The following is a 72089-nucleotide window of genomic DNA, read 5'->3' as shown; positions in this document are numbered from 1 at the left end:
GTCCCTGACTGGATGCAGCCACTAAAACATCCAAATGTTTTCAATGCTATTCTCATCCTCAATTTAAAATGCAGCACTATACCTGCTACCAGGAAGAAAATTAACTCTATCTCAGCCAAAACCAGGATGGTAAGTAAAAGCTGATTAGCATAATTCAATCAGTCTATATCTGCTGAACACTCCTGTCATCTCCTCAAAGATTTAACAGAGCACTTCTTTTGCCTGACCTTTGCTCACTCTGACAATAATCTCTGAGAGAATTCCAGGAACATTTCTACACAAGACTTGCTAGGAATCAAGCAAGCTTTAAAAACTGGAAACATATAAAAGCTACTTCAGAATTATTTGTTATCTGCTAAAATGCAGATATTTTGCAGTGTGCATCATAATTGTTTGTACTAACTGGTAACAGCTCTAAAAAACAAAGGTAACCTAGGATAGATTTCAGTAATCAAGATGATTTACTTTACTTTAGGATGTATTGAAATGCTCACTGAAGACAAAAGAATGATTTTTTTTTTTATGCTTACAGATGAGATACTCTGGGGTATTGATAAAATTAAAAAAAAAAATTCAGTAGGAAATTATTCTGGATTTGATTAAAAGCTCATATAGCCTCATATTCAATCTGTAGAATTGACCACTGTGAACGGTGTAAGAAAAAGGGACAAGAGTGGGACGAGGATATTGCAATAGTTTCGAGAATATTTTCCCAGCACCATGATAGGTGATTCATAGGCCTCCTGAATCAGAAGACTTTTCTTCATGTTTAATAGCCTGTAATAGATATTTGTCCATTAATTTATCAAGTCCCTGTCAAAAAGTTCCATATTTTAGAAATCCATTAATGCTGACATTTGTCTCTTCCAAGTTTTCCATTTTTCCCTACTCACCTTCTCCACACCAGATCTGGTTTTACAGACCTCCATTGCATTAATTTTTCTCTGTCCCTTCTTCCTCTGCTTCCAGCTGTCATCTTTTCAAACAAAAGGCTCTTGATCTTGTTGAACAGCATCTTGATCTTGATTTTGAACAGATTCACACAATCATGGAATGGTTTGGGTTGGAAGGGACCTTAAAGATCATCTTGTTCCAAGCACCTCTCACATCCTGTGTCCCAGCTGGGACACCTCTCACTACACCAGGTTGCTCAAAGCCCAATCCAGCCTGGCTTCCAGGGTAAGGGCATCCATAACCACTCTGGGAAACATGTGCCTTACCACCCTCACAGCAAAGAATTTCTTCCTAATATCTAATCCAAATCTGCCCTTTTTCAGCTTAAAGCCATTTCCCCTTGTTCTATTCCTGTTTGCTCTTGCGTCTTCTTCAATCGTTTTTCTCAACAAGAAGGTGGCTCAAACTTTGCTTTAATATTTCTGTTTCTAATTTTACTCTTTATAAAGAAAGATGACTGTATTCTGCTGTACATACATCCACACAGTCCCTGTTGAGAGGTGCAGTTTTACAGGAGGAACCCTGAGGCCTGAGAGCTGCAATCTGTGTGTACACTATCTATTCTGATTAGAGAACACTCGTTTACCATTGCTATGCTTCTTTCACAACCCAGTTAATGCTAGATAGCTACATTTTCTGCAATTAAAATTTGTCAGAATAAAGAAAAATCTTTAGTTACAGTAGTGTATGTAAATACTGGTTAAATCCTTAAGGAATACAAAGTTGACTAGTAACTAGTTCACTAGTAACAGGACTCATTATATGATTTAGATTTATATGCAGGTTATATTCTGCTGTAAGCAAGAAATTTCTTTTCTCATATTAATCCAAGTTTAGAGCTTGTTGCTGAACAAACTAGTGGAAAATGGATGGTTCTTCTGCATTTTATAATCTCTGCTTCTCTCATTGAAAACAACCCAAACATAAATAGATAAAGATATGACTGGCTTATTCTTACTTTGCTAATGCATGTGTTTTTAGAATCCTGTTGTATTAATTATATATTACATTAGCATTCATTCATGCAATTAATGTTCTGTTATGTGAACAGACAATAATTACTGTTTACAGATTAATGGGGTCAGCTGTTGCAGGTGCTTTTAGTCAAATTTGGAAATGGTCAGCAAAACTTTTTTTTCACATATTTCTGATGGTTTTGACAGCATCAGATGTTACTGGTGCAGCTGAGATCCTTGTGATGTAGTTCTAAAAAAGAGACTGCAATGTTCTTAGCATGGGTCTGCAGGGCAAACCAATGCAGGAGCCCATGAAGAAGGAAACATTTTCCTTGCTGTGATTTATAACTCAGCATGAGAACTCGAGCTGAAGTAGTGGAGCACAGAAACAGGGGATTCTGGCAGTCATGAAGGCTCTTCATGTTATTTATTGATTGGCACAAGACCGATTCTTCAGACTTAAAGACTGTAATTCAGAAATCGGAGCCACCTTGGGTAAGCCCATGAGTATGGGAGGTCCAAGTGCTACAGCAGCATTCACAGAAGGTGTCACCCTAAACTGGGAACCGTCTTATTCCCTTTCTCTTGTGAGATCCTTAAACCTACGTCATATCTAAAAGTCAACAGGACCAGAGAGGGTTAACCTTGGCTGAGGGTCAAGCTCCCACACACAGCATCTCACTCCCTGTCCTCAAATGAACAGGGAAGAAAAAAGGGTGGAAAAGTTTGTGGGTTGAGATTAAGACAGGGAAATCCCTTACCAGGGATTCCTGCTGTGGGCCTGAAGCCCATCTATCCTTCCTTTCCCTCTATCCCCTGTGGGGTCTCTCTTCTGCTGCTCCATCCTTGGCTTTCTCCTCCTCTGCCACTGCTGCCTTTGGCCTGTTCTGGAAACTTTCTCCCTCAGGCATCACCAGCTTGGATGGCAGGGGTGTTCCCTGAATTTGGGTCACAGGGAAAGAACCTTATGGGAGACATCTCACAATATATAAGAAGCTGTAGAGTCTTACGTGAAACTTAAGGACTTAAAGTTCTTTTCTGATCTAAAGATTTATGGCTCAGAAAGTTATGGAAATATGTGTAGTCTCACAGTGAAGTTAGAGAGACATTCTGGTAAGAGATTTGCCATATGTCTTCAAATCTCCTGTAAATGGCTGTGATTCTATTCATAGGTATTATGCACAAGCCCTGAAGAAAGATGGCTGAAAAAAGGCTTTTGACAACAGGAATATATCTTGGTTAATAAGCTCCTTTGGAAATCTGAACAATCTTCCAGGATGTCTTCTGTTCTCATTTCCCTTTTCTTATATTAATTAATTTTCTGATCACCACTGATGGATATGTTTCAAGTGAGCCATAGTATGTCAAACTGATTTATAGAATAAAATGTCTATTTACTATTCCTGGATCCTTCTTCAATTAATATTGCAAAAGTGTGCTATTTATATAGTCAGGGAGGTAATTTGTCAGGACAATTGCTATTACCTCTTCCACCTCTTAGCTATAGTATTTCTTACAGTAAAACTCCAATACATACATGAGGGCCCTTACAGGTTCACACCCATTGTTTCTGTATTTGTAGATGGAACTGAATTTTAATTTAGATTTTTAGTTACTCTTAAAATAATGTATATTAACTCAAGTTAGCTTTGTGTTTATATTACTAGTTAGATTTGGGGTTATGTTATCCTTCTGTTAATACATGAGACCCTCAAAAATATAGAAATATTCAACTGGTTTCAAAGCAAAGACCTCACCCCTTTGAACACATGAATTTGTATCCCTGAAATGAAAGAGCAGACTCATTAGGTCAAAACATCCATGGGATGAAAATAGGGATGAACAGGGAGCTACCCTTTCTTTACTGTTGTAAAAGTACATACTACACATTTGCTGAAACTGTTCTAAAAAGAATGTGGTTCCAAGTTTTGGTCTGGGATATACCTCAAACTCTTCAAGTTTAAAACAAAACAAACTGTAGTGAAACAAAATAGGAATATATTTTTAATATCTAATCAAAGATAAGTGTTTGAAAAATGCACACATTTTTCATGATGCATGATGAGTTTACATTTAGTCTCCTAATTTCACCATTTGAACAGAACAAACAGAAAGACAAAAACTAACTGAACTGATCCACCTCATCTGAACAACTGAACCACTCTGATATAAAGTGACTAAAAATGTTAACAACTGAGATGAAGTATGTGGAGACTCTCTTGGGATTTGTTACCCAGCCCATCCTGGTCTTTGGAGAAAGAGTGTTGCCTTGACAGCAGGACTGGCAGATCTGAGCAAGTACCAAGTCCTCAATTCCTGTGTTCCACTGGCTTACAAGCACTAGATAATATCCAAGGCTTTTTAAGATGGTCAGGTACAATGTGTGTTGGAATAAAGTGAACAAAGTAAAACTTCTTTAAATATTTGGGTGAGTTATCTGGCACAGAGATTAGACACAGATGTTAATCAAGTACTTGGTTTATTCCTGCTACACTATATTGAGGTTATTATGTCTTGGTGTGTGGCAGGATGACTGAACATCAGGGAATGAAAAATTGTACTGAAACATCTGTTTTTCATATTTCTAATTAATATGAAGAGTCATTAGTAGCGCAGTTGTCAAAAAAGATGCAGCAAAAGGTCAGAAGTTTTCCTGATGTAATGGTATTTCATTGCCATTAACCTGGTCAATGAAATAAAACAAGTGACTTTTCATTTAGCAGCAACCAGCACTCAGGGAGTCCAGCTAATGGGACATGAAGATATCACACAAAGTCATTGGTTAAATTCAGCCTGTCTGCAGTCCAAGTGCAGTTACCTGGTAGTGGCTGGTGTGCAAGGAAGGGCTGATTTCAAAGGAACACAGACTCCTGGATATTTTTGTCTTCACACCTAGTGGCAGATTTGCTAAGCAGTTTTCTTTTTTGCTACAATTTATGCAGGAAACTTATGAATAACATCTCACCTTGCATCAGTGTGTAGAGAACTTGAAGATCAGAGCTGGAAAAAAAAAAAAAAAATTAGGTGCCAAGTTTCTCAGGTTGCCAAGTTTCTTTAAATCCAATGTGATTCATGAGCAAGAGTCAATTGGACTTTTCAAAGTACAGAAAAGTCCTGTTGGAGAACTTATACCAAAATGCAGCCATTCAAGGCTACCCCAACATCACCCAAATTCAGAAATTACGATCCCATAGTCAGATCCCTTTTCCTGGCATAGAAGGAATTAGAATATATTAAAAAAAAAACGTTTGAAAAGTGAGAAACATAACTATGAATTGTTCTTGATTGAAAAGTAAACCACATCCCCAAAGTATTTGAAGTCATGCTTACAAGATAATATGTTTCAGTGCTTGTTTGTTTTGTAAATCATTGCAGAAGATACTTAGCTATTCATAAAAATTTTAGGAAAAATGGTGTTCTATTTCTTAGGGTTATTAAAAGTCTTCACTTTTACTCCAGGATGAATTAAGTTAATCTAGTGTGAAAAATATCAAAAAATATATTAAGACTATAAGAAGACTTGAATTGATCTAAAGCAGAACTTAGCATGATATTGGTTTGTATTCCAATGAAAATTTACACTAAAGACATTAGATTTCTCCTTAAATTTAGTAGCAGAATAATCTGAGCAACCAAAAAGCAAGTTACTTTTTGCTCTTTTTACTGTAGATACACTTCTTAGCAGTAAAGATGTGTGACATCCACAGATAGAGAGTGGAAGAATAAGCAGCAGAAAAAAATAAACCACAGGAAGAACTCTCTGCCTTGTGCTAAGGCCACTGAACTGTATGAAAGATTTTGAGTAAAGTTCTTTCTTCTCCAGCTTTACCACAGTTGACACCAAATAGTTCTTGGGCCAGAAAGTAGATGCTATTTTTGGATCCAAGGCCAAAACTCAGATTGATTTTCCCAGCTAATAAGTCAAGAAGAAAGCAGAATGCTTTGTCACTACAGCTTTTTGTACCACGTCTCCACGTAAAGCTCAGGAGCTTTCAGAATCCTTGCAGAATATACCGAGTACCTTGAGTCCCACGGGACTAAGACAGGAGCAAGACTATCCAGTCATTAACAGAACAGCTCTAGACTTGTTGAAAGTCATGCTTTCCACACACAGAAGAATGTTTCAAGCTAACCAAGAAGACATTTTAAGAAATTAGTTTAGACTGCTAAAGTTGGATAACAGTTGCACCAGGGTATAAATGATGCTTTTGGACAATAAAAATAAGCATATACTAAATATTAGGATTGTGTTCTAGCTCCAGAGACTCTGTGCCCTGACTAATATCCCAGCTCTACAGCAAAATAATATGTGAATGCCAGCCATCTACTTCCTTTCACCTCTATCCTTTACCATGATATGATTTTCACACAAGTGAAGCACGGACACAGGGGCTGATCTGCAGCCAAATCCAGCCAAATTATGGGGAAACCTGGATTTATATGGCAGACTGCAGGTTTTTCAGTTGTCAAAAAATATTGATTTCTCTGCTCTCTGTCCTAGCATTGCTGAGTGATTCTCAAAATCAAAATTCTAATTCTAATCACAAAATTCTATGGCTGAATTGTTGAGACACTGGAATCTTTGTTTCATATTCAGGTGAAGTATTGGCAAGTGACCAAAATGAGAGAAACTTAGGGCTGTTATTCTGTGCATTGCTGTATTTACTCTGTTGCTTCTTGCACTAGGACATTTTCTGTAAATTGAATTGAGGAGAAGTAAAACAAATACAGTTAAGATACCATCAATCCCTTAGAAGATTCTGACTATAAACAGCAATGTTTGTACTTTAAATAGGAGATACCAAAACTCATTTCCTGTCCTGCTATCAATATGCAGGTGGTCCTGTCTTTTTTAAGTGAGACCAAGATAAACAATGAAAAGCAATTTCAAGAAAGGTCTTTTAACTATGAAAATTAAATTTAAAAAAACAGTTATATTCTGTGTTATGTTTTGTCATATTGCTGAACTGTGGCAACCACTACAAAGAAGAGCATTGCAAAAGCAAAATTAATTAATCAATTAAATCTAATGATGCATATGTATTATTGGTATATTTTCTATTTTCTTTTGCTTGAATTCTATTTATTTTTCTTTTGGGCGAATTGGAATGATGCACAAGCACATGCCTCCAGTACAAATGAATTCTTAGATAAGTTACTGATTTATCTGAATTCAGTAATTTTCCTGTTCCTGTCCACCATGCACTTTTGAATAGAAAAGTCTAACCAGAAGAATATCTGTAAATAGTCAAAAATTTCACGTTGCTCCAAGGATAAATTCTCCCAGTGGCATCTTATATGAGTGGCTGAGTCAGTGCTTTGGTGGCATGTAACTGTGAACCCTTGAGCTAATATCCCCTGGAAAATATATTTTCAAGAACAGTATTTCTTCTCACCTTCATCTCCTTGGACTGCCTGCAGCAAGGGCTGACTCAGTTATCGATTAACAAGCTGAACTCTGAGGAAGCTGAAGGAAGGGACCCAGTTGAACCTGTTTGCATGTCAGTGCTGAATTTCAGTTATTACTGCAGTGAAAGCATATTGTCTTACTGTATTCAGAGCTCTGATACTGTGCTTTAGAGCAAATTAGGTACTGAAACCTTCTGGAAAAAATCCAGTTCTATTTTTAACTACTAAATAAATAAATTGGACAAAGATAAAATGGCTGTCCAACAACACAGTGATAAGTCTTCATTTATTATGCAGTTCTTTTTATGGTACACCATGCAGTTTTTATTTCAAAGGATAATTAGAGATAGGTTCTCAGTTTCACTGTAATTTGCTATAAACAATGCTTTTGTTTCAAACTGCATTGCATTTCATCAGATATTGTTGTAACAAAAAATGTTTTCTCATATACATCAGTAAAAGCTCTTGTGGCTTTAAGGTTGGCTTGTTGAAATACATTTGTTTCTCCACAGGTTTTCAAAATGCATAAGTCTTTTCTTAAGGAAGTATGCTGTTCAAGAAGACTAATGGGAAAAGCATGTTCAAAGATCCCAACTGGTGGTCAGGAAAACAAGGGCAAATTTCTTACCTGCTACTAAATTTAGTCATTCCCTTACTTATTTGTGTTAGCATCTCAAAGGCAAAGATTTTGATCCAGCCAAGCAAATAAAAATAATTTTGATTCCTAAGATAAGCATGTGTCGATCTATAATTGATTTGAATATTAAATCACTGATGATTCTGGACCTCTGCATGGAGAGGAACATTTTCTTTTCTACATTCCTTTCTCCACTGAAGCAATGCAATTTTTTTATTTCATTCTTTTAATTTCTTCTGCCTTCATTGATTGCATATGGCAAACCAAAGATAGTTCTGGATTTGTACCTTCATAGCTGCAGATTTCTAGTGACAAAGTCTTCAATCTTGGGAACACAGCTGCTGCTCTTCCAATTTCCATGCCTTCCCACTGCTCTCTGAGCATTCCTACTGTTCAAGTTATCATCAGTGCACAAGGAGTCACTCACTTATCAAGTACTTATACACCACTTTCCTGATGATAAATGTTTCGAGTTCTGTACTGCCTAGAAGTCAGTGGAATAAGGTTCCCGTTGGAGTGGGGACCACACAGAATTTGAACAAAGAAGAAAAAGAAAACTTTCTCTAGTTAAGAAATCTTGCAGATCTAAATAGAAATCTCAGCAATATAGACAGCTTGGAGACCCTGAGAAAGCCAGAATTGTTTGGCATAACAACAACTTGCTGTGCATTTATCTATTTTGTGTAAGAACAAATGTGTATTTTAAGAAGAATCCTAAGAACAAAGTACTTGCTTTTGCTCAAACAAGTAAACCTTCTTCCCACACAGTTTACAAAGACACATTTGAAAAGCAGAGTTCAAGGAAATGCAGTGGAAATCATTGTAAGATGTACATATAGCCAAGACATTATTACCCCATCCTTTCATAAGAATAGACTGTCAGGTTTTTTTATGTTCATTGAGCTGCCATTTGTCAACACCTATGCTGTCAGCAATTTCTAAATTGTTTTGTGCACCACTGTAAGACTGAGCAATGGCTGTGTTGTAGCTGCCTATACATTTCCCCATACATTGGAGGAGGTGGAGAAAATAGCTACAAAATTGAGCAAAGGAACAAATCTCAATTTCCATTGGCTACTGAGTATAGGATTTGGTTTGATACCCATCACTGCTTTAACTCTTAACAATTTTAATAACTGCACAAATATATAGGGATATAAGAGAAATAAATTGCAATAATCTGTTTGACTTTGTAAATTATACCTAGAAACTTCCCCAGAAGCTTTCTCCCACTCATTTTACTGTAGAAATATCTAAATTATTATGTCCATTTGAGTGGTCTGTTAAATCAAAAAAATCTATTTCACTTATTCTAGCTTATCTATCTAAGCTTTTCTTTGGCTTATGAAACTCATGGATGTTGTGTCTAAATCATGAATCACGTAAAGTGCTAAAAAAAGCCTTTCTTATTTTAAAATCCCCTTGAGTCCTAGAAGAAAGCTCTTTTACCCAGACTGACACAGTGATAGATCCTATTCCACTCATGCATTTGATAGAACATGTCATCATCATTTACTATTTTATTTCTTTCAGCTGGGGATGCGTGTATGTTTGTGGAGAAAGACAGGCTTAAAAAGAAAGTTAAAAATAATGTTTTCATTTTGTGTTTGGACAAGATATACATTTTAAGTGCTCAGTTTCCGAATCAGACAAAATACTACTGAAGCTTAAATGACTTCTTAATAGTTGTAGGCAATTTAGAAGCACTTAGAAGTGACACAGCTTCCATTGCTGGCCAATTGTTGAAGGAAGTATCATTTGTCAAAATGGTCTCCAAAATGATCCATTTTTTAAGTGCCTCCAATGCCTACATATCAATTTCAAACATATTCCTGAGTGTTTAAAAGTTATCTAATAAATTTTGCTGTAGTGTATTCTGTTTGTGCCTCAGAGACCATTACCAAATCCATACTCACAGTGACAGCCTCATGGTACACAGTTTTAATTCTGACCTTCCACTTTCAAGAGAACCAGCTATTAAATTCTGAATTGCAGCACTTTTCAAAATCTGTTGAGCTGCAGACTTTGTAAACAAACTAATCCATCAGCAGATATCAGCACTATAAGTGAAAAAGGAAGAATAATTTGATGGCTACGGGTAAGAGAACAATGAACATGTTAAATTAATGGGAGATATTACTTGGGAAAATGTAAGCTCTTTCATAAAAGTCCTTTAAAATTTAAATTCTTTTCTTTCTCACCTCTAAATCTCATGCTTTGACAGCAATTATAACAATAATATGGTTCCTGTTAGTTTCCTGTAGTAGGTGGCCTGCACACAGGCTAATGTCTGCATTTTTCCTTTTAAGCTGAATGCAAAAGTGAGAGTTTGATTTTATAGGTTTTGGTCTATAAAAAGCATTAAAAAAAAAGTACCCAAACCTGGGTACTTTTCTGTACCCAGAAAGAAGACAAGTGGAATCTTGAAATTAATTAACCACTCTGTTTTCCAAAGAACTAGAAGAGCAATAATATATGGATTTGACTACGGCCTAATTTGACAGAATGATTTAATCAAACATGAGTATAGTGTACTAGTTCCTGGGCCCAGCTTCACAGGAAATACCAGGAAAATATCAACACAGTGATAATGGCATTATTACTGCTTTGCTAACACTTAGATGCACCACTGAGAGGAGATTGTGTTGGTGATACTCAAAACACCAGAGGAACACAGGTGCCATGTGCAGACAGGATTCATTCAGCATGGAAAGGATGGTGCATTTCTAATAGGCCCATTAGTTCATCACCAGGCACAAAACAACAGGTCTGGACTCTGGGCTGAATCCTAACAGATCATAATTTCCCATGTGAATTGCATCATTCAATTCAGGGTATTTGCAGAAGAAACAATCCTCCAAAGCCAGGTGTTGAAAACCTGCACAGTCAAAGTCATTAAGACCATTGCAAAAAGAGTATTTCCTGAGCTTTGCTATTAATTTGTTCTGTGACCTTTGGCAAATATCCTGGCATTTTTGTTTGCACAGGCTTTGTCCAGCCTGGGAATTTGGAATTCAATTGGAATCTGAAAACTCCCTTATTGTGAATCAGTGGTCTCCTGCCCCCAGCCTGCACCCCTATAATATAAATAGCAAATGTGCAACACAGAACTATGAGCTGCACATATTCTTTTCCTATCAAGCTAAAAATCCCCTCATACGAATCTTCAAAGGCTTCAAAAAAGCAGAAATGGGAGATTTATTTCCATATATACTCAGTATTACAGTAAAGACAAAAGGAAATGAATTCTGATTCAAGGTTTGGAAGTTCTGCTGGGATTTACATTGCCAGGGCAATTTCACTATTAATGCTCACCAAAATAAAGATGCTGAAAGTCAGAAACTTGAAAATCTTTAGATTTCCATATTCAGTAGTCTCTTGCCTTTTTTTAAGGATTTCTGTGTTCTATAATTCAGGTTTCCCTTTCTTTTTCAGATAGGTCATGTATTCCCTTGTATAAAACCCCACTCATAATATTTTATGTTTCTTTATAATGTTAAAACACCCTAAAGCTTTCCAAGTTAAATATGTATCTTTTGAAATGTGTACTTTTTTATACACATGTGCAGTTAAATTTATATGCAAAACTGTTGAGCAAGTTTAAAAGTTTAAAAAACTTATCAGTTTTGATTGTTATCTAGTGAAGAGAAAGCTGGAGAGATAACTAGAATATGTCTTATGGAAACTATTTTATAGTACAAAACAGAGACCAATTTATTTTGTTTATATTAAACAAAATCATGGGTCTAGTTTCCAGAAAATATTTTCATCAGTGAAATAGACCACAGTTTCTTCCAAAGGAGTAAGCTTTGGACATTTTCTTTCTTATCTTGGACTTTGGAAGGAGATTGCCAGATCTGCTCAACTGATATAAAATGGCCTAACTTTGTTTCTCTGTGGAGCTGCAAGGTCCCCACAGTGCTGGGGGCTCTGGGTTGCCCCTGATTGTCCCCATCCCTCTCTCTGGTTCCCCAAGAATCCCCTGCTCCCTGAGTCCATGGAGTCACCAAACTTTGCAACATCCTGCCTGTGCAGTTGATCTTCCTTGTTATTTTCCAACCTATCATGATTAATAAATGAGTTTTGGAGAGTGAATGGGAAAAATTGTTTCAGTTTATGGGAGGCTTTTAGAGCCATCTAGCCTAAGCTGTCAAGCAAAGAACTGAGGGGAAAGTTTTATAAAAATATAAATACATGTCACTTGCTTTGTACTTCATGTACGACAGGAAGTGAGCAGAGTAGTTATGAATGCTGCAAGTTAGAGTGAATATGATGTGAGGATTGAGAGTCATTAAACCCCTCAAAGAAACTGGATAAGATAAATTTGTTCTGAAGAGTACATAAGAATTTAAACAAAGTGCTGATAAGGTTTGGAGATAAAGAGGAGCAAACAGTGGAAACTGAGGTCCTAAACATCATTAAGGAGCAGCATTGGGACCACAGAAGCAACACAAGAACTTAATATTCTCTCCAGTGATCAAACCTCCTTCAGCTGCAGTTTTGCTTGTTTAAACATATTTGATGTAGTGTATAGCTGTTGATAATAAAATGATTCCTCAGGGGCTGTATTGTGTCATTCCACTTGTGCTTTGAAGGAAGCCAGAGTGGGGTTTCATCCTCCCAGCAGGGTTTCCCTTTCTGTCTCATTTTGAAATCAGTTCTGAGTCAGACTGTGAACCTCAGCAGGGTGGCCTGACCTGAGGGAGGCAGGACCCATCAGCTGGTGTGCAATAACTCAAGTGAATAAACCAGTTTTGGTATTGTGCAACCACAAGAATGCAAAACCACCTTAAGACCAGCTTGGAACTTGAGCAGAGATCACTGCAGTCTGCTGCAGACTGTCATCCCAAGATTATCTTCCTCTCCTGAAACATATCATTTATTTAAACATATAATTTAATAGATATAATTAATATATAAATATATAAGTTAAGAAAAATGTAATTGAAAAAAGGAATCAAAAAGATATCTGAGCTAAACAAAGCCTTTAGGGAGCTCCTTTAAACTCAGGAGTAGAGCTGAGCAAATAATTAAATCTTGGGTTTATATGAGCTCTGGAAAAAATATTTTGGAGTGAACAAACTTTGCTTTTCTCAAAAGTAAAGATTTTTTTATTATTAAGTAAAAATACATTTTATTTCAAGATCTGCAAAAGAACAAACATTTTTTTTTGCCTCAAATTGCTTTCACTAGTACACTTTCAAAAAAAAAAATCAGAAAAAATATCATTGTTATTTTAAAAGTTTTGAAATAAAAAGCATTATTTTAAGTTACTTTTTTAATGGCTTCTATGATTGACACAAATCTGTATTTTCAGAGGAAAACACACTGCACCTATCTTTACTCAAGAGACTACAGATCATACAGCTGAACTCAGCTCAAAATAGTCAGAGTCTCTTTCAATTATTTTCTTCTGTGTTTAAAGTAACATGCTTTGTTTTGTTAGCTCTTTTTAATTTTAACTAATTCCCTGTATTTACTCTGCTTCTAGGATAACTAAGTGCATATGAGAACCAAATGTGCCTCATGAATCAATTTTACCAAAGGGAGGAAAACAAAAATGAAAAGGCAAAGTCAAAAATACAGAAGGAGAAGAATTTTTATGAGGAGCAGGATCTTCCAAAAGACAATCAAGAACTTAGATAGAATATTATGTATAAGAACAGGTCTGTCTATCCAAAGCTGAGAAGTAATTTATTTTTTTTCTCATGTTTGACATTTAAAATCACATTAGTCTGTGACCCCAAAATAATACATTGACACATCTTGGAGAAACTCGACATAGCACATCTGGATGCTTCACTTTTTCAAGAACTATTCTTTCAAATAACTGTTGCACATCTAAAAAGCAAGCTGCTGTTTCAAAAATAATTGCAGTGAGTAGAAGGAAAGCTAACAGCAGTACACGCAGATTCCTTGCAAAACAGCAGATGCAGAGGTTCTTGGGCTACCTGAATTATTTATGGTTGATTCGGCACATCTCTAGTAATGTCTGAGGCTTTATAGGTCTCTGAAACACATCCAAGAAAAATTCACCCATATTCATGCACCTGCATACTTTCAATTATAAATACCATGGATTGTGTGAGCCAGTCATTTAGAAATTTTGGCTGAATCATTCAGAGGGTAACTCGACATACTTTGTGCTGTGGTCTGCAAAAGCCTCACATTTATTTGCAGGCAAATTCATTTTAATTCAATGACTTTCAAACATGATGTGATTCAATAGCACAGAGACATGGGAATCACAATACCATCACAGATCAATGTTCCCTCTAGTCTGACTTTGACTCCAATTCTGCACCTGGATCCAGCAACACAAAATCCTACCAAAATCAATGGGACTGCACTGACATAGGATGCTCAATAGCTGAGGTGTCTGTTGGGCACGGCCCTTCAATACTCAGAGAAAAGATTTCTCAAGAGTAAAGTGGGTACTTCAGTAACTTTCATGTACCATTAATAGCTAATGTTATTTACTTAATTATTTTTCTCCTTTAAATATGCTTTTAACCTCCTTGTGTATCTGCATATAGATCACCATGAATTTTGTAGGTGTGAATATTGCATAAAATCTCAATTACGCATTCAACAATGTTCAAATACCTGCAATCAAATCCAAGTGTTTTGTATACTAAAAAGAACAAAAAGCAACCAGCCAAAAAAAACCAAAAACAACCAGCAACAAAAAAAACCACCTTGCTATTGCAAAGCAATATCCAAAAATGGATGTTTAAACAAGCAACAGATTATTGAACATCTAAAAAGTCTCAGATTTAAAATACAAGGATTTAAATTTGGGGGTCTGTATGAAACCATCAGGATAAAAAGAAAGATCAGATTAACCTTCTGCTTTCTCAATGTCTAATTATTTTTTTACTTCCCAGAATCATTTCCTGGACAGAATGGAGTAGGGTTTTATTTAGCCCATATATGTCCTATGTTCATGTGCATTTTTTTTTCTTTGGTAACAAATACTTAAATCTTTTTTCTTCAGCTGTTTTAGTGTACAGAAGGTCTTTCAATTATTATGGCTTAGGGTAAAGAAAGCTGAGTCCCTAAGAGTAGGACTTCACTGTGTTTTATCTGTACACAATATCAAACTCCTTCTTCAAAACCCAGAGTATTTGTAGTGATGCAGTTCAGGTACACCAATTGACTGGTGCCTAGAGCCAGGGAGGGCTGGGACTGCCTTCTTTCTCAGTCCACATTTAAGAGCATGACTGTAAGTTATCCAGATATTTTTTGCTCTCCAAAATGTCCCAAATATACATGTTAATCATATAATAGAAAATTCAGAACAGCAACCTAGAAAGACTAAAAAGTTTCTTTGTTAATTCCTTTGTTTCATGTTTGTTGGGGGGGTTGGTTGTTTGTTTTACAGTATATTTATTGGTTGGCTTGTTTTTAATATTGACCCCTGGTTTTTCTGTATTTTAGCTCTTTATTCTTAAAATTTATTATCGCTACCCTACTTCACAGTGAAGCTGTCAAGATAAAGTCCATTAACAGTTTTGAAGTGCTCAGATAACACAGTTTATGTTGCCTGTAAAGATATTTTACTTACCTTTTTTTTCCTTCACACACACTTCATTGCTATACTCAGAAATTGGTTCAATGATGAGAGGATTAGAAAAAGCATTAAATGAAAGTCAAGATTTCTAGTCCTCATTTGTTCATTAATGGCAATGCAAGAAGGAATCTGGTATTTCAGAGCACTGTTAGCCTTCAAACCTCACTGAAAAGAGATGATGTTGTACCTACAAAATCCTCTGCTGTTTTACTTGAATCAGCCAAAATCAGCTTTCTCAGGTTGAACCTAATCCAGTTTAATTTCACCCACAATCCAACCTTCACAAGGCTCTGGTGAAACACTTTTCATTCAACTACCAAAATGCAACAACACTCAAAATATTTTGGGAACTGCTGCTGTTGCTGCTTCCTTGTTTTCTCCCGAGTTCAGCCATCCCTGGGAACCTTCACGTGAGCTTTGTGGAGCCAACACTAACTCAGCACAGTTTGTTATCTGAGGTTTGTTAGCTGAGGCTTTGCTCATGGTTATGAATTCCTACACACATCCTGCTGATGAGAATTGGTACTTGCTAAGGTGATTTGAATGTATCCACCAGTAAAAAAACAAATATACACAACTATAGCCATGCTGTTGTAAGAAATAAGCCAATTTGCAAAAGTAACAATCCAAAGATAATGTAATAGCATAATCTCCCTTGGATCTGAGATGCTTTGTAGTACAAGCACTTCTGACCTCTAATAGGCAATTAGAAATTTGGAGTTGTTTCCAGTTATTGAAGAGTAACTATGAGGCTTTTAAAAACCCATGAAAAAGCCTATAAGGAGAAAAAGAAAAAATCTGGAGTGTTTTAACTGGTTCAAACAAAAGCCAGCATGTACACAAAAACTGTTTCTCAGGGCATGTCCTTTTGAAAGGGTCTGGAAACATCTATTTGCCAAAATGCACAAAGAACTGCTTTCATGTACTCAAAACACAGTAACCCAGTGCACTTTACAGTTGGTATTATGATATTAGTACAGATAAATTGGCATTTAGATGCCTAAAATAGGTCTACACTGCCTAAAGGGGGTTCTTATGAGCTAGGTGCTTTTGGAGATGGACTCTGATCATCGAAGTAAACCAGTTATTCTTTATTTTTATTTTTATTTTTATTTTTATTTTTAGAGGATATCAGCAGTATCAATTAAGCAGGAAGTGAGATCCCTTTTGCAAGAGGTCTTCTAAGAGAGGAACAAAAAGTAATGGAGATAATGACTGATTAACACAGAAACAGAAAAATAGAATGGGTGTGTAAGAAACTGTAGGTCATTTCAGCTATATTCAATTTTATTCAATGCAGAAGTAGAAAGGGATCAATTTAGTGACTGGCCTCTGTGATCTTTTGAGCCAGCCCAAGGGTCTTTTCCAGAAGGGAAAGATAAAAAAAGCCAATCAGCAAGAATCAAAATATTCCCAGAGGAAATGTCCATTTTTCAGGGAATATTGTGATACAATAAAATATTGTATGACACTGGGCTATTAGATCTATTATTTATATTATATGACATCATGTTATGTTATGATTATTCTATTATATTCTATTATATTCTATTATTTATTATATCACATGCTGCTTGGTCTCCAGTTACCAGTCCCAAAAAAGGCCTCTGTCAGCTCTCAGTTACACTCAATTTCTTTGTGAATATTTTGGCTACTCTTAACCTTCTAAACCAGCACTAGATGTCTTTTTTTTGTCTTTTTTTTTTTTTTTTTTTTTATTAGACAACTGAACTAATCCTCCAATTTTTATATGAAAAACAGGCTATTTCTTGTTTCAGGACTTCTGGTATCTGAATGCTCTAGTCCTCCTAGCAGAGTAAATCAAGGTTTAAGAAGCTTGGCTGGTCAGCAGAGAATTCTCAGCTTTTCAATTGATCTATCTTTTTTTTTTTGGCTCAAAGTTCTTTTGCAAACCAGAACATATATGTCGTAAATTAAAAATGTGAAGACCTAATGAAAAACACTAAGCAAGAATTAACATATTAATTAAAATAAAATTAATTTTAATATAAAATATTAAAATCAGCCTTTGCAGGTGATTTTTATTTAATATTTATAATTTATTTTAATTTGTTAACTTCATTTTCCATTGGGAAAAATCAATAAATCTGTTTTTCCTAGTGTGTCCAAATTAGTATATTTAATTTTATGGAGTTAATTTTAGAAATTTATTTCTTTGAATCAGAGCATTTTTTTTCCTACACATTTGCTCTTAAAAAAATGACATATGTCAGAGTTGCTTCCCATAGTCAGAGCAGTTGAAGACACAGTTTACTTGGGGTTTGAGTGATTTTTTTTCCATTTTAGATATATACAGCTTCTCAGTTTTTTTAACAATTTACAGATCCATCTAAATTTACTTTTATTATCCAATACTGAAATGCTTTGTCCAAGAACTTTTTATAATTCCTCCTCCTTGCCTAGTTGTGGCTGGACAACACCTTGAATCTCTACAGTTTCAAGCAGAAAATATATTTTCTGTTCACTGTGAAGAAAGAACATCAAGATAAAAAAATAGAACTGAAAGTAATGGACTGGAAAGAAAACATACACATCTACACTTGTTTATGAATGTACAAAGTAGTGACTTTGAACATATCATTAGCTCATCGAGACTACAGAAATGTGCAGCTGAAAAGGGATATATTGGATAAAAATTCCTTACAATCCTGTCTACATATAATTTCATTGCCTTTTGTGTAATACTGAAAATTTCCTATGCCTGTTTTAGATTTAAGTCATAAAGCTGTTATAGTTATTCAATATTTTTCTAAGCAATTCCTCCCCACTGCTCCTGAATTTCGTAAAACAAAGCAAAACAGAGACTTTTTCCAGCTGGCATTTTACATGGCTATTAAAGAAAATGTGTTTCTCAGGCATTCAATCTTTTCAACACACAATATATCCTCCTGCTGCACTGCATTCTAAACTAGAACTAGAGAGACACTGAGACAGAACAACTGAGCAAAGGTTTGCTTAAGTCTTGGAATATCAAAGTGAGATGACCTTATCCTCAAAAATCAGATATTGAATTTGACTTGATTAACTTTTGTTTAGTATTATGAAATCTGATGAGTCCTATTGATTTTCATGTCTATAACTCTATCCATTTAATTCCTCCTATTATCATCATTAGATACTGATTGATAATGTTAAGAGGTTTCATAACTGTAGGGACTGATTCTTATGATTAATTTGATATATCTGATCACAATGATAAAGTTTGATAATTTTAGTATCTCATTAATTGAATTACCACTACTTTGATTTACTTGTGCTATGAAAAATAACCTGACAAATGAAATATATCAAATGGGTTTTGGCTTCCTTGTGTAATATTTAGTTATAAAAAAAGCAAATGCTTTTCAGCTTGTTTGGGGCAAGGGGCCCTTTTGAATTCTCCCTTTTGACAGGGGTCAATCAAAGCATGAGGATTATAGTTTAAGCACTCTTGGGAGATGCTGGGACCTGATAAGGCACTTCCCAAGGTCCTGGGAGAAGCAGCAGCTGTAATTGCCAAATCACTCCTATCTTCATCAATGACACTGACAGTGGGGCTGGGGACACCTGCAGATTACACCAGGCTGAGTTGTGGGGTTGATTTACCTGAGGGGAGGAATGTCATTGAGGGACCTTGACAGGCTTGGAGAGTATGCCCAGGTGAACCTCATGAAGTTTAAAAATGCCAAATGCCTGGTGCTGCACCTGGGTTGAGGCAATGCCCAGTGTCAATGCAGGCCAGGGGATGAATGGATTGAGAGCAACCCTGCAAAGAAGGACTTGGTGTTGCTGCTAGATAAAAAAAATGGACATGGACTAGAAAAGTTTGTTTCCAGCCCAGAAAGCTTATCATACCCTGGGCTGCATCCAGAGAAGTGTGACCAACACGTCAAGGGAAATTATTCTCTTAGGAGAATAATCTTCTTAATCATCTGTTCTCATGAAACCCCCACTTTGAGTATTTAATGCAGCTCAACAAAAATGAGCAGGTCCTAGCAGTGGCCACAAACAGCAGGGAGGGCTGGAACACCTTTGTGAAGACAGGTTTAGAGAGCTGGAGTTGCTCAGCCTTTCAATATGTAGAGAGCTACATAATACATTGTGCATTTAATTAACAGCATTACAGGTAAGATGATTCTCTACATCCAAACTGACAACAAAGCTGTGATGTTCCTACTGGAGTTATGCCTTTATCATTCTTGGGAGGGCAGCAGGGGGAGATCAATAGAAAGCTAATTTTATTACTTTTTCCTTGTCAGATAAAATGGCCTTCTGTTGCTCTTACATTTTACATATAAAATACAGAAAGTAATTATCAAGGGTGAGTGCTTATTTGATCTCATTGCTTCTGGACACTTTCAAGTGCCAGGAAGCAGAATACTGTCATAAATTTGGAAAAGCAAGAGTGATAGACTTGTTTTACTTCTGTGAATGAGAAGGGAATAATTAGATAAATCAAAATACAGAAAAAGTATTTCCAAATTACCTAGGTCCTAATTCAACAGAGCTCAGAACTAGTGAAGCATGATCAGAAATGCTATGTGATAAGGATGACCCTTAACTACTATAAAGGAATTTCAAATGTTTTCTGTTTGAGTATAAAAAAACCCTCCTCTTATATTGTGACAATGGTTGGTATGCAACTTTTATATTGTGTTTGAATAGTTTTAGTTTTTCCAGTGATTTACTATAAGATATCACCCCAGTCTTGATTTTCATGTGGGGTGGTTTGTTTGTGTTTGTTGTAGTTGTTTGGATGTTTTTTTTGGTGGTAGTGGTTTATTTTTCCTTGAGTCAAATTCTTTAGAAAAACTGAGGCAAATGCACACTGCTAATTGCACATTTTCCAACACTATTGTGCAGTAGAAATCTCATTAAAATAGCTGCCCCTCACCCCTCAGTTTTCTAATGTTTTCAAATCATTATAGGGACTAAAAAACTGCAGGCAAATTATTATGACATACACATTGGAAAAGCTTGGTTTGTGTCAAGCTCATTGGCTGGATCACTGGAGATTAACAACTCTTTACTTCTACCTGCTCATGAAATTATTCCCCTGATTATATGATCTAATGTGATAAGTTATTGATGGAGGTGCAGAGCAGATGATTTTTCCAGTATATGACTGGTTTATTTTTTAATTTTTTTTTAATTTTATGAAATAACCTTCCCTTTTTGTGATAAAATTAGGATTCTTAACACATTATATGGAAGAGTAAAGATAGATTTTTATTTTTTTTTTCAGGAGAATTTAAGAGCCTTACCTTTAATATGAAGCAACCCTATACCTCTGAGTCAGAAAAGTGCTTGAATATATGTCTCCAATTTTATATTATTGGCTATTGATTTAAAATAGAGTCATTTTCCACAAATGCACACTTCACTTGATTACCCCCTTGAGATATTTTACAGAAAATTTTTAGTTCTAAAGAACCACAATTTGATGTTTATTTTTGCTTGCAGTTAGAAGTGCTGTGAAAATTCCTTTTTCTCTTTGTGTGTCACTCTAACATGCTCAAGAATTTTTCTTTCTGATTAAGAACCAACTGTACTTCTGTCGCTTTGTTGATCCGATTAAGACTCTAAACCTATGCTCAACCTGAATTCTACCATTTGTTTCAAACAAAAAGCAGATCAGCACTCAAAAGTGTTTTCTTTTTCCTACATACAATAAATTTAGAAAAAAAAAATTAAAAAGAGTGTAATATAAAGTTTGAGTTTCCATATAAAATTTACTTATGGATTTGGATTTTATCTGTGGATTAAAACCCGGTTAGCTATCCCTTCTTGGATTTGTTAGAAATAGCATTTCATAATCAGTCTTGCATAATGTATGCAGATCAGAGTAAGTTTTTAAAAATAAAGCTTTTAAAATAAGACTGTTTAAAATAATTTTTACAAGATCTTTTCCCATTTTTTTTTGTAAACAATCTTTCCCAAAGGCTTCCAAATTCAGGTTTGTTTCAAATGAATGCTAAAACAGCTCCCTGACTACAGTATCAATGTGTTTAGGAGTTTTTTATTAGTTAAACATGTTTATCCATCCATGTTAAAAGATTTATTTTATTTGGATAAAAAACATACCTTATCTGACCTAGTTAATATTATGCTACTTAAACATGAGTAGGATGAAAAAATGAATGATACAATGTTAGTCTTCTCTCAAACATGTCAAAGGGAATGGCAAATTTGCCCTGAAAAACATTAGAGCTATGAATGGAAAGAGGAAACCTAAAAAGCTTTGGGAATGTTTTGAAGATTTCTGTAATTAAAATAAAACATAGAACATTTTGGAAATATTGATGGAAAAATGTTGCAAACAGCAGGGAAAATGAATCTACTTTCTGCACAGTTTTCATCTTATAAAAAAATTATATACCTGAGATTATTTTTTTTTTTTAAGATTTGCCACATAAAATATTGTGGAAATATTTCCACACTAAACTGATAATGTAATATGCAAAGGAAGAAAATGGTATGGATGTGCAGTGCTGCTTAGGCACCATTGAATTAGAAATACTGTAGATGTACAATAGACTTTTCATGGTCTAGTGGTTGATCTTGGCAGATCACCTGGGTAAATCTCCTGCAGCTTTAGTACAGCAGCACTGTGGATGTTCCAGATACAACCAAGTAAAATTGTGTGTACATATCACCTTGCTCACATCATCTTTATCTCCTTTCTCTTTTGTTTCTCCTTAATATTTAACTCTGATGAATCTGAGCTCTTCTTCCAAATGAATATTAAGGAGAAATCATGAAATCTTTCATTGGGAGAGGAAAATGAAGCACACTGAAGTGGAGGCTTTAGTTTGGTTTACAAAGGAGAAACATTTTTTAAATGTGTGACTTATCCCCATTAAACTGGAATACTGTGTATGTCACCCTTCTTTTATTTATGATGCTTCAACAATATCAAGTGTCAGGGAAGGCTGGTGCAAGAGAGTGATTTTGACATTCTTATTTTCTGTCTGTTTCTTATGCTTTGATTAGAAATATGGTGAGATTGTCTGCACTGTGAAAAAAATCAGCTCTAAACTTAATACAGATATGAATCATGGCTTCAGCTCCTTCTTGGGCTCATCAGAAACTTCTGTGGGATCTGGTGAAGAACCCTTGAAATATCCATTTGTGGAAGCAGGTCTTAAAGTCAGTCTGTGTTCTACTTACTAATCATTTGTAAAGACAAGGTGAAGTTAGCCCTAGAAAATACACTGCATTTAGGGATATCAGCTAGGGTTTACAGGTTTACTCACCTGGCTGTCCAGTCAGCCTGAAAGTTAAAAAAGAAGCCATGGAGTGGCAGTTTCCCAGCTAAGTGTTTAACAGGCTATACCACACTTAAACAATTAATATTATACAGCAGAAAATCCAGAAGAGAAATCCCCCAAAGCCTCTCAATGCTGAAAAAAACAAAAGACCTTTAACTTCAGCCAGGCAGTGATCTGTGATCTTCCCTAGTGGATTACACCCCAGAAAAGCAACATAAAGTAGTGAGTGATGAACATATGCTGAAGGGAGGGATGATCTTAATTAACTTGGGTGAGGATTCATAAACTCCAAATTTGCCCCATAGTGTAATATAAAACAGGAACTCCTCTGGATTAAATTTTGGTGCCTCAGTGTTGGTTTCTATTAGTGGGGAACCTGAGCATGGATCTCCCAAATGCTGTTGATACCCCTTTTGTGAGGTCCTTGTAGCTGCAGAGAACAGCATAACCTCCACACAGGAAATCTACAGCCAAGAGATTGGGTGACATTTCCCACTTTGCCCCAGGGAGTGGTGCCATGACCTGCAGGATAATGTTCTACAGCTGTCAGTATTTACAGCTCAGCACTGGTATGGAGAGAGTTAACAGTTTTGTGTGACATGTGAACATAAACTTCTCTCTTTGGTCACACTATAAATCCTTGTAACCCACTAGAATTTTTTTGAAAACGGCCAGCTGCAGATTCTAAGAATAAAAGGAGCAGAATGATTTTGCAAAGAAGTGCTTGAATAGCAGAGGATTTAATTCTGTATGGTCATGACTGGACTGGAGAAGATAAATAGGAAATGATGGTTCATTATGTCTGCTATTACAAACAGATCTTCTGTTAAAGTTGATGCTGCAGAAGCCTAAAGTTTTCATGTGAACAAAAAATATGTTGAAAAAATTAAGGAAGGGAAGAAAAGGTCATCAAAACTCTTAAGATAGAACCCCTGGTTTACGAAATCTCAGAATCAAAATGTTCCCTCTTGTCCCACGGCAAATTAACTTCATCAAACATGTTTCTTACTGGCCCTCATCAAATGCCTTTGTAAAATGCAGTGCTCAGTGTTACCAAAAGACATTTGATAATGCCATCACGAGGACATTTTCAAGATTCTATTGTAAACAATAAAAGCCAGTATCAAACTGAGCACTGCTTGGAGAAAGCATTGTTGCAGGGTTTGTTTTTGTGTTGATTTTCTTTCCAAGGACAAGCTACAAATCTGTAAGAAGCTGTCAGGTCTAGCTATTATCCCAAACCCTCCCATGCTTTTCCAAGGAGCAGTGTTAGCAGATTTCACTGTCAGCCATTTAATTTGAGCTCACAAGCTTAACCAGCTTCTTGTCTTCTTCCAGACTTCACGAAGTCAGTCTGGCTGCCACCAGCCAGGGGGCATTCAGGGGCTCTCAGGCTTACAATTCAAGCAGAGATTGAAATGATTAAGGCATGGGGAGATGGCTGGAGTAGCACCTGAGGCTGGTGAATCTGTCTGCCAGAGCTGAGGCTTAGAAAAAGCTAGTGAAGAGTGATTGTTTTCATATTTTAGAGGTCATCTGATGTAGGGGTTTGTAACAGAGGTGGTGTAATCACAACAAAATCATGTACAAGGTATCACTGAGTCCCTGCACTATTACAAATACCTCCCAGGAAAAAATAACCATTTTCATCGTGGGAAAAACTTCCATAAATTTCTAATTAAGAAATGTATCTTTCTTCTCCTCTCAATACTTGTTTCTCTAATTTGCATTATAAATAGATGAAAACACACCTTCATATAGGCCTTTATGAAACTGTATAGTCCTGCTGAAAATCCAGAAATTCACTCATAAATCACCCCAAACTCACTTATCTCAGCAAATATTTTTCCTTCTCAATGCATTTGGATGTTATTCTATTACCTCTGGACAGTCACCCAGAAGCTGTTAGTCCAGTAACATCCATTTCATGCTTAGCCACTTTTCAGATTAAACTATTGAAACACCCTTGAGGAGTTCATTTCATCAAATCATTTTAGCACGAAGGCAAGAGAGTCTATCTTATTTTTTATTGAAGGTTTCATCAGTTTCTCTCAGCTCTGCACAAAGCTTTGTGAAAGGACTCAGGATCAAGCCCTCAGTCAATGCAGTCATCTCTGATCTCTTTTGAGCCATGACTCTACTAGAGGCAATCTGGTGGAGTTAGGCAGGATTACTGGTAAATTTTGGATTTCTTTGTTTTATGCTGCTGCCCTCTCCAGTTTTCATCATCTGTATTTGACTCAGAGCTCCTTTTCCTTCTTCTGTGGGCTCATTCCTGGGTTTGGAAGGCTCCATGGCTTCCCCAAACCCCATCTCGCTTTTCATAGAGAAAGACCAGGAGTAATCCCTGTCACCCCCTCATGTAACAGCCCTGCTGCCTCTGTTTTGGTCCATTGTTCCTGGAGATAGATGATGGGCTCTTTTGATAGTAGTGGAATAAACTTACACCAGCTGAGGATCTGCTGGATTTTTACAGCTAAATAAATATCTCACCAGTGCAAGCCTATGCCTTGGACCCACTGCTATTCCAATTTCCAAAAAATACTTTCTTAGTTTTCTTTTGGAGTGAATCAATTCAACAAAACAATATTTAGCTCATTTTTGGGCACAGATCATTGCCTGAACCCTCCCAGTTTCTAGAATGGGTGAGGTCTGTGTGCCCTGAGTCTGCACAACCCTCTGATGCTCTCAAGCAACTCTCAAGCTCAATTTTCTTCCCTACACTGAGAATATTTCTGTCAAAAGAACAGACAGTGTGGCAAAGGGCTTGCTTTCTGGCTCTGAAGGCAAGTGGCATAACTGCTCACATTCATACAGTTAATTCTCTCCCCTTTCAAAACAGAGTAGCCTCATCCATACAGCCTATTGTGACAAATCCCAGAACATACCTGAGCTTTGCCTGGAGCAAAACCCATTCCAGCAACTGTAGTAGCAATTAATCTGTAGTGACAATCTCAGGACAGTGCTCAGAACTCTGCTCTGTCTCTGATTTATCAGTTAAGACATAGCTGGAGAGTCTGCAGAGAATTTGAAGGAAAACCTGGTAGTATGTGCATTTAAACCCTTTACAGACCAGAATCACTTTTGCCAAATTCTATATAAATCTCTATATCCTTGCCTGGAACTATGTCTGCCCCAGCCAGCAATGCTCAGCAGTGCTCTGGTGTGTTTTCCAGCATGTGCAGGTGCAGCAGGCAGTACCTCTGCTAACAAACACGTTCATTTCATGGACAGCCAGGGCATGGAGCCGCCGCTGGATGCCCAGGAGCAAGAATTGTACTCTGCAAGCAAGGCACCTTTCTCTGTGAAATGCCAACTTGGAAATATGGTAGGAGAGTGAATACCATGGAGGTGATATGTCTGAGGGAGCAAGGACTGTGTGTTCTGTGCAGCACAGGGACTGACTGATGTTGTAGAGAGCTTCATGTGCTGTTTGTGTCAGAATGCAGCTCATGAACTGCAAGGCTTTGGGCATATTTATCCTCCACACTTCAATGAATGACTAGTGCAAACTTTAAGGCCATAAGAATTGCCAGAGATACAGGTAGATAGCCTAGACAATTTTAAATTGTCCTTCTTGACTGGCTCCTCCAGAAATCACATATGTCCTTTAATTCTTAATCCTTTACTAGATGATGCCAGCAATTTTTGCTGCAAACAGTGCAGCAGATAATAGTGTTGCCTTCATCCTAAAAAGGCAAGCTTGGACTTTCCATTTCTCTTCACAGAGCAGTTGAATTTTAGCTCACCAAGCATCTTTTTCAACTCTGCTTCCTAATGGAAGTCAAGGACTAATTCCCAGAGCATTGTAACTTTATAACAGTTATTGAAGATTTTAAAAACCTCAGATAAGAATGTGCATTGAATTTCAGAGAGAAGAGAAGATCATGCTGTTATCTTGTAAAACATTTTGGATTTTTATTATTTTTGATAGTTTCCCCATCAGGAGTATAGTAAAATCCTCCAAGTTTCTCATGAAAGGGGACTGGAATTTAGTAGAATAAGGGCCTGTACTACAACCATAGTTAGCACTTCTAGCACTCACCCAAACTGCGTGTAGTTCCTGGATTCAACAAGACACTTGCATCTCTAGTGAGCTGTTCCACTGCCAAATTGATGAGAGTACTGAAAGGGTGTTCTTTTTAAGCATGTTTATCTCTACAAATTCCAACTGGGTCAGAAGGATTTCTACTTCATGATGAAGTGGTTAAGAGGGGGAAATTCTGATTTCAGTGATGCAGGATGTCATAAAATAGGTTTTGCTGGGAAGTTTAAATCAAAATACACTCAGCCCTCAAGCTGAGGGAGGACAGAAAAAGTATGGGGAAAGTGAATCTCCTGGTCCTATGGACCTTCTCTGGAGTTTTACCAGCTGTTGTTTGTCTTAATCATATCTTCTTTTCTTAATATATTTATTATTTTATGCTCTTGGAAATTCTGTTTTCTACATTGTTAGGCTGTTTCTCCATTATGAGCCTGAGACAGGAACATGGTGAGTTATGAAGAAACAGTCTCTGTTCAGGAACCAGTGGTGTGTGGAAGTTGGAGAAATAACTTCTGCTGCTGTTATTTTTTAACAATTAAAATAATAATCCTGAGAGACTTAGCAGCATAAAGAAGGAAAAATGGGCAGGTTACTTTCTGGGTTGTTTGTAAGAATTTTGCAATTTTATGTAACAGAAAAAACCACCAAGTCAGAGAAAGAAATGTGTCTCCTCTACGGTACTGGAATGGATTGATCACAAATGCTTGTAGGAAAAGGGCTAGTCTGACAAAAAAAGCAAGGGGACAAATGTTGAAATGGATGAAAATTACATTTTTTAAATAAACAATTTTGATCTTGGAATTTTTTTTTTATTTTGAAATATATATTGATATACAGATAAAGAATTGTAGAATTAAAAAAAATAAAACTCAAATACAGCATGATGGAGCAGTCCAAATGCATTCTTTCAGCTCCTGAAAGTTTTGCAGATTGCAGTGAACAAGTTTGAGTATTTTCATGTTAACATGAATTTTGAAATGGATCTTTTTGAAAATCCCAAATATCTCCAGGTGATACAAAATGAAGCAAATTAAAAAAAAAGAATCCAGGTTGCCTTTGTGCTTCTTTTAATTATATTTGGACTGTATTTTTGGTTGTGTGCTAACACTTGACAGAGATCATGTACAAAAGTCTGGTTCTCAGCTGATGTCAGGCAATTTCATTGGCTACAGTATAGCAAATGCTTGTTTGAATCAGCTGAAGTTCTGGCCTAGGAATTGCTATATAAATAAATACACCATTGAAAAATTCACTTGTGACTACATTAAACAGATGAGGACAAAATTGAAGGACATGGAAAATTAATAACAGTTCTCAATAATGCAGTCCTTGAAACATACAGGAAAATGTATTGCAAAAAATAAAGCTGGAATAGGTGCAATGCTCCATTAAAGTAAAATATTAATTTGTGCCTTGATTGCTTATAGGAAGAGACCAAAGCACCTGTGTGGACACAGTTGTTAAGAGGAGATTGCTGCTACAGTACTGCCAGGGTAACCATGGGAATATGTAACTGTTAGGCCAAATTCCTCTACACTCTTTCACCAATTTAGTTTTGGATAAACTAATTTCATTAAGTAACTCATTCCAGATTTCAGCTGGTGAGCTGTGCAGCATTTGGCTGCTTCTGTAAGAAAGAATCCCATCTGTAATTGTTACCATCTATTTGGTATTCAGGATGTAAAAATGTAATGGAGATGAAGTCATATTTCATATTTTTTCCTTCATTTGGAGGTAAGAATGAAGCTATAACAGCCTGTAAAGGCATCTGCTGGTGATAAGATAGTACAGCTGGAAATGGGATGCTGGATTCTGCATGGCTCAGAAAGCCTGTGTGAAGAAGCTGTTATACTGTGGTGTGTGCTGGTATTCTGGGATCCCATGAGATGATTGATGGATCATATAAATAGGGTGACAGAAGACTACTTTTGCCAGTGTGATGGGAATAGGAAGTGCAAAATGTCAGTAATGCCCTGAAAATAACCATTGAAATTTATGCAAATTGCTTAATTAATTGACCTCATTTGCGCTTGCAGATTTTCTTTGCATTTCCTTTGTGAATTAGTTATTTTTCATTGTACACTGACACAATATTCCAAGGCTAATTAAATCCTTTAAAGCTATAGGTTAATATCTGATTCTTATGTAAACACATTTATAAACATTAATCAGATCTAAATTACCCGTTTTATAAATAATGTTTTATTCAGTTTCAGCTAATGGATGTACTGTCTGTATTTATTCTGCTTTGGGCTCGAGGAGTTCACGTTAGTCTGTAAAAGTTATTATTTAAATGCTGGCATTCTGTTTACTTGTGCATCTGTTTCCAAGGGTCTCTGCTGCTTTATGATCTCATGGAGATTATTGGGTAAGAGTCTGGAGAACAAAGACTGAACTCAGAGACCTTCTGAGCCTTGAATCCTGCTGATGGATGTGGTGGATGCAGAGATGGTCCAGGGAGGGAGGCTGTGAAAAAAGCAAGGTAGGCTGATCCTCTGGTGGAGAGGTGAGGCAAGGTGAACATGTTACCATATGGTTGATATTCCTCTTGAAATACCAGTGAGTCACCTGCTCCTGGGAAACTGAGCTCTTAGCCAGGGTGAAATGTAAACTAATTAAGCTTTCAGTGAAAGAATGATCTTTGATGCATGAAGTTTCATATCCTCTCCATATTTACTTGTTAGCATTTGTCTGACCAATGTAATTTTTTTATTTTTTTTTTAAATATCCCACTCCCACTTGGAATTTGATGTGTTTTTTGGCAAATAGTGGCAAATACATGAGAAACAGGGAAATGCCCCTTTTTTCTACTAGACAAGATCAATTTTCTGTTTCTTATTTGTATGAATAGTCAATAAATGCAGCTTCACAAGGGAAACTGGATATTACTTCATAGAGCATATGGTGTCATCTTCAGTCATACAGTGATTTCTTCTCTTGCTAGACCAGATGTAAGTAAATTTTGACTGTTTTCATTGGTGCCATAATTTTACATGAATATGTAAATTGACAGTGTCTATGGTCTAGATCTTGTCCTAGTGTGCTGGGTGAGGTACAAATCCTGAATAGGAATCTTTCAGTTTATGAAGAATTTGGAGCTTGCATTCAAGAAATGGCCAATAGCTGGAGGAAAAGATGAGATTCAAAAATGTTAAGAGGCCTTGCCCACCATTGCACCTGAAATCTGCAGCAGAGATAAGATTAATGGTCAGGTGTTATAGTTCCCATTGTGGTGCCATGTTTGCTCATGCCATGACAGCATATTGCCTTGTATTTTACAACATGGACAGAGGTTAATTATTTGCTGTCAGCCTATATAGCTGCTGAGTATACCTTTCTGCTGGAATTTTTACTCCACTGGTCCTTGCAGCATCACTTGCCAAAATACCTTTTACATGCTGCTCACCTTGTTTTGTCAAGTCACTGCTGGGGAGGCTGCTGAAGCTCAGCATGCTGCTGATTCCTGAGGTGCTTTAAATGTATCCCACAGCTTTCTGTTCTACTGTCATATTCTGTGGCCCCACAGCCTGTTTGTGCTTGAGCTGTCACTTTTTAAGTTCAAAATTACTTTAATGACTGTGCTGATATAGTATAATATAGTATAATTCAGGTATGTTTTCTGATCTGTTATAGTTGGGGTTTTTTTTCCACTCACTGATCTTCAGAAAAGCAATCAAGTTCGACTGCTATGATTTTTTTTCTTACAAGTTCACAGAGCATGTTATTCAGAGATATTATATTTTGCATGTGGTTAAGGGATTGTTTTTGTTTCTCTGTGTGATTTTTTTTTTTTTTTTCCTGAAACTCATTCTGTTGTGTTGAAGGGTTGGAAATTAAATTTACAAAGCAGTAATTATCAAGGTCAAATGCTAGAAGATACCATGATACTATGTCTAAATCTCTGGAACTACTCCATAACATTTTCAAATAATTGTCAGCAATTCTCTGCATTTATTAGCTAATTAGATAAAATTTTTGAATGTATATCAACTGAGCAGCTGACAATTTCATTCAAAATTTGCAATTTTTCCTTAAATCTGGGTTTTTTTAGTTTTTTTTTCTTTCATTCTGGAGTAGTCTGTCCAGTTCTAGGTTTCTCAGTTCAAGAGGGACATGGAACTTCTGGAACAGGTCCAGCAGAGAGATACAGAGGTGATTAAGGGACTGGAGCATCTCTCTTGTGAGGACATCTCCCTGGTTGAGGGAGGTGGGCCAGTTTAGCCTGGAGAAGAGATGTCTGAGGGGGAACAATGTAGACAAGTGTGTGAAGGGAGGGGGTCAGGAGGCTGGACCAGGCTCTGCTTGGTGATGCTGAGGCAATGGACAGAAATTGATGCACAGGAAGCTCCACCTGAACATGAGGAATAACTTCTTTATGTTGTGGGTGACAGCACTGGAACAGATTGTCCAGAGAGGGTGTGTAGTTGTGCTCACTGGAGAAATTCCAGAACCATCTGGACAGAGTCCTGTGCCGTGTACTCTGGGATGACCCTGCTTGAGCAGGGAGCTTGGAACCAGGTGGCCCCACCCATATTCCAACCTTACCCATTCCATGATTCTGTTATTCCATGGCCAGGGTCTATTTTATTGTCAAAGACCAGTGTGAGTTTTCATGAATGGAAATGCCTTTCTTCTCTTCTCCCTCTTCCCTCCATTAATGTACATATGGATATATAGACACATTAAAGACACACACATGTATATATTAAGTTCATTTGGGGGAAGAGGGGCTGGAATTGTATTACAGCCTCTGGACCATCTGAGGCTTCTTTACAATCTTGCTTCTTAGACAGCTGTGTACAGATAGCTAAGGAAAGCACTTATGAAAATCTAAGGAGACATGTCAGGCAAAGGGACTTTTCTGGTACACTTGGAGTTTTCTTCTCAGTTTCATAGCTAACTGCACTTGTCTCGGGAGATTGTCTTGAATTTGTGGGCTTAAACTTATTTGCTATGAAAAGGCAAGCAAAAGAAAGGAGTTACATGTAACAGTCCTTTGAAAAATATGGACCTAATTAAACAGAAGCAAAGAAATTGCAGCTGAGGCTGTGTGAACCAGAGAATTTCTGTGCCAAAGGGTTTGGAGGACAGTATTTTTTATTACTTTTGGTTTATATTTAGTAATTTGGTACTCAAGAGTCTTGGATATCAGCTCTGTTCTGAGGGGGCTTAAAAATATACCTCATCTGAAACTACTCAATTTCCATTTGCTAAGTCTTTGTAAGCAGAAAATCAACCAGCTGGTGTGACTTCCAAATGACCTTGAAAAACCTGCATTCCTGCATGAATTTAAGCCAAAATCTGGCATGGGAATGTGCTCAGAATATGGACTAAGTTTAAATGAAAAACAGACAGAAGTTGGCTGAAGACTACTGAAAGCTTTGCAAATTATTTCTGGTTTGTTAGGAGAATGTTGCCCAGCTGTAGTCATTACAGATGCATTGCAACAATTATTATACGAGTGAAAGAGTGTCCTGGGGGTGTGGAAAGATGGAAGCTACCTTTTCATTTCCTATACAACAGCAGAAGGGGAATCCAAGTTTCACTTAGCAGAGTTCTAATTAGAGGGACTTACTGTTTTCTCACACAGTAGCCCAAAGAAACCCTTCTTGCTGGTTCAACCCATTCCTCCAGATGGGTTCCATTTGTATCCAGTGTGACAAAATCAGTCATGTGGCAAATACTGTTTAGACAGTAAGGAGAGAAATTCTTTGAAATTCCATGAGAAGGTGGAATTTTTCAAAGGGAATAATAATACTTTGTTTGAGAATTTTAGCCTGAATCACTGCATTTTTCTTTTTGCACCCTCCATTGCATAACACTGTTTATAAAATTTTCATCATACATCATTGTGAAATAGGATGAGAACATTCTTTATTTGTGTGCCTCTGCTTCAAAAGCTGAAGGCTTTTTTTTTTCTTCATTGGATATGAAAGAAATCCCCATGTAATTTATTAAATCTTCCTTTCTATCGTGTTTTCCATGGTATGTTAAAGTGGAATCCTAACAATGCTGGTTGTAAGGAACCTCTGGAGCTAGCTGGTTCAGTTGTTTGCTAGGAGCAGGACTTCTGTCAGCATCAATGGATCTGGATGAGGCCAGCTGGGCTTGGCACACCCAGGTGTGAAAACCTCCATGGATGGAGGGTCTAGGGCTGTGCTTTCACCTTGTTTTCTGCTGAACTGCCCTGCAGGTGCTGTGATTCATCCAGAAGTCCAGTTTGAATAGTCTATGCCAGACTGTTACCTATTGTTATGTTCAGGTCACTGGATGAGACTCTGTAGTTTTTCTTCAGGAAGTTGAAAGCAGAGCTCAGATTGTCCTTCAGCCACCTTTTCATCAGAGTGACAAGTGTGAGCTCCCTGAAGCTCATCCTGTGGGGAGTGGGCTTTGACTCTCAATTATCCTGATAAATCCTCTGAGCAGCCTCTCCAGCTTTTTAACATAATAGTCCTGATGTATCCAGTTCCTGGAAGCAATCTTATTCCATATATTTGGTGAAACTCTTCTGTGCTGTACTCTGTCTCTTTGATTTGGTTTATTGGCTTTTATTTGGGTGAGTGAAGAAAGATTTAAAATGTCAGAAAAATGTTGAGAAACCTTGTGGGAATTTTCCTTAAAACCCAAGCAGGCTGAAGTTTGAATTCTCAAAGAAAACCTCACCAAAGACACCAAAACAACAAACAAAACCCCCCAAGCTTTCCCTGTTACTTCTCATCTCTATCTTGCAGTCAGAATTCTACAGTGATCTAATATTTTGAAATGACTCAATTTCTGAGCAGAACTTTTGCTTGTCTGTTTTAATAGTTCCAAATGACTACATTAAGTTCAGCATACTAAGGCTGAGTTCAAAGAAAAGTTTCAGCAGTGAAAGAAGTTTTAAAGGCATTTATGCTACACAAAAGCATGAATTGTTTTTCAGTTTCTGCACATAGCAAAGCTGGATGGCTTAAAAGATTGCTTCCAGCATGGGCTGCTTCAGGGAATATATGACATTTATCAACTGACACATACCAAGATACTTTTTCTGTGATTGGTTCTCATCTTATAAAAGTGGTATTTCTCTCACATGTACAGGTGTATGAACAAATCTATATTTTCATATTTTCAGCTGTAAAAAATTGCTTAGGTAGATATTCCCTCAGCTGATCACGTTCTGAGATGACCTTGTGTGAAGGCACCCTGTTGTTACCCCAAAACTAAAGAGCCACATGAACCACTTTTCCTGTTCACAGCCATATAAGACCTTTATTTTCCTCTGGATTTGACTCCATTCTCAGGAATACAAAGCAAATATGCTAAATTTTGTTTGATCTTTTTCTAGTCAGCTGAAGGGGAGAGTACAGAACCTCCTGGGCAGGAACTTCCTGTGCTGTTTGCTGATGAGGCCAACAGAGTTATGTCCATGTGCCAGCTGATTTTTTGCTTGTGTTGTCTCCCATGAAAGTCAGTATGAAGTCCCTATCAGAATCTTTTTGTTTAGATGATGGGATAGTGGCTGCTGGATCAAGAGCCAGGGAAAACAAAACAATCAAAAAGTATTGCTGTGGAGAATGGAAGAAATGCAAAGATGGATTGAGAGTGACAGTCAAGGTCCTGTCAAAATTTAGAATGTTAATTTCAGGAAGAAACAGAGGGTCCATTAATTTGTTTGGAAATAACTTGACAAAAAAATCTCCCTCATATTCAATAAAAAGCCAATGCAAAAGGATTCAAAGACAGACTAGAAAAGTAGCAAGCTAAAATGTCTGACTTTCCAAGAAATTTTGACATTTAAACCTTTGCTTTCATTCTAAGAGTGGAATCAAACATTCTTGTAAGCTTCATGAATAATAAAATGGTCAAAATATAATTGAGATTCTAAAACATCTTGACAGATTGATTTTTATTTTGTGTATTTCAATCACTTTCACATCTTTTCATGGTATGTGATTAATGCTGTTCTGTATGTTAATGTAGGTGACTTCTGGAAGTGATTATGTGGCTGTTGAAATAATTATATTAATTATTTTCCAAATCATAAAGGACAACTGCTGTTAGTAAAGGTTGAAATATCCTTTTTCCTTTGATGAATCAGTGTCCTCATATGTGGTTTTCTTCATCAAAATGTTCAACATTTTAATACAAATTATTTAATTATACCAGAAGTAGAAGATTCTTTAATCTAGATTCTCAAGCATTTAAGTACAGGGAACAGGAAAGAAACTGATTGTATCAGATAGGTTTTTCCAGTCACTGTTAACTAGCAGATGCCCTTAAATTTTTTTACCAAGATAAACTCAAAGACTGGAGAAAAGGATGCTGAGGTGAGACCTCATATCTGTCCACATCTTTCTGACAAGGGGAAGGGGAGGGTCAGGGACTGATCTCTTGTCTCTGGTGACAAGTGACAGACCCAAGGGAATGGCCTGAACTTGTGCCAGGGGATATTTAACTTGGGTATGAGGAAAAGGTTCTTCCCCCAGAGCGTGGCTGGGCACTGAACAGGCTCCCCAGGGCAGTGGTCACAGCACCAGAGCTCAGTGAGCACTTGGACAATGCTCAGACACATGGTGTGACTCTTGGGGTGTCCTGTGCAGGCCCAGGAGCTGGACTTCAATGGTCCTGATGGGTCCCTTCCAAATCAGGATATTCTATGATTCTGTGGTTCTATCTTATATTGCAATGATAGATGTCATTATTTTGCAATCTTATGAAATAAGGTAAAAAATAAAACCATATGATATGTAGATAAAAATCTGTAGTTGTTGCTCATAAAGTTGTGGTTACTTTTTCTTCCTTTTTTACCCCAGACAACAAATCCCTCAAATAAATACATGAATTATGCTTTCTGTACCTTTCTCTTCCCCAAAGCTTCCATTTTCTGCATTGGTACAGTTTCCTCTGAAAGAAATAGCAGTTGTGTGTACATTTATATGTTGTCCTAAAGGCAGGAAAGGGGAATTTAACTAACTCCATTAGAAATTTCTCAAAATTCTTTCAGAAAAAGAGCCCAGAGCCTGCTTAAAATATCAGTGTCCTTCTGCAGAGTAAAATGCAGTGATATATGCAAATAAGCTGACCTTGCTAAGGCTGAAGCTGTTGAATGTGCAGTCTCCAATATCTTTGCCTCCTTTTACAGCTCTGTAACTTATGCCTAAGGGAACATTTAAAGGGAATGTGAAAATCTGGTTCCCACCAGAGAGAAAAAAATATGTTCAAAGTAAAATTAGGAGTGTAGAGCTTGAAGACAGAAAATGGTATTGTTAGTGAAATCATGGCACATTTTAAATAGAAATCAATTCTCAAAAAGAGATTGAAAGATGGTTTAATTTTACTTCAATTTAAGGTTACGAGCACAACATGAAAATGTCTTGCCTATGTGTAACAGTCTCAGTTGTTCCTGTGGATAGGTCAGGATGATCTGGCCTTTTCAAAACAACCTGCCTGTAAGGTTTATGACAAATATTATCATTAGTGAGATTAAAAGAGATCTTTTCCTATTCTTCTTTATTCCACCAGATGAAAGATTTTAGTCCCAAAGAATGACAAATGTAGAACAATTTCAGTTTAAATCAATAAGTTCTTTCTTGTTCATCAGAATTCCAGGTAGACATTTTTTATTTTTACTTCAGCCTCACAGAGGATAAATGGTGAGAAATAAATGTAATACATCTCAACCTTTTTTGAAATTATTTTTATTTTTTTAATTGCTTTTTACTCGTTCTTTGTTCCTTTCCACTTCTCCATTCCCTCTTATATTTTACACTGGAGCACGAACAAAACTTCTGAATATTAAGGCAGAGTATAATTATGTGAGAACAGTTGGTAACCCTACTTTTTACAAAGAATTTATTTATTTATTTATTAGTTATTTTTATACTTCTGAAAACGATGGAAGATCTTGCAACAGACATCAGAACTCTTCCATTCCTAGTGTTTGTAAGATAAGACTGGAAATCTGGCTCTAGGTGTCTTCCTTGGGAAAAGAGGTTGGGCCAGATGACCTCCAGTGGTCCCTTCCAATCTCAAACATTCTATAATTCTATGAATAGACCTCCATGAACTGTTTTATTATTGAAGAAAAAAATATTTCAGTGAAGAATGAAAAATCCCTTTGTAACATGTCCTAAGTGGCAGAACTTTAGAGTGAGGTTCTAGGGGGAAAAAATGTCCTAACACAAACCAACTCTCCAAATCTCTGCTTTCTTTCAGCTCTAACTAAAACCTTTAGGAGCAAGTCAAGATTACTATGTGTTTTTAGGAGAAATTGATCTATGTAGAATTCAGTTTTGGAAGTATCTTGCCACTCTTACTTTCTAACCTTTTTCCCCTTCTCTCTTTCCTTTCTTCTCAGCAGAAAGCAAGCACAATTAGTTGTGTAATATTTTCTCGTAGGCATCAACTAAAACCAGGTTAGCATCAGTTGTGCTTTGTATGCTTTTCTGGTACTTACTATACCTGACATTTAAATGCAAATGGTGCTCCAGAGTTTAACATTAAAATAAGACTCATCTGAAAATTCAGTTTGCTTCGTTTTGCTTGGGGTTTTGGTTGGGTTTGATTAATTGAAGAAAAGCAAATGGTCCCTTTTAACAACAGTCATTTCCCATTGTGTTTCCTATAATTGGCAAGTTAGGGAGAAAACCTTTTTCATAGAATCATGGAATGTTTCAAATTGGCAGGGACCTTAGAGATCATCTATATCCCCCTGCCATGCAGTGGGCAGTGGTGCCACCCACTATAAAAACTTCCCCAGGGGCCCATCTAACCTGGCCTTGAGCTCCTCCAGGGCTGGGACATCCACAGCTCCTCTGGGCAGCCTGAGCCAGTGCCTCACCACCCTCACAGTAAAGAATTTCTTCCTAACATCTAAGATAACTATCTCCTCTTTTAGTTTTGAAGCCATTTCCCCTTTTCCTGTCACTATCTGTCCCTGTAAAAGGTCTCCCTCTGTCTTTTGTTGCCATGAAAGCCCAACACAGGGGGTCACTGAGTGCAAACAAGTGTTTGAGTAAATGTGTTTTACTAAAACAAGGTTGGGAAAAATAGAGATCAATCATCTTGCTTAAAAACCCTGGATGAATTTGAGACACCTCCTGAAAAAGCTGATTAGTGGTTTTGTTCTTTTGAGAAACAACTTTCTAAATGCACTTTCACTTCAGCTGTAGCTGTCAGCCCAATTGTGCTTCTGAAAAAGAAATTGTCATCCTGCTTTACCCAGATAACTGTGGGATGAAAGAATAAAAAAATGTGAGCACATAAGTTAATTTAATTTGTTAAAGTCATGTATTTCACCTCTTTAGAAACTCGTGATTCTATTGTTAATAATCAAGTCATAGGTCTCAACTCATCAATAGAATTGAATTAGATAACAAATATTGTAAAACATGTTAAAAACATTACTATTAAAAGTCCAGGCCTTCACAACTGAAAGAACTGACTCCTTAACAAAGCCAGTGCTAGACAGAGGTAAACCAAACAATTTATAATAACTAAATTATAACAATTATTGTCCCACAAAAGTCATGAAATTGCTGCTAAAACCTTACAGAAATGGTGTGAGAGGAAACATAAATTTAAACCTGATTCTAGTTTAACTGCTGGTTTTAGTGCAAATTTAAGGCATTAAAATCCTCAGGAAAAAGATATTTTAATAAAATGTAAGAAATAGTTGAAAAGCAAGAACAGTATTCCAATAAATAGTAATGAACTGTGGATTTAAATATGCTTTTTTTTTCAGGTGCTTATGCAATTTTCAGGCAATAATTGGAAAAAATGCTATTAAATTTTATGCAATATAAAGATTATTTTAAAAAGCCAGAACCAAGCATCTTTCTCTCCTTCCTTGTAATAAGAATAATTTGGTTCAGATTCACTATTGCCTTACATAATGTCTTTTTCATATTCCTATCTTTCCTGCTTGCAAAACAAGTGATGCTGGTGTAGCAATGTTTTATATTCCTGATACTAATTTCATCTGTCTATTAAAAATATTTGACGAAGTTAAATACCAGATCAATTTCTATCAGAGATTCAGACCTGCATAACATAGCATAAACCAAAAAAAATATTTTCATTACTAAATATCACCTCAGGACAGGACTGAAAGTGTATAATCAACTTAGTCATCTACTGTGATAGGTAGTTTTCTTCCCTCCACAGAATTTGTGTCTTTTTTTCACTTCCTGCCCATGGTGTGTCAGGAGAAATAGAATGAAGAGAAACAGGATAAATTTGAAACAGAAAATCTTTGAAAAGCATCTGTGAAAGTTGTATTGAGAGAAATATTTCGATCTAGTTGATCAGAATCAACCTAATATGCAATCCAAATTTTAAAATATAATTTCAATGAGAAGAAAAATGGACCAGACATCAGCTATTATTCTTCTGAATCTCTGTGCCTGACACATCATGAAGAACTGATGTAGAATGAAATCTATGTCTAGCAGCACCAAAACAGAGGTAGATGGCACCATTAGGCAGAGACTGTATCCATCCTGGTAACAAACAACATCACTAGGTGAATCTTTCCCAACTATTGAATGACCAAAATGATATTTGTGTAATTTACATATTGCCCTTTTAAAGGAGTTTATAAGTATTTAAATTTTAAATGTTGCCAGACAGTCCCAGGCCTTTGAGGGCTATAGTGAATATTTCTATGTGTTATGTTTGTTGTGTGGGTGCTGGTCAAGCTGTCCCCATCTGCCCTGAGCAGTGCTGGCACCCCCTTCCCTCTGTCAGCCTGGAGCACTCACAGTGTCAGGAGACCAAAAGTTCATGGCTTTATCACAAACCCCTTCTTGCTGTGAGTCATGTGTCTGCCTGGAAAACACTGGCTCTCAGTCTCCATCTGGGTTCTACATTAAAAAAACACCTAAAATAATCACTTGCACAGCAGTGTCTCAAATGCCATTACGCATTGTCACAGTCTCCTGCATGTTAAAACAACATTTGCTAGCCCAGCAGGAGCCATTCTGACAAAATTGCTGAACAGGGCACTTTGGGCCACCTTGTCCAATGCAGTGTTGTTCCAACTCCCACGGAAAAGTGCAGGCTGTGACACACTCACTCCTGCATCATGAAGAGAAAATGTAAACTCTGAACATGAGTCACAGGGACTGGGGTTACACTGTGTTTTCCCTCATGGTACACTCCAAAGCAATCATCTTACATTTTCTCCTCACCTTTGCAGTTCCCTTATTATAAACTCAGTGTGTGACCACAGAATATTTTATATCACTCACTCAGAAAGTTTTCCTTACAAAGCTCAAAGACACTCTTTTGAAGAATGAGGATTCTTTATTAATGGTCTCCCCTTCTCTGCACTTGCTGCCCACCAGGCCATCTCTTTACTCTTTTTAAATGTTACTCCTTTACTCTTTCTTCCATTTACTCATATAATTACCTTGTTGTTGAACAGTGTTTATCTTCATGACAGCATCCCAGAAGAAATTAGCATGTTTGTGTTTGGTAAAATTTATCATATTTGTGTTTGGAGATATTAGAGACATTCTGTCTAGTTCTTGTTTCTGCCAGTCTCCAAAGGAGCCTCATTTTCCTCCATTCCTCTCTTCTGCTGCAGGAAGAAATGCAGGAATTCTTCTGCTCTCTTACATCAGCACCAGAGGATGACTCGTATGAGTGCCAGCAAAACACCCAGCACCATCCAAGGTCTGTTTCTATCTGTGGGGACACACTGGTGCTTAATGACTCGACCTCACCATCATGTGGAGAGGGAAAAGAGCCAACAATGCATCTGGACACTGCATGGCAAGAGGGCACACCAACTGGGCATCTCAGGATGCTGCCCACACCCAGTCTGTGTCCCTGCAGCCAGTGCATGTCCCTGTTCTCCTGCCATTGATGACCTGGTCCCAGCTAAGCACAGGACAGGAACAAACACTGGCAGTGACCACGGGGAGCCTGGGCTGGAATGGAGGCTCAGTCTTGAGCATCACAATGATGAGGGCAGCCTCTGGGCTATAATTTAGATCTGTCAAAAAACAGATGAGCCTTTAATAGGAATAGTGCCTGGGCCACCTGTGATGGATTATCAGCTTCCTGGCTAACTCTTGTAGGCTGTGTCTCTGCTGGCAGATCAGAGCCAGCAGGGATTGTCTCTGTGACAGTGCTTACGGTGGGGTTTGGCTCAGGTGGGTGGTAAGAAGGGCAAGGAATGACATAAATCTGGATTGTGGAATGTCCCATGGCTTGAGCAAACAAAATGACACCTTAGGCTCCAAGAACTGGTGGCTCTAGATGAGAGCAGCTGAGGTGTTGGTGAAAGAGCCAGCACACCTCCGGCAGTGGCCAGTGTTTGGATGATTTGTGGTGGCCTGAAAAGCAGCAGCTGCCAGATGCAGCTGTATTCCCATTTCCTTTGGTCTGCTGGTTTGTGCTGCAAGGCTCCCATTTACAGATTCTTTTTTTTTTCCCTTTCTCCTAGGCACAGGGGAGCTTATCAGATAAAAGGACTTGGTGGAGTGACAAAGATTGATTAACACTGAGGTGGAATGGGATTTTTATTTCTGCCTTCATAAACACCTGAGTGACAGTCAGATGTGTGTGACTGTGGTCTTATCAATAACAGTTTATGTGAGATGGGCTTGAACTAAAATATTTTGTATTTAAACATCTAAATCTTGGGGGACTTGAATCTTAAAAATATTAGGTAAAGGAATCAAATGCTGTACTATTTCAGCACCAGGGAACAGCTATAATAAACAGGAAGTGTTTCAGAGAGATGATAAAAGCTGTGCAATAAGATTTGGGGATATTCCAAGCGATAATTCTGTGTCAATTAAAATCAATGTGTGAAATTTTGACAGAGAAAATTAAGATGGTAGAAGGCATATTTCAGATCCTCGGCCCAGTTCTCTTCAACATCGGCATTAACAACTTGGGCCCAAATCTTGTCTTGAAGGAATACTAAGTAAATTTGCTGACAACACTGAATTGGAAGGAGCTGTTGAGTCCCTCAAGGGCAGGGGGGCTCTGCAGAGAGATCTCAACAAATCAGAGAAATGGGCAATCACCAACAGTGTGGAGATTAACAAGGGCAAGGACTGGATTCTGCACCTGGGATGGGCAGCCCTGGATGTACAGACAGACTGGGGAATGAGAGGCTGGAGAGCAGCTGTGGGATGGGACCTGGGGGTCCTGGTCAGTGGGAGCTGAATGTGAGTCAGCAGTGCCCTGGCAGCCAGAAGGGCCAACCCTGTCCTGGGGCATCAGGCACACCATCACCAGCCAGGCAGGGGAGGGGATTGTTCTGCTCTGCTCTGCACTGGGGAGGCCTCACCTCGAGTGGCTGGGGCAGATTTGGGTGCCACAATTAAAGGCCTTAAGCCATTAGAAGGTGTCTAAAGGAGGACCATGAGGATGGTGAAGGGTCTGGAGGAGAAGCCATACAAGATGTGGCTGAAATCATCACCTGTTCAGCCTGGAGGAGAGTGAGAAGAGTCCTCATTGTGGTCTGCAAGATCCTCATGGGAGGAAGCAGAGGGGCAGACACTGATCTCTTCACTCTGGTGACAGTGCCAGGACTTGAGAAAACTGCATGAAGTTGAGTCAAGGGAGGTTGGGGTTGGAAAGCAGGAAAACATTATTTCCCCAGAGGGTGGTTGGGCCCTGGAAGAGGTTCCTCAGGGAAGTGATCACAGCACCAAGCCTGAAAGAGTCTAACAAGTGTTTGGACAATACCCTCAGATACATGGTGGGACCCTTGGGGTGTCCTGTGCAGGACCAGGAGTTGGGCTCAATGATCCTGGTGGGTCCCTTTCAACCCAGCACATTCTGTGATTCCTTGATTTGATTTCTGTTTTTTCTCATGCTTCACTTTGTAATGAAGGATTAAAAGGAATGTGACGAAATTACAACCACTTATAAAATCTGAATAAGAAAACACTTCCCTAGGGTTTTGGGGAGACCTCTTCTATATACAAATATACTAAATTTTTTGAATGCAGCAGATTATCTATCATTATCATTATTAATAATAATAATAACAATGATATCAATGTTATTATTATTATTACTACAGAATAACAAGCTGAGGCCTTACTGGGATCCAAATCCCGATTTTTAATCAAAGACTTGGATAACAAGCAGGCTGCAGATTTTTCAATTTGGGGTAAGTAGGACCTTGAGAGAGTAAGTAACAGTTCCTGTTTTCATTACTATGTGCCATGTGTGGATGAAGGGAGCCACAACAGACCATCTGTATGAGTGACTGGTGTTTAATCCATTTTCTGCAGACATTGGCAAGGCTTTCATCCAATATGGCATGTCAAGGATGGAATTCCTTGGTGGAAATTCTCCTCCTGCTTCTCCCCGCAGAGCCTTTTGTTCATGCAGGGATCTGCCTGATTTGTTCTGCCTGATGCCTCACTGGGAAGCAAGGACCTATTTACAATGAATTGCCATCTCAGATAGGGCTAAATGAAAATTTATAAGTTCAAAAGCAGCTCATAGGACTTAGTTCACATCTCCTCTGTGCTGGAAGACAAGAGAAGGATGAAATTTGCATGCACACATGTGGATGCTTTCACCAAGAAAAAAAATAATACCTGTCCTGAGTTCTTCTCAATTTGAAGCCAGAAGCTTGTATTGACACTTATTTTCTAGGCAATAAATAAATAAATAAGATTTTTTGGTCTTCTGAGTTCTGTGTTAAGGGCCATTCGACTCTTCTGAATAACAAAAAAACACCTTTCATTTTAATTGCCTTTGGTTTTGTTTTTGTTTTTTTTTTCTTTTGCCATATCTTCCAGAGATAGTGTTACAGACATAGAAAGAGAAAAAGACACTCAGTATTTTTTTCTCTTTCACATTTCTCAGTTATTTTCCAATGGACACTTAAGCAGCTCCTCCAGCAGGATTCATTTCTGACCATGAGGCTGCTCAGTGGTCCCTGACAGATGTGACATTGCAATCCCCCTGTGCCATTTCAGGATGCTGCAGCGTCACAGCTGAGATTGGCTCTTAACAGAAACTATGTTGATGGTATTAGGAATTGGAATAAGCACCAGTGTGAAAGGTTAGAAGTGTTTAAAGGCAAAATTTGGAATAAATCTTAGAAAGGATGAGGGATCTATAATGCCTTTAAGCAGTTAATAGAAATTTAATTTTCTGGCCATCCTCCAGAAAGTGCCTGGATGTTGAATACTTTGGCCTAAAGTTAGATAAAACAAGGTATTTAATCTAAATGATCCCTTGCTCCATTCTTAATATTCTCTTTTCTGCCATTATTTTCTTTGAAATTTGCTTGCCAAAACTCTACTGGAAGACAAGATATGGATATTGTAGGTAAGGCTAGAGGAATTATTAATGTAATTTAGCAAATCTGATTGATGGCAGAATTTTCCATCAAATAACTTATTTGCAAATTGGTAACTTCCTATTCACAGCTGAAATCCATCTGTGTGCAAAAGACCTCAGAGAAGCTTTATGTGTCATTTCCATCTCTGTTAAAAAAGCATTTTGAGGACTCTTGTGGGACTAGCAAGACGAATAGGCCATGTTCTGACCTGCTGCACAGGGGTGAGTTTTATCCTTTCTGACTGGCTAAAATGATACAAACCTTAAATAAAGCACATATTGACATTGTAAGATACCATTAAGGTCCTCAGTGTACCATGGTGATGAACCATGACCAAGTACTCCCAGGGTTGTAATAATTCATTACTGAAATAGCTTCCTTCTAATGACTAAGGCTGACTGTGTCAGAGAGCTTGGACTTCTAACCCCAAGGCTTGTTATATAGCATTAAATAAATCTCACTTTCTGTTCATTTACCTACTGTATCAAAGGTCATGAATCATAGCTGACAGCAAGATTTGGATAGGTATCTTTTAAGAATCTCTCTGATTATGGGATGAAGCTGCTGTTAGGCAAGCCTGGTCTTGTACTCCCAAAGGGGTGACAGGTACACATTGATGGTACTGAGAAATTCCTTCCCCTTCACAACTTAGCCAATTTTCCTCTAAATATTTTCCTTGCATTTCTAATTCTTATTTTTATTTTCCTTTTTATTTTGGAAATAGACAAACTCTCTGACAATAAGAATTCATGTGAATGCCAGCTACCAGAGAACACAGTCAGTTCTTTCCCAATGTGTTTAAATCCATTGATCTTGAACTTTTCAAGCTCTGCCAGAAAGTGGCATGATGAGAAATGGAGGGCTCATCCTCCCTCAGGCACCACCACTGGGTATTACCTTGGAGCTGAAGGAGGTGGGAATTAGTTCCATTTAACAAAGTAGAAAGTAGAAGGTGGATATCTCCCACCCTGGGTCAGTGCTCTAACTTCTGCATTACAAGAGAAAAGCACTTCATGGAGCACTCAAGCTGCTCTTCTAAATCAAAAGTGACAGCTAGCACCTTATGAATATCTCAGATTTTTTCAGTGTATATTTCATACACTCTGGAATTTTTTAGAATATTTCTAGTTCAGAAACACTCTGAACTTTCACAGGACACTGGTCTTGAAAGTATTAAGACTCACAGCTTTTGGTCCTGGTCCCATAAAGTTTTCCTGTCTGCATACAACTCTTACATCATTAAAGTTATTGGCAGAAGTGAACTGCATGTAAACCATCACATATACAGACAATGTGAACCTTCCTGACTAAACTACCACCATTTGCCTTTGAAATAAACAGGCAAATAACTATTAAAAGTCTTAAATGTTTATTTGCATTTTTCAAAATGTAATAATCTTCATGCAGTGAAACAGATGGACCATGGAAATTGATGCATGAAAGTAAATAACCCTTTCTCCACCAGTATCTAGCAATCACAAGGCCCAGTGATCACTGAATTTCTCCTATTTTCTTGAAATAGCCATTAAATTAGAGATGATTCAAGGTTTTTTTTTTTTAACGTACTTCATTTTACTTTGCATAAGATTAATTTTACTTAATTAATAAATAAAAAGACCTAAGATTTAGAGAAGTCTTTAGAAAATATTTGTTAAAAAACATTTTAAGAGGTGACACTATGACAAAGCAATGAACTAGATTAAAGAGTGAGAAAACCAGGATAAAAGAGTAATTTTTCAATATAGCAAGGACTTAAAGATTAACTTCCCTGGCTTTTGCTTAGTTTATTTAGTAATTGCCATCACAGATGGCGAGTTAGAGAAAGGTGAAGGTGATAGGAAAGTAAAAGAAAAAAGAAGCACAGGGGAATACATGACAACAAAAGTTATTTTGCCAAAACTATTTCTGATTCTCTTCACAACTGCAGTGTCCAATGTAGATCTGATGACTCTGGGAAAAAATATCTGAAGAACTAGACCATCAAATAGTTTCTGCTCTTCTTTCCAATAAACCAGTAGTTAGAACATGCCATAAAGAGATGAAATACTCAATTATTCTATTTCCCTCAGAGAAAGTTCAACTGTGTGAATACTCTAACCATTAGGCTCTGACAAAAGGTGAACTGTTGGAAACTTGGTTGGTTAACTTCTCCCATAACTTTTGGGTAGCTAACATTTTATATACTCCTCAAAATATGTGGGCACCAGAGTATTTCATCTGAGGTTTCGTGAGAGTATTATTAACTACAGTAACCTACTCAATACAGGCTTTCATTTTGGAAAGAAACAATGAAACATTTATATGCTTGTTTAAATGCTAATCAGTTTTTGTTTAGCAGCCAGACCAAAATATTAATTATTCCTACAACCTTACTCAAGGACAAAGATCCTGTTGATGAGCTTCAGAGGGACTTCAGCTTACATAAATGGGTTATTAAACAGCAAATGAAATTCTGTGTTGGAAAAAAAAAATCATAAAGTAGACGAACCTCTTAAATCACTTTTCAAACCTTGCAGCATTCAAGACTAGCAGCAGTGGATGAAGAAAGGAGCAAAGGCTTTTCTAAAAATCTCTCTTCGATGTTCAGCAGCAGTGAAAACTATATTGGAATTTTATTGGCATTTTATTGGATTTTTTATATGGAAGTTTATATTGGAATGCACAAAAAATAAGGTTGTAGTATTTCAGATCATATTATAGTGCATGCATGTGTCCTGCACAGTGGCCTGTCCTGTGTGATCTCATCTAAGGTACCATGTGGCATTGGTGGAACATTTCTTCAGAAGGACAAGGACATAGAAAGTCCCCTCAATGAAAATGAAGAAAAATCTTATAAGATTATGAAGGAAACAAATAAGAATCAACTCCTTAAAAGGAAAAAAATAGAATGAATATTGATTAGGAACATAATTTTTGTCTGTTTTCCCTGACTGATGTTACAAATAAAGAACATACTTCAGCCTACAATACACCTTTAAAACTTTTGACATACCTAGCAAAAATAAAGTGATTTAAGTGATTTATATGATCAGTCATCCTTTTTCATATAACAGTTAATTAAATTTCTGATTTTTTTCCATAGAAAATCTGTTTAAGATTCCCAGTTTAACAATATTCTCAAAGAAACGCGGCTGTTCTGACTACACAGGTACCAACACCTACAATAACTTAGTTTTTGAATAGAGAGTATGTGTGATAATGACTATATGAAAGAATGCATTTCTTCATAATTGTCTACTGCAATTTTCAAAATTCCCTTATATGTAAACCTTAAAGCTGGATGTAAGGTTGCAAAAAAAACCTCTAGATCTCTTTTTCCTGGTCTTGCTCACAATAGATTTTTCTCTCATATTTGTTTCTGATTTTTACTGCTCTGAGAGTATAATCTAATTACACATTTTGCAGAATATCCCAGTTATATTTTGTGAAAGTAATTAACTGTATTCTCAACTTTTCCACATTCAGTCGTTCAGAAAACCAGCTATGGCTTATTATCAGTCTTTTCTTCACTCATCTTCTCTGGAAATCAGAGGGAGCTTTTCTTTCCCTGGTACACATCTGCTGGTCACATTGCTAATGAACAGAAGATAGCCACTGTCTATTAAGGGAATAGCTAATTTTCATCAAGACCCTGGTATATAAAATATTCATTAGAGTGTGAATAAATTGCACATTTAACCATCCAGAAGAGAAGAACTTATTTAATAGCAAAACATTGCACAGACCTGAAATATAAATAATGCTGTGGAACCTGAACACTTGGAAACATTTAATAGTCAGTGAACTATCTTTTCCTCCTGCCATCAGAGATATAAGAATATTATAGCACCACCTTGCTTTACCTCTACCATAAAATTAATTACCTTTCAACCGACCCCATTTAATTGCTTATAAAACTCATCTGACTTTCCAGCATTTTTAGCAACCTGTATGTCATCAACAAAAGTGCTTAGAATAAATTAGCACTCCATCTTTTTTCATATCCTTCATATAATCACAAAATTGAAACTAAATAGATGGCCCATTGCATTTTGCCACAAGCAGTAGATTTATCTCAAAAATACACTGGAACAATGTGCACACATAGGCTCTTTAACATCTTTCTTTTAGAAAGAACCCATGGTCTGTAATATTCTGATACTGTTGAATCATTAGGATATCACTCCATACAGGCCACTGTTCTGAACTAAATGATGTTGAGGAATTTGGTAGAATTTTGTGGATTAAATGATTTATAAAAATGGACATTCTTAGCAATTCCATGGAAACATTCACAATGGAAAATAAGGAATGGGATGGGATGGGATGGGATGGGATGGGATGGGATGGGATGGGAATAGAATAGAATAGAATAGAATAGAATAGAATAGAATAGAATAGAATAGAATAGAATAGAATAGAATAGAATAGAATAGAATAGAATAGAATAGTTGAGCTGAGCTTAGTTGGAAGGGCCTTCAACAATCATCTTTGTGACGAGTCCAGCTGTTCGGGTCTGATCAAAAGATAAAGCAGGTTGATAATGGAATTGTCCAATGCCTCTAAACATTGACAGTCTCTGGGCACTGACCACATCTCTAGGAAACTTGCTTCAGTGTTTGGCCAACTTCTCTGTGAATAAAAGCTTCCTAATGTCAAGACTGACCCTCCCCTGAGGCAACTTTGAGTCCTTTCCATGCATCCTGGGATACCAGTGGGAAGAGCAGCTGTCCAGCCAGCTATATAGAATAAGAAATTCACCAAAATGTATTATTATACAAATAATTGTTCAGATCAAATAAATTCACAAACCCCCTGCCCCTCCTCAACCCCCAGAAAATTAGTTGTGTGCATAAAATTTTCCTGGACAAACATTTTGTGACCCAAAATCTGGAAAAAAATTAAAATTCTCTCGGAAGAGATAAAATTTTTATTTAATCCCAGTGTAAAATACTAGCTATTATTTTAGCTCTCTACAACTTTTGGATATTTAAAAATGAAGAAAAAATCACTTCAAACTGCTTTATTAAAAGAAAATAAAAATGCAAAATTCCCTTTTTTAGATTTATATTTTGAGGGGTTTTTTTTATTTGTCTAAAAAAACTAATTGGAACTACTGTGACTCTTAAATTGACTTAAAATTTGACTAAAAATATGACTTAAATGTGACTTAGAATTGCCTATTGACTTTCTATAATTATCTCACTATTTTCTTTCTCAGGATTACATAAGTAGGATTAGTCTTTGACTTACATATTTACATAGTCCATGTCTCTGGTTTTAAACTCTGGTTTTAAAGTACTTGAGCCCAAAACTAGGGAATCTGTTTTAATTCAAACTACCTCCTCATTAGGAAACACAGTGCAAGGATTTTGTCTAAAATCACCTCTATTTAAATGAATCATTCTGATGCTTGTGGTTCACTTACTTTTGCATTCTGTAAATTGTCAGATCAACATGAAGTTGTATGACAGGATGCTGCCAAATGTATTATTTAAGGGAATAATGGTGCTGCCTTTACTGGAGGTGAATTGTGGTTGTACTGGATTTGCATGGTCAGGTTTTGGGTGATACAAGGGTGCCTGGTAGCTGAGAACAGATTTTTTAAGAAGTGGTGAATTGCAACAAATTTTGGACATAAGGTAAATTTTCACTCTTTTGGCAGTAGTAGCCTTTCATTAGCAATGCTGCAGCAGCTTTTGGAGCATGGTCAGAAAGAAATGAGAGCATCCTAGCCCTGGCCCTGACCATGCTCTTCAGTTCATTTCTGAAGGCAGAAGACTAGAACTGTTCAAGCTGACTATGTGTCAGAGTCACAGAACAGTCTGAGTTGGAAGAGACCCATCAAGTCCAACTCTTATGCCTGAGTGAATGGTCCATACAGGGATCAAACCTGTGATCTTGGCTTTATTAGCACCGTGCTCTGACCAGGTGATCTAATGTCAGAACACAACCAACTTGCTTTACTTCATCCTTCTGCCTTGAATTTTGAAAACTGAGGAACAAGCTGCTTATCCCTTCTGGTCATCATCAGGACACTCATGTAGTTTCAAATTTCCAGCAATCCCAGGTACAACTCTAGTTTTTGCAATACATGAGGTCACAGGCAACTTGTCTCCACAGTCACAACAGAACTCTCACACTCACATTGCTTTGGCTTCCAGAAATCAGGTGTTCCTTTTGGGTGGCACCAGCTCTGACACTGCAGGTCAAGGAGACAGACCTGAGTTGTTGAGTGGTTTAAGTGTGCCAGGAAACCAACCAAACTGTCACATGAGGGGTAGCAGTGCTATAATTCCCTGGAAATCAGCAGTGTAGTGAGTCCTGGAAGCTGGTGCACATGACCATTGTTGGTGTCAAGTGCATACTTTTCTCCCTCCAAAGAGTAGCCACATAATTTTGGAGCAGGTGCTGTAGTAAACCACTACACATAGACAAAAGGAAAGCACAGTAATTCTGTTTATTTAATGCAGGGTATAAGGACCTCACTCTTGTCCTGTCCATCTCACCCCTGGACTGCCCCTTCTCACTCCCCAGTCTGATAATGCCTGATGGCACTTTACAGGCACAGGACCCCAAGGTAAAAGAGAAAGAATTTAGCAGGTGCCAAAGATCCAGTCAGGAGAGGGGCAGGTTGCTCTGGGATGGCTCATTCTGACCCATAAGGAACAAAGACAAGACTCCATTCCATCTGGGTGCTCAGACACAGGAATACAAACACAAACTTGCTCCAGTCATGCCCTATCCACTTCTCAGTGACAAGATATCACTGCCCTGACCTTGTCATATTTCCCTAGAAACCAGACTGACTTTTGTCTGACTCAGTTTATTTGAAGTCTTCCCAAGGAATGGGATTGGCACACGATAAAGTGCTTGGGACATCTCTGGGAAAAACATACCATCATGCTAACATGGGTGTCAAGATGAATCATCTCCCACAGAAGGCTTTCCACAGCCCACACCGCTGCTCAGGTGACGAGCCACGCTCCTCCTTGGCTCTGAATCAGCGCCTCGGCACACGCTCGCGGTAACTGCAGGGGCAGAAAGCAGCACAGACAGAGCTCTGGGAATATTGATCAGCTGGGACACAGCTGTGTTGGGCCTGGCAGCCACCCCTCTGAGGTGCCACTGTGTCTTTGCTTCTCATCTTTTGGAACCATCTAAACCATTCTTAAGATCATTCCTTTGACTTGTCCTTAGAGTCCTCATTCTTTGCACTGCTGTGCTGGAGAGGAAGAGAATTTCCTGCCTGTGCCTCACTGATCTTGACTTCCAGCTAAAAAGCTTCAACAGGAGAGCAGGGGGTCCTGAGGATCTGAGGTTGGGTCCCTTCTCTGCAGCATCAGAGTTTCTGAAGAGTTAATTTGATTCAGTGGAGGTCTTGATGACTTTCACTGCGTGTTCATCACAAGGCAGAGATGGATACCTAATATTAAGGAATATTCAAGGATACCTAATATTAAGGAATATTCAATATTCAGGAAGCCACATGAGTTTCAACAGAACTAGTAAATAAAATTTATCTGTCAAGATTTTACTGTGATTTAGCTCCCCTAAGTAAAAAGCATATAACTTCTTCCCACTCCAATTACTTCATTCTCTTTAATTACATGGGATAAAAAATGAAATTCCATATATTTTCTTTTAATATATTGATACCTTGAATTTTTTGGTTTCCGGTTTCTTTTTACATAGTAAAGTAAAAAACCACCCTTGTTTCACTTGTTTTCCTGCAATTTGCCATATCACATTTTTACTGTCTTCGTTCTTAGAAATAATCTTGCTATTTTTAATTTCTCATTGAGTTTTTTTAATACCTTTTGTTACACATCTTTTCATATCTTTTTTGTTTGTTTGTTTTTATCATAAGATGTCTATGCAGCATTCAAGATAAGGATTTCTCACTGACTTATGTGGTGACCAGAGTTAAAGAAAGAAAGGACACTTGTTTTTTTAGAAAGTTATATATTAGCTGTTGCTCAGTGTCTTTAGCTGGGCAAGTCAGGAGCCATGGGGGCAGATTTTTAGATATCACCATTTTCCACTACTGAGAATCTGGACCCCTTTGTGCCCTCTAATTATTTCACAGCACATGTGAAGCTTCTCCATGTGATTTGGAATTGGAGTTTTAGTTGCCATGCTAGCACCATCACTGTTTTTTTTTTTTTCCCTTTTCCCCCCGGTGGATTTTCATCTCACAGATAGACAGGAAAGCGGGGAGGGGAGCAGGGGAAGAAAAAAGAAAAAAATATCCTTTTTAATTCTCCATCTGCATGGGGCCACAAAAATGCCTTAAGCTGAACACAACAGACTGAAAAACAAGTGGGAAGAGATTATCAGAAGCCTGGCAAGAGGGAAGTGCAGTTGGTGGTCAGGTGAAGGCTGCTTTGGAGGATAAGCAATTTGTGTGTTATCAGTGCAGGAGAGAGAACAGTAGCTCCCTACACTGAAAGGAGATTAAAAGTAACAATAGTCTTTTCTGTACACCATAGGCCAATCTGTTAAATGCAAGGAAAGCTGAGAAGCTGCTTAGAGCTGATGGTTGTTTAATTTACACCTGCACCCACTTGAACTGTGTAAATGACATGGTGCTTTTCAGAACATATGCATGTTTCCATGTGGCACCGGTTTGTGAAACTGTGCCCAGCTGATCTAACAGCGCAAGATTTGCTGTGAGTATAAAACACAATGCCTCTCTCTCATTCTGGGTAGCCTTCTGGTTCCAGAAAAGAATGAGGAAAAGTTATTTGGCTTTTTATTTTGTTGTTCTTGCCGTTGTTCAGGGTTTTTTTTCTTTTAAAATCAATAGTAATGGCTAGCTGATAGTAAAAAGTGGGGTGTACTACATAATAAAGGCCAAAGCAAAGGTGACCTCCTTTGCCAGAGGAAAAAGTTAGGAAATTCAAGCATTGGCTCAGTTCAGACCAAGATAATTAACACCCTTGATGAATCAATGTATCACATGCACTGTTTTGGAAGAGGGTGATGGAGGAGCACTACAGTCAGGTAGCCAAGACAAGAATTAGGAGATAGGAATACAGGATGGGGCTTTTTTGCTGCTACTGATTTTAAATCAGCATATATGTATATATATGAGTGATTTTGTATAAATAACGTTACTTCCTCTGTCTTGAAAGGTACTAAGTACATATTAATGATATTATTGGACAGAGATGATGGAATTTTGTTATTCCACTTGCAAGGCAGCTTCACAAACATGGCTGGATACTCAGCTGTGTGAGCAGAAAGCTCTGTGCTCTCTGAAGGTCTTTTGTTAGCTAAACAATGGCACGGGGCAGACCCAGAAACCTTTCTGTTGCTTTCCTTGCTGAGTCACAGCATTTCTCAAAGTGCAGGCTTGTAAAATGTATGCCAGTATATACTAATTACTCATAATTTAATAATTGCACATTGTCTTTTCTAGCTGAATAATTGATTTCTCATTCCAGCTGTTCTGCTGACTGTAGTGTATGTTACAATTACTGTTCACAGGCTGCTCACTGTTTTTATCCAGTGCATGATGGATGCTGCATGATGGCTTCAGCTCTGTTAGTTTTTTTTTTCTTTCTATTATGGTATGGGGTTTTTTTCACAACCACTTTTGAATCAAAGGAAATTTTAAGGATTGCACAACAGTTGCATGAAGCAGAGTTTAACCACTGATTATCTCATCATCCATTAACACAAGATCTGGGATTCATTTCCCCTACAGTATCCAAGTCCCCGTTTTGCCAGTAAATCCTGGAGTAACTCTGAAAAGGAAACACATTCCCTGTCACACACATACATGCAAACATGCATTCTCCTTCCTTTCGAATCAGAAGTACATTTTTCTTTATAATCAGTTTAATATACAAGTTTTTTTTCAAATAGAGTCACCAAACACGCAAGGTTGGAAGTATTTTCAGTTATATTTTTTCCCTCTCTTTCAACAGTGTCTCATTAAGAAAAATCTGTGGTGGTTGTTTGAGTGCTTTGGTTTGTTTTTTTATTATTAAATCTAATAAGGCTTTCTCTCTGCTTTATGCAAGTAAAACATCTGATACTTGATATATTCTCTTCCTGTCTGTGAGCCAAACTCCATGACAAATCCTTTTGTCCATGATATTCTGACACTTCTTTTCATCTAGGCTGTCATCATCTATTAAATTATCATCTCCATATTCTGGGTATTTTAGTCAAACAGGAAATTCATCCTGTGACATCAGGAGCTGGAGTCTAGTGGACTGTCTGGCATATGAGGTCACTTAAAGCATTTCTAAATGGAAAAATTCTGATTTTCTGGCAAAAGATTTCTTTTTTTTTTTCAATTTTCTGTTGCTTCTGTTTTTCAGGAAAAAAAATGAAAAGTTTCACTCATAGAAATACTTTTTTTTACAAACCCTTATCTATTTTATCTACTTATCTACCATTATCTACTTTAAAAAAAAAAGGAAAAAATGTTAATTTAAGTCATGCATTTTTAAAATCATGGCTTATTTAAGTCAATGGGAAATTTGCATTCACACCTAACACATCAATGACAGTAAGAAACTGCTTCCTTAATTATATAATTGATAGAATTTCTTATAAAGGAATAACAGAGATTGTGAACTTCATCCTGCTGATTTACACTTCAGCCATCTTCAGAAATACTTACATTTAACTGTATTCTGGAATTGCTTGGCTCTTGTCTTGCCTCTGCAAAGAAAGCAATGCTGCTCATAGAGAACTTATCAGAGATGTTGGAATTAAACCAGGAACACTATGATTCCATCTAACCTTCAGAAAATGCAGGTGCCCTCAGTGTCTGATTTTATATCAACCTCTTAAAACGAGCCACTGAAATGTGTCTCTTTTTAAAACTAAGAAGTCTGAGAGAAATCTTTTGCTATGGGGCACTGTTGCTGAAACCAGAGCAAACCAAGGTTAATAAAATGAAGGCACCAAACACAAAAACAAACACACTTGTCATGGTTTGCTCGAATCTCTCCGCAGCACTGAAGCCGAGTTGGCCACATGGCTGCATTAGCCATTCCATCAAGGTCAAGAATCCCAAATGAGTTGCTATGGGAAACAAATTACTGAGGTGTCAGCTGGAGCTGAAGCTTTAGATATGAGGGAACTTTACCCATTATATGCTTGAAAGATTTCCGGAACAACAGAAGCTGGGGAAGAGCATATTGGTAATAACAAGACTGGGAAAGCAGATGTTTCACTGACCTTTGCTCCGTGCATTCGGACTCCCCATTTGCCAGCATGCCTGAGTGGACCAGAAAGGAATTGCAAATAAGGTGGGCTCTCCTGAGGCACAAGTAAATAATTTTTTAAAAAATACAATATCAAGTGCTGTTTTCAGGGAGATAGGTAAAAGAAACTCAAAAGCTCCTGAAACCACCTGGGACTCATGCCCTCCTATTAAGGATGAGAGACAGCTCACTTTTACTACAGCATTAATTTCAGGGGAAGGAATTGAAAGCCAGAGAAGGGGCAACTTGCCATGGAGGTGAACCCCGCACCAGAACCAGTTTTAGTCACTCTGCTCACTTAATAAATGGTCACTGTGAACATGACCTTGGCTGGAATTGTCTGGGGAAAGAGAACTGGGAGGACTGGACCTCCTATCCAACTCTGATATTCATCTTTGTGAAGGCACTCTGCTGCACTTGACCCCAGGATGCTTAACTCCAGATCTGTAGGAACTGGAATATTTTGTTTCCACCAAGCATTAATTTTGACACAATAAAAAAAAAAAATATGCTTAATTATATGCAAGTTTGTTCAGAAAAGTTTGGGTAAATCTCTCTCCCAGTTTGAGAATGCTGATCCAGCTGCTCACTCAGCAGCTATGGGATAGTTTGCAGACAGTGGTGCTATCACCAAAAATAAAATTAAGAACCTTGACTTTATCACATATTTGTTTAAATTTTCTCATCTATTTACCTTTTTTTCCATTGAAAATTTTTACATAATCTATCCAGGAACAGGAAAGGGACTTCTTTTTCTCTAGTGAGATAGAGGAAGAAACATCTGCTCTTGAGACTCACATTGGATGTGACTACTGGGTAAAAAACCAGGCATAATTAATTTCCATTAATGAACACATTTTACTGCATACACAACAGATAAAAATCTGACCTACTATATACTTGACTTCTGGATAGTTTTTGCAGGGACAGTCTTCAGCCAATTGTTCCTACTATGGCTTTACATTTGAGGGTTCCTTTTTAAATGTGTTAGAGATGGCTCTGGGAGAAAGAATTAGGCAGAGACTTCTGTTTGTTAATACCTTGCATCATTTCTACACACTCTGCCCTAGTAAGAAATCTTGAAAAGAGACATGTTTGGATAATTTTTCATATAAATATTTTAAACAAAACAAAAACCTAAAAACCTGTGTAGGAGGTCTTCACTTCCCCATAATACTTGTACCTGAATTTAAACATTATAGCCAGGACCTCAGTGTTCAGATGACTCTCAATATCAATGTATAACATCAGGATCAGGAGATATATTTTTATAAAGGACAAAGGAACAGGCAGTGAAAATCTCTCTACTTCTGTAATAAGGCATTATTGCTCTCCAAATATTTGTCTCTCTGGATTTTTCCTGTGTTATTTGTTGGATTGTAATGATCTAGAGTGAGTTAAAGCTGGATATTACATTTTATCATGGCAGTGAAAAAGCTTTGATGTCCTGGAAGACTTCTTTTTTCTTTTCTTTTCTTTTCTTTTCTTTTCTTTTCTTTTCTTTTCTTTTCTTTTCTTTTCTTTTCTTTTCTTTTCTTTTCTTTTCTTTTCTTTTCTTTTCTTTTCTTTTCTTTTCTTTTCTTTTCTTTTCTTTTCTTTTCTTTTCTTTTCTTTTCTTTTCTTTTCTTTTCTTTTCTTTTCTTTTTTCTTTTTTCTTTTTTCTTTTCTTTTCCCTTTGGATTAGGTTTTATTGCACTTAAGTATTGTGCAGGAATAACTGAAGGTAATGTCACTGACAGAACTGTGCCAGCAAGATCTGTAAATCAAACCAGAATTTGTACATTGTCTGATATTTCTCTTGTAAACATCTGCTCTGACCCTTAATTTCAAAGAAGGGGTAGTAGGGATTTTTTTGTGCAAATGCAGATGTGAGTGGCTTTCACATTCTCAGGCAGCCTGAAAGGAAGCTACACTAATGAGAACAAGGAGATTTCTAAACTGAGAGATGCAGCCTCTCCCTGCAGTAGAAGTTGTTGCCAGTGGGTTTTCTTTTAAGCTTTCTCTTGTTAGTCTCGTGAAGCAAACACAGGTATTTCTGGGAATGCTTTGCAGGACAACTTGAAAATAATCTCCATCTCTTTCAGCTGCTGTCCTTACAGCTAAAGTGCAAGTGCTTCTGCATTAAGAAGCTCTATGCAACTGGAGATTGCTTTGCCAGTCCCTGAAATGCAAATGCCTGGGGGAAATGGAACAGGTGTTCAACCCCACACTGCAGCCAGAGCAAAAGTAGAAAAATACCTTAATTGGTGGACCCAAAGAAATAACAGGAGATCAGGAACCCTAAGCAGAGAAAAGTTTCATGGTTTCTTAGGTGAAGGTGGGCTAGGGATGACTGGTCAATTAAGGTAAAAGAATAAAGGTAAGATGCTCTTGAGAACAAGGATGCTAAGTGAAAATACCTAGAATGCAGGGGAACTAATTTTAACATGAAATTCTACACTGAGCCAGTGTCATTTCAAGAAATCTTGGAACTGATATCAAAATTACTTTTCCTGAATGATTAAATCTATTTTAAGAAAAGTGAGTGCCTTTCTCCTGCAGAAGAAAGAAAACTTCTTGATTGATTAAGTCATGTTCAATGCTAATTTAGCACTGTATTTATAAAAAAGTAAATGTCATCCTGTAGACTATGCCTGTGTTAGATGACCCAATGGCCCAAAATGAGGCAATGTGGGCTTTATGGTCCTGACTTGGAGGTATGAGTAGCCCAGAAAGCTCTTTTCTGCATTGTCTTGGAAATGGACAAAAGTGTTTTCTTGCAGTGCAGGAGAATAGGACAAAAAAAAATTAGACCCCTCCCCCCCCTTTTTTTTTTAATTCTCTTTTCCTTTTTTTTTTTTTTTAATTCTCTTTTCCTTTTTTTTTTTTTTTTTTTTACAAAAACAGAAAAATATATACTTAACACGCCTGGAGTGTGTTAGGCAGAAGATGAGAAATGGGAAGAAACTGATGGACAGAAAGAAAGAAAAATCAACACCAGTGCAATGAACTGGTGTAGAAGATAGGTCAGCAGAAAGAAAAATGAAATACAGAGAGCCAGAGCAGATCAAATCTAACCACATGGCTGGACTGAGGCTAGAAGAACATATGTGCCCTGGATGGTGTATACTCAGAGTGACTGAAGTATAAAGGCATTGAATCACTTGTGCAAAGCCAGATCAACGTCAGCACTCAGGAAGATAGTCTCAACCTCAGCAATTTAGGAATCATTCAAGTCAGTGATGATAAAACTTGGCCACTCCTAATGTTCCTGTTGTCTTTGCATCCATTCTCCTATAATAAGATGTCTGTTACATTCTGCTTTCCCCCCCTCACCTTTTGTCAATTGGACACCCCTTAGCCAGGACTGTCACCATCCCTCCACTGCATCTTTCACCAGCCATGTTACTGAGTAGGGGGAGATCAAAAGTTATCATGGAAACATGAGATTTTCTGTGCTGGAGGAGCCTAGACTGAGTCCATTAAGATCATATCTAACCTCTGCCGGTGTTGAACACCAATATCAGCATGCACAAAGCATAAGAAATGTTGCTTCGTATCATAAAGATGAAGTAAGTGAACCATAGAGGAACCTTTCCCTTAACTCCATTAGTCTGTGATTGCCTTTGCAGGCTCTAAGAGTAATGTTTATTATACACATCAAAAGGTGAGGAGCTTATTTGGTTGGTTTTGCAGGTCTGGTTTTTTGAATCCATGTAACTGTAATTTGTGATGATTATCATGTATATAAAAACCGTGAAGTTTGTTTTACTTTGAAAAGTATTATCATACACATCTTGTGGCAAACAGACTCCAAGAGAAGATGCAAATTTTTAATAGGGAGAGATTCTGTGACTAGCAATCTCTGTATATGCCAGGTTTTATGTTTTATTTCTTTGGTTATTTTTTTCTGATAGATTAAATAAAACCACAATTTTTATTGAGGTTTTGACTGTTTATTCTAACAGTCAGAACTTTTCTTTTGTCATTACATCTATTCCTGCTTCCTTAAGATCCATATCCTCTTCCATGTTGTCAGTTGTCCTCTTTGACCATTTCTGCCTGCTCTTCATTCTCTCAAAATCTGTTTGAGGGGTTAAGGGCATATTTTTCTAAGCTGTTTAGGCTCCTGATTATGCAAATAGACACTTGCCAGGCTTTTCAGAGACATCTTAAATGCTGAGAAGATTAGCAATTGATCTCAATAATACTTCAGTATCCACCTAATTTGTAAATTTAATTGGGTGTCAAATATCTTTGACAGGCTGACCCAAAGTAATCAGTTGTGCACAGAAGGCCACAAGTGACATACTTTTTGGACTAGAATATTACAGGATTCAAAATACTATTTCCTATATCTGTTGCTATTTTCCTTTTCCTCTTCCTCATTCTTTTTGAATTCCATCATTTCTTTCAGCTTTCTGAGGGATTACCTACAGCAGATAAAAATGAAGACACACACATGCAGTTCAAACTGTCCATTCCATTGTGCATACACTCCCCATGTGTTGAAGCAACTCTGCATAGAATTTTTTGGGTAATAAAAGACCTTTAAATATCATCCAGTGCAACCACCTTGACATGGGTAAGGACAGTCTTCCATAGATCAGGTTGCTTAAAGCCCCATTACACTTTCCTTTGAAATCTTCCAGTGATGGGCTATTCACAACTTACTTAGGAAACCTCTTCCAGTGTCTCACTATCCCCCTTTTTGTCCTTTCTTATGTCCAATCTGGATCTACCACCTTTCAGTTTAAAACCCAGGACCCTCCTCCTCTACAGGACCTTGTGAAAAGTCTCTTTTGGTCTTTCTTACCAGCCCAGTTTAAGTCTTGAAAGACTGCAATAAAGTGTCCCTGGAGCCTTCTTTTCTCCAAGCTGAATAACCCCAAGTCTTTCAGCCTGTCCTCATAGGAAAGCAGTTTTAGCCCTCTAATAGTTTTGCCTTCTCTGCAGATGCTCCAACAGTTCCATGCATTTCTTGAGCTGGATGCAGTGCTCCAGGTGGGGTCTCATGAGAACAGAGGGGGAGAATCACCTCCCTCAACCTGTAGTCACACTTGTTTTTATGCAACTCAAGGTATTATTGGTTTTCTGCCTACAACTGCACATTGTCAGTTTATGTCCAAGCTTTTATCTACTAAAATCCTTTTCAACCTCTCTATCCAATCATGACCCAGCCCAAACTGGAGCTGATGATTCCCCTGACCCAGGTGCATGACCTTGCCTTTAGGTTTTTTGAATTTCATGGGGGGTCATATGAGCCAAATCTTTTAAAGTACTTCTGAGTGCCATCCCTTCCTTCAAACCAACCAACTGTACCCCTCAGTGTGGTGTTATCAGCAAAGTTTCTGAGGCTGCACTCAGTCCCACTGTCAGTGTTGTTTGATTTGAAATGTTGTAATATTGGACTGCACTGGTCCTAATTCAGTCCCTTGGGTGGTAACATCACTTCTCGCTGGTTTCCACTTGGACACTGAGCTATTGGCTGCAACTGTTTGAATGCAACCACTCCGACAATTCCTTATTTACCGAACAGTCGAATCCTGAAACCTTTGTTTCTCCGATTTAGCATTAAGAATGATTTGGGGAGCTGTATCAAAGGCCTTATAAAATTCCAGGCAGATGACATCCATAACTCTTCCCTTGTTTACCAATACAGTCACTCTGTCATAGAAGGCTACTAGCTTAGTATAAGGCACAATTTGTCCATGGTGAAGTCATGCTTGCCGTCTCTAATCACATCCCTGTCTTCCATATGTTTCAAAATTTCTTCCAGTGGGATCTGTTCCATGATCTTCTGTCTGCACAGCTGACGTCCATAACTCCAGCTGAGCTTGTTTTCTTTGAATTTCTTCAGTAGACAAATGAGTAAGACCCTATAATCCAGACATAAAAAACACAGTGAAGACTTCAGAGTTCTCTTAGGTGGTGAAGTTACATCTGATCTGTTGCTTTCTATCTTTGCTGAGGAAACTGACAGTACTGAATTTAATTAGCTGGGGTACTTTATGTTGCTTGCCAGAGATATCTGCAGGAGTTACATCACACATCAATGGAAAGCAGCCTAGTTTTCTTCCTTCAAACCCCTTAGGTACAGTGAAATAATATATTTCAAGATGAAAGAAGGATTTTCACTCGGGTCATCTTTGCTTTTTGAAAGTTTAGTGGAGATTTGGAAAGCACCAGCAGGTTAACCTCATCCTCAGCAGGAGAAACTGAAAATGGTAGAGGTTTTGTTTGTTTGGTTTGGAATTCTTTTTTTCCTTACCCTACTACAGAGAGGATTATTTGATCATTATGAAAACCATTTGCATATATATAATTATCTTGTTCAGGGATTTTTTGCTCTCCTACTGACACAGATCCATGAATTCATCAGCAACTATTTGTTGGAAGATTAGCAGGGAGCACTGCTCCCAGTTCAGCAAAACAACCTGGAGGTGTGACCAACATGCACCTGTCTCATGCTTGGAACAAAAACATCAGACTGACCATTTACAAGATTGCTATAACCAAGAAATATGGTGATCAGCCCCTATTCAGAGCTGTGGCTCACTGCACGATGACTCATGGCCAGCTGTATATTCTTTACTTGTGTTTTGATTGAATGCTGGGGTGGGGGAAAGGAGGGGAAGACTCAGAGCAAACACAATCATGATGAGGTCAAACACCCACATTCGCCACATTTGGGAAAAATTATCTGATCGTTTAGGACGTTACATAAGTTATTCGTGGAATTCATACTTCATTGATCTCCTGGAGGATTCCGGCCGGCGGGCGAGCCGGGCGGTGGCAGCGCAGGGGGCGATCCCCTCACAGCGGAGCAGGCCCGAAGCGCGGCCCCGGGCCCGGCCCCGCTCCCCCGGCCCGGCCATTACCAGGACACCGGCAGGAGGCACCCGGGCTCCTTTCAGAGCCGCTGCTCCCTCTCTTCTGTCACGGGGGCCGTGACCTCCCCGCTCGCGGACACCAGGAGCCACCCCTGCCCTAAAATCTTGGGAAAAACCTTCCACAGATGGAACGGAGGAAGCGGGGGCGCTTCCCCTGTCCCCTGCAAGGGCGCGAGCCCGGCTGTTCTCGGCAGCTCCACGAAACCTGCAGGAATGGGGATCTGTCCCTTTCCTGCCAACCTACCTGAATGGGGATCTGTCCCTCTCCTCCAACCTGCAGGAATGGGGATCTGTCCCTTTCCTGCCAACCTGCCTGAATGGGGATCTGTCCCTCTCCTCCAACCTGCAGGAATGGGGATCTGTCCCTCTCCTCCAACCTGCAGGAATGGGGATCTGTCCCTCTCCTCCAACCTGCAGGAATGGGGATCTGTCCCTCTCCTACCAACCTGCAGGAATGGGGATCTGTCCCTCTCCTACCAACCTGCAGGAATGGGGATCTGTCCCTCTCCTCCAACCTGCAGGAATGGGGATCTGTCCCTCTCCTCCAACCTGCAGGAATGGGGATCTGTCCCTCTCCTCCAACCTGCAGGAATGGGGATCTGTCCCTCTCCTCCAACCTGCAGGAATGGGGATTTGTTCCTCTTTTCCCTCCAACCTGCCTGAATGGGGATCTGTCCCTTTCCTGCCAACCTGCAGGAATGGGGATCTGTCCCTCTCCTCCAACCTGCAGGAATGGGGATCTGTCCCTGTCCTCCAACCTGCAGGAATGGGGATCTGTTCCTCTTTTCCCTCCAACCTGTAGGGATGGGGATCTGTCCCTCTCCTGCCACCCTGTAGCAAGTGCAGATCCTTTCCCTGCTTCCCACCAAGCAGCCCGCCAGGCCTCTCCGTACCCAGGTGTCCAAATAGATGTGTGAAGAATACAGAGATCATGTACAACAGAGAACATACAAAAGCAAAAAAGGGAAAACTCAAACAGCATCACTATAAACCACGTCATTTCTCCATTCCTCGTTGTGCGAACTGGCTTGAAAATTAATTAAGATCTGAGTCTTCAAGAGCTTTTTCATCTTTTCCCCATGGTTTTGTAGTTTTGCTTTTTATTTTTTATTTTCATGTTTTTTTAAAAAATAATTGGTCATAAGTATTTTGACTGGAGATAAAAATGTGTATAACAGCTCTTTTCCCAGCTGAAAGCAGTAAACTATATCCAGTGCTAGGTCTTATGGTGCAACTGGTTTAATACAGAAGATGGAAGGGTGAACAATATCATAAGTTTTTAACTCTTGGAAAAATAAAAATAGAATAGAAAATTAGGTGCTAAAGAAGAGGGGTTCCTGTTGGCTAAATAAAGCAAGAGCAGTATAGCAAGCACCAAGTGCAGGAGTAAATGGGAAGATTGTATGTCACATTATTCCAGTGTTAAGGCAAAAGACCCCAAAAATTCAGAATGACTGAAGGAAGGTGTTCCAAGAAAAGCTCATGGTAACTTTGGATCTTAAAAATATTCCTCACAAATAGAAGAATATTCATGGGAAATTATCTTCTGTCTTGGGAAATATGATCATAAACTGCTGCAGTAAGGGGAAATGGTTTCTCCCTCTGTCCTGTGGCTAATGACAGGAATATCTGAAAAGTTCACTGAATTGCATAATACTGCCATTCAAGATAATTATTTAAACTCTACAATCATTTTAAAGACAAGACTGTAACGGGTTCGTTATATTAGGAGTTTTTAATTGAGTGGAAGAAGTGTATTTGTACTTGAAAAGGTTGCAGAATTTGATTTTTGAATTAATGGAAGAAGCTGTTACCTGCTTTGAAGTGCTTGATCTTTTCTGTACACTGCAAAATTCGGCTGGAATAAGGCCGCCACAGTGTTTACAAATCTTGAAAAATAATATCTTCATTGGCAACAACCACTGAGGATGACTTTGGGAGTATGATTCTGGTTTCATTTGGGAACATCTGTCCTTTAATTACTGTAAAATATCTGCAGATAGATCAGGGAGATTATGTAGAAATGTGTGACTTCTGAAAAAGTCATATTTCAGCTACATTGGAAGTCTCAAATTTTCTAGGATGTTAACTGATGTTAACATTTTATTCTTATTATAACACCTCATACACTGAATAAGTAAAACTTTAGGCTAATTAACTAGAGGAAAAAAAGAAAACTGTTATTTCAAACTAATCATCAATTTACAGCTCAACTAATACATGTTTTTTTTACAGAAGGACACAGGCTAACCATTTCCCTCCCTATTTATAAATACAGCAAAAAAACCCCAAAGATACTCAACATGAAAGTTGTATTGGCATTTTTTACCTCATTTTTTCTGTAGACTGCTCTAAAACAAAACAAAAAAAAAAAAGATGACACAACTTTAATTAGTACATTTATGCAGATAACAAACCTGTCTTCTTTCAGGAGATGATACAAATGACCTTTTCCTCTAATCTTTGTCTCCTTCTCACAATATGATAAACTGCTTATTTATTTTGTACTAGGAAAAAAAGGAGGATAGATCCAACTAAGGAAACAGATTCATGTTAGGGCAAAAAGAAGCTCAGGAAGTAATTTCTTCCTTGCATTCCTGTGAGCCAGTATTGAAATTATACTCCTAAAACCTCACTTTCAAAGCTATGACTAAAATCCTTGATTACAGTACCCTCTTCTATCAGGAAATTATTTCATTTTTCACATTTCCATTTCCGTGCAGTCAAGCAGGACTACTTATATCTTCCTTCCTGAATTAAGTGTCTTGAAGGTCCCAGGTTAAGGTCCTGTTATATGAACACCATTAGAATTTTGCACTGTGATGAGCTGATTCAAATCATTCCAGTATTCTCCATTTCACCTTTTCTAAGGCGTGCTTAAAACCACAAAAAATTTGCATGAGCAGTTATGCCAGTTGATAGTCTGGAAAAAAATGATGTCCATAATTTCTTTAGAAAGTTGAGGGCTCTTTTTTCAGCTCTGTATTCCTGTGAAGCTAGGTGCAAGAATTATTTTTTTTAATTTGTTTATTTATTTATTTTTAATAATATCTCTTTTTTAACTGATAAACACAGCTGTTTCAGCTTAGAGCAAAAATGTTTAAAAAGGTGAAATGGGATCTGGTGTTGTGACTAAAAGCAATTCCACCTTTACTTTCCTTAAATACCCCTTGAAATTCAAACGTATTTAAATAGAAAAACTGCCATAATAACAAGGCATGACAATCAGAAAACTCTGCACCTTTTATTAAAGAAAAGGACCTATATTGACTAGTTATGGCTTGTAAATTGAATGATCACAAAACATTCAAACACTGTTTCCTGATACTGACTAGGTTATTAATATATTTTGCTTACTCTTCAATGTAAGAGTATGTAACTCTTCAAAGAGAATCACCAGGGTAAAGAGAGGACAAGAACAATTTCTTCCCTATAAGTAATAGTTATTCAGTAGTAGAAAAAGGAAGGACTGTCAGCATCACTGTGGTTCCCTCATAATACCTGTTAAGTTAAATTTATTTTGAAATCATAGTTCATATTCATGTCCTGCATTTACTGTCTTGTGGTTAATTTTTGATCTACATTTATGAAAACAAAAGATTATTACCTGCCTTTTTTATTATTCTTTTTTTTGTTATTACCATTGTGATTTGCATGGACTTTGGCAAAAGGGAAAACTTTCTCCCTGTGTTCTTACTTCTGCAGAGAGGAGGCTGGGGAGAAAACAGGAGAACAGAGTGAAATGGTGTAAAGAATAGGTGGTTTAGTGGTTGGAATGGCTCTCGATACTGACACAGGGGAATGTTTTCCTCTGGCTGTCTATGCTTTGCACCTTCAAAGCTGAAGAGATGCATAAAAATTACCTAAATGGATTAGATCAGTATTTGGGGTTTTAGGGTGGTTAGTAAGAATGCTAAGACACAGTTGAATATAACTGGAGAAGTCATTTTCTCTATTCTTTGAATTTCCAGACAAGTTCAGCCCCCTATTTAGTGAGTATAATAAACAGAAAAATTGTGGGGCTTTTTCACATGAGCTTTTCATGGCTCCTTTAAGGGTTTTCTTATGGTCCTGAGGAGTTTGTGCATCCTTACAGAGTTGGAAAATAATTAGCCCACAGGGGGAATAGTTTCACTAGAGAAGACATGGAAATTGAGGTTCATCATAGATTTTTGCTAGGGGTTTTTTTTTATTTGTTTTTTTCTCCAGCATACATTGGCAGTTCCAAGCACTTCCTCTCCTAGATTTTAATCCCAGCTGTCTGCCTTCCTCTCTGGCTTCTGTGGCATGATTCCATCAATCTCACATTGCCTCATCTTTGTTTTAGAGCTGTCCAGTTATTAAAAACGAGAAAAAAAAATTAGTCTTCATACTACCATCTTTTCATATACTCAATAAAAGAAGAGCGGGCTTTTAAGGCAAAATTGCTTCCATGCCTTAACTTTTTTTTTCCTTTTACATGCATTTATTTTTTTCACTTCCTGTTAGTCCTTCTCACATATGTTAAAAAAAAGATCAACAAGACAAACAAACAAACAACAAGAGAAAAAAAACCCAACCAAACAAACAAAAAGCCACTTCTAAATGTTTGGTAGAAGTTTTTGACGTACATCATGAATTCATAGGTCAGATCTCTGGATCACCATGTTTGTAGTTATCAGTGATTTCAGTTACATGTTGCTCAATGACACAACTATTTGTTTATTTGTTTGTTTGTTTAAAATAGTCCATGTCATCTGCTACAATGTTCACCCTTGTATTTGACAATGTTCTCTCTTCCATGGGGAAAATCCCATCTCTGGGTTGCCAAACCCTTTGATCTCACCTTGATGATTTGCTAACAAATGGCACATTGAAGCAGCCCTGCTGAAGTGGTGCAGCTCTCCAGAGCCCCTAAATACCTTTATGTGATGCATTAAATGTAGCTCAACCTCCCCCTGACCCAGAGTTCAGCTCTGCCTCCCCATCTGGGATGAGGCTGCTCCACAGGGAAGATGGCTTGGGAGCTGACCTTGGCATGGCAGACACTGCTGAGGTGACAGCAATCTTTTATCCTTATCAATTTAGATTCCTTGTGGTCATGAGGAATTCTCATGCAGGAGAAGAAAGGAAAAGCTGTAATTTTCCATTCACAGCCAGGGCCTTTCCCCGCTCCTGTGCCATTTTGTGGGTGACCTCCGTGGGCTCAGGGGCAGATTCTGTCCAGGTAGCCTGGGGTTTGTTCAGAGCAGAGCACATCTAACATGCCCCTGTTTCTGTACAACCTCAGTCAAACCCCCACATTTTTCCATCTGCTTCTATCTAAGATACATTATAAGATGGATGCTACTGAAGGTTTCCAGCTGCAGAGTTTTTACCAGATGCTTTGTTTGGTTTGGTACCAATTCCCTCTGTACTGATGCAGAGCTTCAGGTGAATACTTGTTTCTCTTCTGCATGCTCCTTTTTTTGAGTGGAACATGGTCCTAGTCTACACCATATGAATTATGATATAATATTGTTAAGCCTTGATACTGGAAGCTTGCACTATATGAAAAGTCAGGATATTTCTTTGTACTTAAATACTTCTAACAATATTCATCTTTACTCTGCTGCAAAAGTAATAGTGCTTTGTTAAAATTTGAGGTCAACAAAAGTGTTTTAAAATAAAAGGGATTTGAAAAAGCATATGTTACTGATGTTTGGGGAAATCTTCCTGTGAAGTTGTTTTTATTTTTATTTTTATTCTAATAGCCTTCCTATAAACCTTTTCTTTAAGCCTCATATTAAAAAAAAAAAAATAAGACTTGTTCTTAGGACTTAAGTTATGTGAAAATCAAACCAAACCTTCTGTTGAAATCTATTTTATTGGGCTAAAGAGAGAAACATTGAATGAAAGGGCTTATCTTCAGCCTTGGTAGCAAGCTGTACAGTGTTGTGTTGGGCTGTTGTTTGTCTCTCCCCAGCACACCTGGGCAGGAGGGTAAACCCTGGCTGTGAGACAAAGGAGACAATTCCTACCCTGAGCAAGTGTTCATTCATTCTGTCCCTACACTGCCCCTACTCCCTCACTACAAGGAAGGCATTGAGGGACTGGTGCACGTCCAGGGAAGGGAACAGAGCTGAGGAAAAAAAAGTCTGATGAGGAGCTGCTGAGAGAGCTGAGTGGGCTCAGCCTGGAGAAAGGGAGGCTCAGGAGAAAAATTTTCACTCTCTACAGCTCCCTGAGAGGAGGGTGAAACAAAACAGATTATCAGGATTCCTTTTCATGATTTCTGTGTCTCCTCAGTGTGCTTCAACAGCAGCGTTTCCCACAGTAATTTGGAGATACATCTTCAAATCTCAGCTGGCATCAGAAGAAGCAGAGAAAGGGGGACAGATTTCAAAAGCACAACTTCTGTACCTAAAATCCTTTTGTTCCAGTTCTAGAATAGATGAAGTGAAGCCTAGAACAGATCATCATCTATTTATATCCTCAGCTTTAAATATCACACTATCTCTTGATAAACTGTTTTTTCATATTTGAGAAAAAGTAAAGCTGCTTCATTTTTTTGGGTGCAGGATTTTTATTTTGTTTTTGGTTGTTTTTGTTTTTGTTTTTTTTGTTGTTGTTGTTTTTGTGGGTTTTTTGTTTTTGTTTTTTGTGAAACTCTGACTCCCAAAGCTCAATAAGATCTTGAACAGAGTGGCATTTAGGACCCAGACAGCATCTAAGATAAAGAAAGATGCCAGTGACATTTTGCCACTTGCTCTTAAGTTTTCATTGTCTTTCTCAGTATTTTCTTGAAGTTTCTAAAACAAGGACCTAAAACTGCTGCTAACACCTCCAGTCAATTCACTCTGATCTTGTAATCAAACAAGGCTGCAGAGAATCTGCCAGGCAATTTTTCTGTAAAATGTTTGAACCTTGCAGGCATATTTCTAGTGCCAAAAATCATTACAGAATTGAAAACCTCTTAGTCAGGTACAATCAAGTGTGAATCTTGGTCTCTGGGTATATAAATTTTTACATTTAAGGCATGTTAGTGTTAACAACTTGACAGCTTGTCTGGAACAATTAATTTTTTAAACCAGAGAATCTATCCTGTCATAACTTTTTACCATTTTCATAGAAGTGTTTGAGTACAGCCTGACAGCAAGCCATCCATTTTCTTTAAAGTAAATGGCACAAGGATGATGATGATGATGATGATGATGATGATGATGATTGCAATTATATTATTCACTTGGAGAAACAGGCACGAAAATTTTGACTAACTTCTGAGAGATTTACACTTCCTTTTACTTCCCTTTCCTTTATTTATTTCTAGTAGAAATATGTTTAAAAATTCTTTTTCTACACTTCAGTATTTTCCTGTTGAAAAAAATTTTGCTGACACTTTGTATGTGTGCAATCAATGTGCATATATTTATTGCAAATTTAACAGGTAATCAACACTTTTCTAGAATGAAATTGTGCCATCTTGCTAAAAACTTTTCCTTTCACTCTCTGGTTGCGTATCAATAATAATAATAAATAACTCTGGAGCTTTTGTCAGGTAGCAATTTGCAATATTTGCTATTCTAGAAATGAGAATGACAATTTGAGGCCCTATCAGCTGACTGAAAATCTGTTTGAATCTTAAAGGGAACTGATAGAAATAAGTAGATATAAAATCAATTTTCATTAATTATATAAAATTTCACTTTATTTTAGTTGTTTCTTTTTTTACAGTAAGGGTATTTAAATAATATTTTGTGAAATTAGCAGACTTTATAGTTCAAATTTGCTACAGATTCATGCCTAGAAGTTCACAGAAACTCGGGCTTTAAAGTGTGGGTTTTTTCTGAATTTATTTTGTTCTTTGTAGGTTTGCCATGATACCACTGCCTGCTTTTGTTTGAATGTTGTCTTCTATGGATTTTGACATGGTAATCTTTTGAATAATTGATACATTTATTAAGAAATGAGGCTGGGCCCATCAAACCACTCCTGATAAAAACCTTTATCTAGCTAAAAAAGCCCAGTAATTTCCACAAATACCAAATACATTTTTTAAATTTCATCATTTGAAGACACTTTTGTTTTTGAACTTAACAAATTATTTAAGATGAAATACCTAAAGAAAAAGAATTTAATAAAACTAGACCTGGACAGCATTTAGTTCTTTCACTTTCCTGAGAAAGCTGTTTCTCATTCTGTTTTACTCCCATCATCTTATTTTTAACGCAGATTTACCAAACATTTTTAACCTAAATTCAGAGGTCACTAGATATTCTGTCAGACAACATCCCACTAAAAGTGGATAATTAATGACACTGAGTTACTAGATTTAAAGTGGTTGGAGAACAGAGATGCTGATTCTGTGCATTCCAGTGCCACTGCCCCAATCTACAACTGTTTTCTGTGAACATCTTTGTACTCATTTCTGTAAAGTCCGTTCGGTTCCTTTTTCCTTTTGCCAATTTACTCCATGTTGCAACCCTAAAGCCTTTTTCTGACTGTCCCTATTCTCCAGTCTTCCTTTCATATGTGTATTGTCAGTCCTTGGGGCTGTTCTTGCCTCCTTCGAAATCTGGCTTGAGAGGAGGGAGCAGCTTGAATTGATGAAGTGCTCACATCCCTTTTATTTTGGCTGCATTGACTTTCAGTCATATTAAATTAATTGACATCTGTGTATTCTCAGTGCCTCTGACACACAAAACTCTTTTAGGGTGCCCAATATGCAGTGATTGGACCTCTTTTGTGGCCATTGTGGTCAGAATTTTCTTTCATGACTGACTTAACTAAAAGTTACATAGGGCTTTGGTGGCAAACACAAGCTAAGAGCTTCTTTCTGGGTGTTTCCTCCTCTATCATTCTGTCTCTTACTGATGGCTGTAACTATTGGTTCAGGATGATTTCAGTGGCCTTGAGATCAGCAAAATTTATCTCTGACAGTACTGAGATGTGAATTATTATTGATGTTGAGGCAGACTGTGAGTTTGTGGGGAGCTTGTTTCAGGGTTTCACCACTGTAACAATGAAAGAGTTGTCAGACAATATGATTTCTGCTGCATCCTAAATCCTGTAATTGTTTATCATATTAACCTTGGGTGATCTTGCAATCTCCTGTCTGCAACATTAATCAGCTGACATCATCCTGTGTTCTGAAAGGACATTATCAAATCCAAAGACCAGAATACGTCTCCAATGGGAAGGAAAGTGGGGCTTGGTGACCTGAGAAAGGAGATTAAAAAGACCTTTACTTTTTATCTTTGCCATATAACCTCAGATGAGTCACTCCCATCTTTGGATTGTTCTGTCTTTTGTCTGATGGAGAATTGTCTGAGCTGCACTGCATGCTGCTTGGCTGTGGCTGCTCCTGGACTTACCACTGCAAAAAACCAGGAGCTTGCCCAGGCTGGGTCCATTCCAGGTCCAAGTTATCATCAGAAGGCACCTGCTGTTCTGCAGACAGGCAGACACTCAAATTACACTACAGACCTAAACAATGTCCAGGTCATCTCAGTGTATTTTAAGAATTATTGTTAGCCAACAGCTAATCCTAAATGATTTTCAGTGTGAAGACTAAAACAAACAAACAAACAAAAAGAGGTTGCTCAAAGGTTTAAGGAGTTTTAGTTTGGGCAATTTAGGCTGTAATTTTTATTGTTAGGTGGAGGTTTTTTGGTTTTTTTGGTTTGGTTTGCTTTGTTTGTTTCTTTGTTTTTTGTTAGTTTGTTTGTTTTGTGTGTGGTTTGGGTTCCTTTCCCTCTCACCCTCAGCTGAAAATTGTCACAGTTGTAATGTGAGCTCATATTTGATGGGAAGAAAGGTTGAAGTTCAGTGAAGTCTGGCTAATGAAATACTTTTGTCATGGACAGTTCTGCAGCATTATAAACATGTAAAAGGGAAAATTG

General features: G+C 37.7%; 1 protein-coding gene and 2 long non-coding RNA genes across 11 annotated transcripts in view; 2 read left to right on the top strand and 1 right to left on the bottom strand.

Annotated features, from left to right (window-relative positions):
- LOC111945299 (uncharacterized) overlaps positions 1–3274 on the top strand; it is a 10088-nt gene extending 6814 nt beyond the window's left edge. The window contains exon 3 of the long non-coding RNA XR_002871595.2: positions 3083–3274. This is a non-coding gene — a long non-coding RNA (uncharacterized LOC111945299). The remainder of the gene's footprint in view (positions 1–3082) is intronic.
- Positions 3275–29240: 25966 nt separating this feature from the next.
- Positions 29241–46185, top strand: LOC111925158 (uncharacterized). The gene is made up of 5 exons (XR_002862082.2): positions 29241–29327; positions 40413–40501; positions 41277–41338; positions 42873–42962; positions 44239–46185. It is a non-coding gene; the product is annotated as an uncharacterized LOC111925158 (long non-coding RNA).
- LOC111925159 (uncharacterized) lies at positions 45503–63200 on the bottom strand. Of its 9 annotated transcripts, XR_015283560.1 has the most exons (6): positions 62474–62685; positions 60153–61215; positions 56052–56169; positions 55332–55412; positions 54769–54809; positions 50571–51555 (listed from the first exon to the last, which is right to left on the bottom strand). XR_015283560.1 is itself a non-coding variant. In XM_086878184.1 (4 exons), exons 1-4 carry the CDS (start codon positions 63160–63162, stop codon positions 51521–51523), a joined length of 432 nt encoding a protein of 143 aa, XP_086734310.1. In that variant the 5' UTR covers positions 63163–63200; the 3' UTR covers positions 50571–51520. The 9 variants fall into 9 exon arrangements, 1 of the variants encoding a protein (XP_086734310.1); XR_015283557.1 differs by lacking the exons at positions 56052–56169; positions 60153–61215; positions 62474–62685 and adding exons at positions 45503–48868; positions 62847–63200 and having other exon boundaries at positions 51029–51555; positions 55332–55371; XR_015283563.1 differs by lacking the exons at positions 54769–54809; positions 56052–56169 and having other exon boundaries at positions 55332–55371; positions 62474–62616.
- Between the last annotated feature and the right edge of the window lie 8889 nt (positions 63201–72089).

Source organism: Cyanistes caeruleus, chromosome 1, assembly GCF_971803275.1.
Source record: "Cyanistes caeruleus chromosome 1, bCyaCae1.hap1.1, whole genome shotgun sequence".
NCBI lineage: Eukaryota > Metazoa > Chordata > Aves > Passeriformes > Paridae > Cyanistes > Cyanistes caeruleus.
The sequence above is the reverse complement of the archived record's forward strand: the minus strand, read 5'-3'. Positions and strand labels throughout refer to the sequence as shown.

Excerpts from the sequence above, each read along its gene's own strand:
- LOC111925159 (XM_086878184.1), bottom strand. The coding sequence starts at position 63,162 with ATGATCTCTGTATTCTTCACACATCTATTTGGACACCTGGGTACGGAG. Across the intron at positions 54,810-55,331 it reads TCCGAATGCACGGAGCAAAG|AGGCAAGACAAGAGCCAAGC; the intron begins GTCAGTGAAACA and ends CTTTCTTTGCAG. Across the intron at positions 51,556-54,768 it reads ATTCCAGAATACAGTTAAAT|GTATCCATCTCTGCCTTGTG; the intron begins GTAAGTATTTCT and ends CCTTAATATTAG.